The following is a 72089-nucleotide window of genomic DNA, read 5'->3' as shown; positions in this document are numbered from 1 at the left end:
CTTCAAATTATTGAATAAATTCCAGAATGTTATCATAAAGAGTAATTTTGTGATCATTAAGAATCAACATTCCTTTATCAAAGAGCAGATCACATGAGAATAGATCATTTTTTAAGGTCAATCATTAGATCATTAAATTGGAGTGATTCTCATATACCTGAATTTTACCAAGAAAAATGCAGTTTCTCTCCTTTTAATGAAGAAAGAGAAATTGTGAAAGATGATAAAGCATGGCTGTTGATTTAGAAATTTTGAAGATCAAATCCACAATTTAAAACTTTTTTTCTTCCTCACAATAGTGAGGAAAAAGAGTAAAAGAAATTGATTTTTCAAAATTGATTCATCAATGAAAAAGTATTTTCAAAGTACCTACTATCTGTAAGACACTGTGTTGCTTGCTGAGGATTGAAAGGACAAAATGAACTAGTTCCTGCCCTTGAACAGTATATGTTCCCTCAATATTCTGAACTACATTTAGTGACAACATTTCTAACACTATGGAAGAAATTACTGTTTCTGAGATAATCTCTGTCTATGACCTCTTGACGTTTTTTTCTCCTTCTGGATCCTATACGTATTAACAACATAGACTTCTGTAGATAATTTGCATTTCCAAATCTCCTTTCTATGGGGAGGAATTTTCTATAAAATTACACAAAAGAGAAAGGAAGAAGAGTCTGATGAAGGGGCTATTTCATGAACAATTAAGTATTTCTATGTTTATCTACCAAATTAAAGAAATATAATACCTATACAATGGATTTGAAAGCACAGGAACACATTACCACTTTGATGTGAAAGTATTCTGAAGTGATAGAATGCATGAACTATGGGATATTTTAAAGAAATCTGTTAACTTCAAAGAAATTGAGACCCAAGAAAACCCTCAACCTAAAAAGGCCAAGGTCTTTCACTGAATCCTACTTCATTTCCAGTTGTTTTAAACTATATCTTTTCATTAGACCCAGGTGTCTCTGGAGGTGAGAGTGAAGCTGGGAACTTTGTATAGCCTAATTCACTTGCAATTCGAGCCATTATCTTCCTGTTGGTATTAGTTCTCTTCAAGAACGAAATCCAATTCTGTCCTTTCAAAAGATATGCAATGATTATTTCTAATATAATGTCAATTTTAATTTTGTGGGAACCCTAAATTATGCAGAAGTAAGGAGAAATTTTTATTCATACTTCTATTACCTTGCCAGACCACTGTGACTTCATAGGGGAAATATTGTAATAATTCCATTTATGATGTGCCAGTGATTAGTGTCTCCCTTTCCATAGACTACTCATCTATGATATTAAATGCACAGTTTTGTAGGGTGGTATAAATAAATTTCACACTTCCCAAAAGAATTTAATATGGAAAAACTGAACATAGTTACCTTTAGTTCATCTTGTGATGATTAAATACAACTTTTATATAATTTTTGTTGTCTCCAAAGTCACGACTAGTCTTGGAACCAAGTTCTTTATCTAAATTAATGCTTCTACTTCAAACTGGAATCCCAGAATATTCAAGGTCTTAAGTTGATATTCATCAACACAATACTTACTTTCTCCTTCTTCCTCCACTACATCAGGCATATCCCATTTTCCTTTGAATTCAACCAATATTTATTAAATCCCCTGTCATCCTCACGACATTGTGCTAGCTGTTCGGCTTAAAAAAAGACAATATTTTTTGCTCTTGAGAATCTTTCAGTCTAATGGAGGCATGTAACATACACACAATAAGCAGAGAACCTTTCCTATACTGTAATTTCTGTAAAAAATGTCCTCCCCCTTGCATCTTAGCCTATCAAAAACTTTACCACATGTCTCAGATTAAACTAAATATAACCTCTCTCATGAAGCTTAGATCAGCATAGTTCATTTTAAATTGTGAGTTCCACAGAATTGATTTTTATACTGTTCCAAACACATTACTCTCTCTTTCAAAAGTTTTGAAAACATCATTTCTTGTACTGTCTCTAAAAAGAATGATGATAGCAGAGTATCTTAGATGATGTTTTTCCATAATAGAAGTAGCTCAACAAAACAAAATTGACTTTGTGATCAGCTTTCTGATGTTATGCTTCTTTTCACATGGTTAATCTAGTATTCAGATGGTTGATGCATTGCCAAATTCAGAGCCATTCTACCACACTAATCTGGCACTAGGATGCTGGCTGTCACAACTTAAGCTCCACTGGTATAGTTTTGAGAAACCCAGAATCACCTCCATACCACCATAATGTATTGAAGAAGTATGCATATCAGGAACTATCTTCTTGTTTGATTTTAAGTGTTTCATTTTCTTGTTTTTCAAGTGAATTGGCAAAGCTTTCTGAATTGGGTTTTTTCCTCTTACTTATTTTCTATTTTCTATCTACCACAACATACAATATATAGTTTGAATTAAACTGAAAAACATCCCCTTGGAACTCATTTACATTATTGATTTATGATTTCTATGAAAATAAAGGACTTGCTAAGCAAAGAAATCTCATCTTAGTTGAAGTTCAAAATACCACTAATTCTGATTTAGTGGTGTGCAAAAAGGCAAAACTTTATTCTATGCATATATGCATACATAGATGCTAAAAGTTCAAATGTTCTCAAATAATTGGTACAAAAATTAATTATCTTTCTTTAAAGTTCTATTCTGAAAGTGATCTTCTCTGTTCTTTAAGGGATTCTATACAAGTTAACATATTAGGCCTTAGGTGAAGGTTACCAATCTCCATTTCATAAGGTATTTTCCCATTTATCATAAGGATGACACCTTATTTCCTGTGATTTTGAAAAAAGGGAACCTCCCCTTACCATTTCTGTAACTCTGTCCCTATCCCTATCTTTTTACCCACCATGAGTTAGTCAGAGATGGGAGAAAACTGATATATTCCCTTCAACAAAATCAAAGGAGTATAATGGAAAAACACATATAACAAAAAGCTAGAAAGAGTTGGATTAATGTCCAGGCTGGAACAATAATTTACTACCTGATCTTAAGCAAGTCACTTAATCTTTCTGGCTTAAGTTTCATCATCTATAAAACTGAAATAATAACAACTTTGATTCTTATATCACAGTATTGTGAAAAATCAGGGAAGTCTTCCTGGAGGAGGTGGCTTTATGGTTAGGTCTTATAAGGCAAATAGCATTGCAGTAGATCACAAAGAAAATGGTCTAGGGTGAAAAGAATGCCATTAAAAATGCATGGCAGCAGGGGAGCAAAGTAGATTTTAGGGAATAATGAATAGACAAATTTAGTTAGAATCTAGAAGATTTGTGAGAAAAAAAAATATGATCACAGGAAATGTAAAATGCCAGGCTTGAAATTTGATCTGCTCTCAGTATAGTGGATGAATCTTTGAAACTTTTTTTACCAAGAGAGTGTCATGATAAAATACAAATCTTTCAGAATGTCAATTCAGTGATGATAAAAAATGAATTGAAATTTGGAGGCTTTAATCAGAAAGATAAATGAAAGCTACTTAAAGATTAGCTATTGGACAACAAGGACTTTTTTGTAGTAGTGGAGATAGAAAAAACAGAACATACATAAAAGAGACTGATCAGTAGCAGAAACTTTTTTTATAAAAATTTATCCCCCCAAAAGCAAATTACTTATCTAGTAATACTTTAAGGGGAAAATAGTGAATCCTCACCAAAATATTGAAAAATAATGTAAGAAAAATACAGTCGATAGTATTTTTTGCCTTGTAGTATTCCTAAAGGAGATAAACCAATTACTGCACATTATTTCCCCCTTTCTTTCAAAGTCCACATTGATTTCTACATTATTTCTTCTAGGCTTCATAATGAAATTGAATGTCGACTGAACACTGTGGAAAATAAACTTTGCTTATTTAAGAACTGCATGATTATTAAAATCTTTAGTTTTACCTTTGCTTACTATGTCAATTCTTCCACATAATATTAAACTTCTAAGAAAAATCATGGAAATTTTCACCTTTCACATAAGAACAAAAACATTACCATTTGATTTACTGTAAAATGTTATAGATATTTGACTTTTGTTGTCATTGTGTGCATTCAGAATACCAAAGAAAGCTAAAAATTCTATCTGATCTTCCACAGCAAGGGCAGCTAGGTCAAAGCATATAGATATCATGGTCATAGTAGACCATGCCATAGAATATCTGCAATTAAGAAGATCCTTATGAATCATTCACTTCCTTCTGTCTCCTGTTGACTGACTGTGCCTAGGGAGCATATTTCTTCAATTCTTTGCTCTTTTGTCTATAAAAATTAAAAGAGAAATGAAATAGCAGCAGCCTGTACTGTCCATCCCATCTGTACTGAGTTCATTTACTTTCTAGAATAAAGAGTAGCATTGGGAAAATTCCTTAGCAGTGGGTAATTCTCTATGTTAAACAGATAAACACAGGTGCTGAAAGTTCAAGTATCCTCAATAGAAATGAATTATTTAAACACAAATGAATCATCTTTCTTTAAACTTAATTTTTGAAAGTAAATTAGCATGTCACACTATCTGGGTCATAGTAGGCACTTAATAAATTCTTATTGATTGATTATTTAGTGATAATAGCAAGAAAATTAGAAGAGTACTATTAATTATAAGAATGGAAAAGCACAAAGGCTACTTATCTGTAAAGAAAGAATTTCTTCTATTATTTCTCAATCCCTAAATACAGGGTAGTTTGATAGTGGGGGGATTAAGGTGACTGTAGCAGGGCATTTAACTTATAGATAGATCACTGGGCCTGGAATCAGGAAGACCTGATTATAAATCTGCTCTCCTGAGTTCAAATTCAGCTCAGATAAATGCTACTTACTAGCTGTGGACCATGGGCAAATCACTTGCCCCACTACAACAACAACAAAAACTGATTTCAGAGCCTTCTTAGCTGAATGACCTTGACCAAGTCACTTAACCTCTATTTGCTTGCTTCCTCAATTACAAAAATAGGAATAATAATAACATCTACCTCTTTAGGCATCTTGTGAGGACCAAATTGGGATTCTATTTGCAAAATTTTATCTCTGACATGGAGAAAGTTCTATTTAAATTTATACAAAAAATATGCTTCTGATATCCATACTCTAGTTGAATCTTGCCACAATCTAATATTGTGATTTTTTAAGCCTTCTGTGCTCAGGATAATCTCACTGGAATGGGGCAAAATTGTTGTGCTTAGAGAAAAATGGTGGGATGATGAACTCCATATGGAAGAGTAGATTTAGATTTTTATATGTGCGTTCAAAAATCACCTTCAAAAGGACAATGCCGGGGAGGCATATTTTAGCAGAGTTTGTAAGGGTAAAACAAAAAGAAACAAAAATATCTGAGGGTTTCAGTGCATATAATATAATAGTGTTATGGTGATAATGATGATGTTTGCCCTTTGTTCTCGAAGAAGACCATATTATCATGTCATACAAATGAACTGGATTTGAGCGAGGGGGTGCTGTGCTGAGTCATCAGCCTCATTTTCTCCTCCAGAGCCATCTAAATCCAGTGGTCAGATATAAATCGGGATGATTGAAGGTGGCCCTGGATGCAAAGCAATCAAGGTTAAGAGATTAGCTCAAGGTTACACAACGAGTTTCAAGTTTATGAGACTGAACTTGAACTCTCATCCTCTTGACTCCAAGATCAGGACTCTATCCACTGCACCACCTGATTGCCCCTATAATGTCACATGCAAGCAAATAAAATTGATGATCTGAGGGTGCATTATGTCCAGAAAAAAAAGAGCTAGAAGTTTTGTGGCACACATGGAGTATTCTCTTCAGACTTAGACACTACATCTTAAGAAGGACATTTGTTAATTGGGGAGAATTGAGAAGATAATGTACAAAATAGAGAATGGTTTCAAATTCATGTCTTGAGTATTAGGATATAGTTAACCAGGGTAGCAAAAGATTTTGGTGGTACATTTTGGTGTCTTCAATTATTTAAAAAACCCATTATGCAGAAGAGGGTTAAACTTCTTGATCCAGAGCATTGACCTAGCAGCAGTGGTAGAAACTGTAAAGTGATATACTTGGATTTGATGGCAGGAATAATTTCCTACTAATTAGTGATTTAGAAGGAAATTGTTTTCCTCAATTGTCAATGATTTTCTACCTTGAATGTCTTTGAAGAAAGTCTGGTCACTATTATCTCCATTTGCTTTTAATTAGACTACATAACTCATGGGTTTCCTTGCAGATTTAAAAATCTGTGGTTTTCCATCATTTGTGATGATTATCTTTATCTCATAGTTTGAACTAAAAAAGAAACGGATCCTTTTTTTTTCTTTGGATGTGGAGTTTCAGCTTCAGTTCTTTTTTATGAGAAAATAACTAAACTGATTATTTTTCACAGGTTTTTGCCATTTATCTTTATAGGAAAAGAAAATTAAAAACACATGCCACTGAATATATTCCATATACATAAATGATATTACAATTTTATATCATGCATTATTCTTCATTTATGGAAAAGGTCAAGAGGGTTCCTCTACTAGTTTTAGAAAAATCACAAAGTACATCTTAGTCATCCACGAGTATTATTAATTGTGCTTTCGAGTTAATGTTAAATCAGTGGTTAACTAGCATGTATATTAACTATTAGAGTGCAAGAAATTAAGTGACTGAATATTTTAAAATAATGCATATTCTGTTCACATTTCTAAGCTATTTTTTCCCTGAATAGAAAGTGCTATTTGGTAGTCTGTTTTTGTTTTTGTTTATTTTAAGTGGATCATTTCTGACATTCTAAACTCTCAAATCTCATTGAACACTTGGCTGGAAAGCAGATACTCTAATATGGCTGACGATGTAACTTAGTTTCATCATGAGTATAAAACTGTTTCAGCACAATTCCTAATCATATGACAAACAATTGTAATTGATTTGCAAAACCTCTCCATTTACATTTAGTGCCTATTAAATCAATTCATTAACTTTCATTTAAAAGGATTATCTATCAAATATTATGAAAGTAGTTTTGTGGGATACATTCATATTATTTTCATATTTCCTCTTACTTCTTGGAAGTATACTTACTAATAGGATGTGCATTACAAGCTCTTGTAAAACATGGCAATTTTGGAAATGTTTCAGGGATTACCTAGGGAGCTGAGTGTAGAAAAGAAGTGAGTCTTGTAGTAAGTCACTGAGAAAAGTTGGATATGATTTGGTAAAAATCTCGCTACTAATGTGGATTCATGGGAGGAGAGAGAGACAAGAATTTCAGAGTATGATCAGTTCTGGCTAGGTTATTATCCATAGTAGAAGTAATATTAACAACAAAAAAGTCATATCTTCACCAAACGATGAACTAGAAGAGATCTTTAAATACAAGATGTAGTTAGATCTAGTTTTACTTTGCAATTCTGACATGAACATGACAAATATATTTGATATTCAATATCCTTACATGGATATAATACCCTTTCTGGTCCTACTTTATCAATTTCTTCTTTGTTTGCAAGGAAATGGGGTCAAATGACTTGCTCAATGTCACACAGTTAAGTAATTATTAAGTGTCTGGGGCAGATTTGAATTCAGGTACTCATGACTCCAGGGCCGGTGCTTTATCTACTGCACCACCTAGCTGCCCCCCTACTTTGTTAATTTCTACTCATGTTAGGGGACAGTGGTCCCAAAAGATATCTATTTCCCTCTATAGCATTCTAGGGATATTGTGGAACTGAGTGTTTTTCTTCCTAATATGATCACTCAATACAATTTTTTTGTAAGTATTATATTCATTTTCTGTGTGGGTTATTTTTTCAGTTGGGATTTTATTTTATTTTTCCAATTATATTTTATGAAAGTTTTTCAACATTCATTCACATGCATGTGTATATTTTTAATTTACAAAATTTCCTTCCACCTTCCCTTCCCAAACCCCTCAAATGAATATTGCTCCTACACATTTATATTTCACATGTTTACAGATTAGTCATTTTTTGGCTTAAGAAATTGGGATTAAGAGAAAAGAAAGAAAATAATGAGATAGAAAAGAAAAATCTAAAAGAATTTTTTAAAAAATGTTAATGCAGTGTTCATTAAGATTCTGTAGGGGTTTTTTGTTTTGTTTTGTTTTATTTTGTTTTTCTTCCTTAAGATGTTGATAGCACTGCCAATAGTCAGTTTCCTAGGGTTGTCCAAGTCTTTCTGAACTGCTGAGAGGAGCCACAGCCATCAAGGCTGATCAGCTCACAATATTATTGATAATGTGTAAAATGCTCTCTTAGTTCTGCTCCCTTCACTCAGCATCAGATCCCATAAGACATTCCCTGTTTCTCTACAGTTCAATGATTTGTAGTTTCTTATGAAACAATAGTATTCCATAACCTTCATATACCATAACTTGTTCAACCATTTCTCCAATAGATGTCAATCTCCTCAATTTCTGTTTCTTTGCCACTACAAAAAGAATGTCTATGAATATTTTAGAACATGTGGGATTTTTACCCATTTTTTAAATAATTTCTTCTGAATATAGACCTAGAATGGGAATTGTTAGGTCAAAGTGTATGAACAGTTTTATTGCTCTTTGGGCATAGTTCCATCTTGATCTCCAGAAAGGTTGGATATGTTCACAACTCCACCAGAAATACATTAATGTCCCAATCTTCCCACAATTTCTCTAATATTTATGATCTTCTCTTTTTGTCATATAAGCCAATCTGATAGGTATGAGGTGATACTTCTTAGTTGTTTTAATTTGCATTTCTCTAATCAGTAATTATTTGGAGCATTTTTTACATATGATTTTGTATAGATTTAATTTCTTTGATTAAAAGTTATCTGTTCATATCATTTGACTGTTTATCATTTGGGGAGTGTATACATTTCAGGCAATTCTCTATATATTTTGGAATTGAGATTTTTATCAGAACCTCTGTGAAAATTCATTCCCAACTTTCTGCTTTCCTCCTATCTTTGTAGCATTGGTTTAATTAGTTCAAAAACATTTTAATTTAATTTAATCTAATTCATCACTTTTGCAATTAATGATGTACTCTTACTTGCCAAGTCATAAATTTCTCCCTTTTCCATATATCTGACAGAATATTTCTTGATCTGGTTTGGAATCACACTTTATGTCACTCTTTATGTCTAAATCCTATACCCAATTAGATCTTATTTTGTTGTGGAGTGTGTGATGTGGGTCTATGTCTAGTTTTTGTCATACTATATTTTTGGCTTTTCTCAAAAATTTTTGCCAAATAGTGAGTTCTTATCCCAGAAGCTAATGTCTTTAGGTTTGTCAAATGGTAGATGACTGTAGTTATTTACTACTATTTCTTTTGAACCTATCCTAATCCACTGATCCATTATTCTATTTCTTAACTAGTACCAGAAAGTTTTGATGATTATCAGTTTATAGCATAGTTTTAGATGTCAGAGTGAGACCACCTTCCTTGATATCTTTTTTTCATCAGTTCCCTAGATATTCTTGATCATTTGTTACTCCAGGTGAAGATTGTTAAGGTTTTTCTAGCTTAGTAAGTTATTTGTTTGTTTCATTGGTATGACATTGAAGAAATACTTTAATTTGGGTAGAATTGTCATTTTGATTATATTTACTTGACCCATGGGTGGGTTATTCTTTGGTTATAATTCTATTCTTATGGAATTACCACATTCTAAGCTTTATGGTCCATTAATATGGATGCTGTTAAAATTTATGTTTTCTTGACTGCAGCTCCATATTTTTCTGCCTGCTTGACATATTTACTCTTTGACCTAGAACATCTGGAATTTGATTAGAATATTGTTGGGGTGGGTTATTTTCATATCTCTTTTAGGTGATGATTGATGGATTCTTTCAATTTCTATTTTACTTTTGATTCCAGGATATCAAGGTAGTTTTCTTTTATGGCTTTAAGGTATAATTTCAAGTAGTTCAATACTTTAAACTGGTTCTCCTCAACCTATTTTTCAGTTGTGTTGTTTTCCTGGTTAGTTGTTTTATGTTTTTTTATTTGTCTTTTTTTCATTCTTTCTTAATATCTCATGAGATCATTTGTTTTCCACTTTCCTAATTCAAATTTTAAATTAATTTTAGTGAACTTTTTAAATCTTATATTCATTTTGCCAATTTTTCTTTCTAAGAAATTATTTTTATTAGTGATTTTTATATAACTTTCAAAAATCAAACCAGTTGTGTTTATTGAGATGACATTTATTCAATTTTTGCCCCTTATCAATCTGTCAATTTTTTCATGGTTTTATTCTTTTTAATTTATTTTATTGTTATTTTATTTTTTCCAAATACATGTTGTAAAGGTTTTTCAACATTCATGCATATGCATACGTATATTATTAATTTACAATATTTCCTTCTAACCTCTCTTCCCATCCACCTTACCTCAGTGATGAACAGTAAGGTTAATATTGTACACACTTATTTGTACTTCACATGTTTATAGATTAGTCATTTTTTGGTATATATGAGGAATTAGGATTAAGGGACAGAAATGCATAAGGGTGATTTAAAAAAAATGAATGTAGTGTTCATCAGATTCTTAAGGATTTTGTTTAGTTTGGGTTTATTTTGTTTTATTTTTCTTCCTCTTGATGGGGATAGCATTGTCCAAAGCCAGTCTAAGGGATTGCCTTAACTATTTGAACTGCTGAGAGCATTTATATCCATCACGGCTGATCATCTCACAATGTTGTTCTCTTGGTTCTGCTCCCTTTGCTCAGCATCAGATCAATGCCTCTCTAGAGTCTGACCATTTATGGATTCTTATAGAACTATAATATTCCATAGTATACATGTACCATAACTCGTTTAGCTATTCCCTAATTGAGGAGCATCCCCTCAATTTCCAAGTCTTTGCCACTACAAAAATATTTTGGAACATTTGGGACTTTTCCCATTTTTTATGATTTCTTCTGGATGTAAGCTTAGAATTGGAATTGCTGGGTCAAAGGGAATGAACAGTTTTATTGCTCTTTGGACATAGTTCCATATTACTCCTTAATTCACAACTCCACCAACAATGCATTAATGTTTGAATCCACACACAACCTTTCGAACATTGATCATTTCCCCTTTTTGTCATCTTAGTCAATCTGATAGGTGTGAGGTGAGTTTAAATTTTCATTTCTCTGGTCAATAATGATTTGGAAAATTATTTCATATAATTAGATATAGCTTTTATTTTCTTCATTTGAAAACTGTCTATTCTTATTCTTTGACCATTGATCAATTGGGAATAATCTTTTTTTTTTATTTCTTCACTTAACTATTTCCCTCTCCCTTTCTTGTTTGATTTTGAAAATCAATTTTTTCTTCTTTGCATATTTATTTGATTTTGTATAAAATTCACGTTTTTATTTGGGATTTTGCTTGTATCTCTTTTGACTTAATTTTCTTTTGAGTTTATCTTCATCTTTACCATCACTATAGTAATTTTATCATTTTAAGGGTTTTGCTTGTTTGTTTGTTTTGTTGTTTGTTCATTTCCCCACTTTATTTCTTGATTTTGAATTTAATGCTAAAGTTGGTCTCTGTTCCCCAGTTGCTTAGAGAATGGGAAGGATACTTTTTCTAAGATTCAAGATTTTTCATAGTAAAGTTTTAAATTAGTCCTAAATACATGGGAATTTTCAATGCTATCAAAGTGGTGTCATCTGAGAGAATCATGGCCACTGCTGAGGAAGAAGAGTCTTTGTTCTCTTGTGAATACAATCAAAACTGCTTTGCAGGTTCTATGATCCTGGGGGACCAAAAGTGATACTGGTTCTCAGTATCACTTAGATCTTTTAAGACCTGAAGTAATAACCCTTTCCAGGATCCCTCTTCTCTTAGGTTCAGAAATGATGCCTTTATTCAGGGTCCTTCATTTCTTTTTACCTGAAGCCATACTACTTATTATTGCCTCTGTTTACCTCTTGAATAAAAGTGTTCCTTTCCACCCTTGAACTCTCACCAGAAAGGGGTACTGGTAATGGAATTATAAAATAATATCTGTTCATGCATCTAATGCTAGCATATAGATTAATTTTAGTATACTTCTGAGCAGTCCTCAGGTCCCCTTATCTCCTGCTGCTCTTATCATCAACATATAGTTTCATCACTCATGTTGGATCCAAGTGAACTTTGAACCAGATTCCATCCTTGTTACTTAAATTTCTCTGATCTCCTAAATAGTCTTGAACTGCAAGAATGACTCACCTTGAATTTTTGTTGGTTTTGGCACTCCAGAATTCAATTCTGAGGCATAATTTTAAATTTGTTTGATGAGTAATACTGGTAGAACTTAATTGAGTACTTTCTCTACTCTGACTCTGCCCACCAAAGACTCAGTGGTAAATTGTTGTAACTTACACTCATCTGGGACTAGAGCAGCTGGTCAACCTCTAAAGTGCATTGTGTGTTTGTGTGTGTGTGCGTGTGTGCGTGTGTGTGTGTGTGTGTGTTTAAAATACAGAGGCAGAGAGAAATCAAGAGACAGAGATAAACAGAGACATAGGAACAGATTCAGAGATACACTCATGAAAAAAGTTAATTATGTATAGGAACAAAGAAACAGTCAGAAACAGAGACTGAAAGTCAAGAAGAAAGGACTGAGACTTCCCCCACACTCCTTTCAGAAGATCAGGGTTACTACATATAATTATCAAGTGAAATGTTTTGTTTCTTATAAAAATGTTCAGGGGGAATTGTCTTCTGTCATTTCATCAACTCTTTCCTAGGACCAAATGATCATTTTAATTACTTAGTACAATTTTACTTCATCAGTTTCCATTTTTATTGCTATTGCTCATTTGCATGATTTATTTAGTTTTTAAATTTTTTTATGAACTTCAACTCTCTATTAGTTCAAATAATTCTCATGGTAATCTAAATTCTTCATAGATATATGCTCTCATGCTATGATAAATATTCTGGTCGTAGACTAAAGTATATTTAGATATTCCCTAATTGTCTGAAACCAAATTTATTTTGAGTTCTTTGTTACCACAAGAATTAATAAATATTTTGGTAAATATTTAATCTTCATTTCTATTTTTGTTCTCCATTTGCTGCATGCCTAGCAGGAGTATCTCTGGGTCAAATATCATGGAGATTTTATTCACTTTTAAATAGCAAAACTTTTTCAGAAAGTTGACAACAGTTCACAGTTCTATCAAAAGTATATTAGCACAATTATCTTCCCACACTTACCCTAATTGTAGCCAATTTTTTTATTGTATCATTTTTCTCAGATTATTAAGCAAGAAGTATTTAGATTTTTCTTGATTTGGGGACAATCTTTCATATGACTGTCAATCATTTTTAATTCTTTTGAAAACTTTCATATTTCCTGTCTACTTAATCATTGAGAAAGGGTTGGCCAAACAGACTTGTGTCAATTTACCATATATCTTGAACATAAAATCTTTTTTAAAATTTATTTTTATTAAAGATATTATTTGAGCTTTACAATTTCCCCCCAATCTTACTTCCCTCCCCCCGCCACAGAAAGCAATCTGTCAGTCTTTACTTTGTTTCCATGTTGTACCTTGATCCAAATTCCAAATTGGGTGTGATGAGAGAGAAATCATATCCTTAAAGAAGACACAAGAAATCTAAGAGGTAATAAGATCAGACAAAAAGATATCTGTTTTTTCCCTAAATTAAAGGGAAGAGCCCTTGAACTTTGTTCAAACTCTACATCTCCTTATCTGGATACAGATGGCACTCTCCTTTGCAAACAGCCCAAAATTGTTCCCCATTGTTGCACTGATGGAATGAGCTAGTCCTTCAAGGTTGATCATTACTCCTATGTTGCTATTAGGGTATACAGTGTTTTTCTGGTTCTGCTCATCTCACTCAGCATCAGATCATGCAAATCCCTCCAGGCTTTTCTGAAATCCCGTCCCTCCTGCTGAAGCCTGTCCCTCCTGGTTTCTAATAGAACAATAGTGTTCCATGATATACATATTCCACAGTTTGCTAAGCCATTCCCCAATTGAAGGGCATTTACTTGATTTCCAATTCTTTGCCACCACAAACAGGGCTGCTATAAATATTTTTGTACAAGTGAGAACATAAAATATTAATCAGAGTTTGGTGATGCAAATGTTTTGGCTACCAGTTTCCTTCCTTATCTTAATAGAATTATTTTTTGGGAAAAAATGTTTTAAGTTCCATGTATCAGAAATTCTTTATATTATCTTGTGGGATTTTAAAAATTCTTGCTTTTTTAAGAATCCTCCCTTGATCTATACCTTCATAAATTTCTACTTTAAAATCACATGATCTTTTTATATTTAACCCAAATATCCATTTAGAATTCATTACATAAGGTGCTTGTCTAAACTCTGCAAAATTGATATTCTGTTATTTTTTACAATTCTTATCATATAAAAATTTCGTACACAAAATATTATTTTCCTAGTTTTATTGACCATTGTAATCATATCTAATTATTTTGAATATTGCCAAGCTAATTTCTTAATTTACTTTTTCTATTATTAATGGGCACTGATAATTTTGATGGTCACCATTTTAAAATATAATCTCTGTCTGGGAATACAATTATCTTTTCATTATTTTTCTATTATTATTATTATTTCCCCTAGGATTCTAGGGATTTTGTTCCTAAAAATGAATTTTATTATTCCTTTTCTCAGTTCAGTAAAGTTGTTCCTTGACTGTCTAAAATTTAATTAATATCATTTTATTATAGTTATGTGATTAATTTTTGTGCAATAATTATCTTTTGAATTATTAAATTATTCTTTATTTCTTTAAAGAATGTTTTGTAATTATATTTTGTGATTTTCCTGATTGTATTTCAGTAGAATGAATCTTAGGTATTTTATGAATTTACTAATAATTTTGCATGAGGTATTATATTTTTAACTAAATGATGTCATTATTATATAAAATATAATTTTGTGGATTTGGTTTTTTTTGCCACTGCTTCATTGAATTCACTAATTGTTTCATTTAATATCTTTACTGATTCTCTGAAGTTTTCTAAGGAAATACCAAGTGTTTATTAGATAAGGGAAATTTTGTCTCCTTTCCATTGTCTGTGTTCAAATTAAATATCTTTTTATTGTTATCTATAGTATTAATTTAATACTTTTGTCAAACAACTTAACGTGTAGCTTTCTTCTTATAGCTATTCATATTGCAAACAAAAAATAATGTTTTCCATCTCACATAATCATAGCATCTTATTTGGCATACATAATGTCCACCACATTAATGAATGGTTTTCCTTTACCCATTTTATATGTGTGTGTGTGTATATATATATATATATATATATATATATATATATATATATGCACTTTTTATTGTTTAGGGGTTTCTAACTATAACTATTGTGTTTTGTTAGGTTTTTATTAAATCATATATGATTTTGAATTAGTAGTTGCTTTTGTCAAAAATTCCCAATTACAAAATAGCTGCATAAAATACAATGAAATATTGTGAGCATTATTTATATAGTGAAATATATTTTTTTAATTTTTTATTTTAAACTTTTCCATTTATATTTACTGGACACATTGGAAAGCAAGGAATGGCTTTAGGAAACCTAGGTACAAATATCACCTGTGACAATTGTTACTTATGAAACCTGAGAAGAGTCAATTAACAATAAATAACTTCATTATTTATAACATTATATAGTTAGGCTGAGTTCTCTGAAGGTCTCTGAGCTCTGAGGATTATTTCAGTTCTATATCTATGATCGTATCATTGAATACAATAATCTAATCTAGGTTCAAGGTGATGAGAGCCTATGCAGAAGAGTCAAAGGAGAGAAAGAGGCATATAAATGATATAAGAAAAGTTGAACAATACTTGGTTATCTCTGAATATTCGTGTGTGTGTGTGTGTGTGTGTGTGTGTGTGTGTGTGTGTGTGTGTATAAATCATATTACCTCCCAAAGTTCTCTTTTTTTTAAGGTTTTTGCAAGGCAAGTGGGATTAAGTGGCTTGACCAAGGCCACACAGCTAGGTAATTATTAAATGTCTGAGACCAGATTTGAACCCAGGTACTCCTGACCCCAGGGCCAGTGTTTAATCCACTGTGCCACCTAGCCTCCCCCCTCTAAAGTTCCCTTCTTAACTAGACAGCCACCACTAGCAGATAGATTTAATCATTGAATCTACTAGCGAGCTCCTAACCATAATACATGTCTTTTGAGCATTCCATGATAATCACAGTACTCAATTTGAAAAAAACCTAATTTCCTTTGAGCAAGCTAATTATTAAAACAAATTTAAACAAACTGTATATAGCTGTACAACTATATGAATATAAAATCATGAGCAGACTGTTTAATTTTACCTTTTTTGCGAATAAAAATATGGTAGATAAGAAGTAGTATACAACGAATGTTTGCTTAGCAGAACCAAGATTAAGCCTGAGCATAAAATAGAGTTGAACCATCCAAACAATTACTGAATGCACTTAAAAATATTTATCATATTTATATTTGTTAAAATATCATTTACTAGGGCTACTAACATTCACAAGATTGTGGAAGGGAGTTATTTCTAAATAAAAGAAGAGGAAGAAGTATATTAACTTCCAAGTGGAAAAATTCATTTTCTTATGATACAAAAGCTTTTCAGGCTTATCACAGCAAAATATAGCCTATATATTCCATCTAGTAGAATTTCTATTAGAATTCTTTACAAATTATCTTAACACTGTCCTCTTACCCACCAACATCATTGTCATTGTGTCCAAATGGAACTGCTAACAGCTCACCCTTAACTCATCCACACACATACACAGGAAAAGTCATCATCTGGGTCAGATGAAAAGTGGAAAGGAGATTTACTAATGATATAAAATGAAATTTCGTGGTTGAAATTTTTTTTATATTTGAGAAATTCCTTCTCGAATTTATTTAGATAAGACTTAATGAAAATATAAAGTCTCTATACAAGTCTTTTGTAAATAATCTGTACCATTTTATTATCTCTCAGTTAATTTGTATATGAAAATTATCAATTTTGGGCCAATAAGAAAATGAACTCTAGCGCTTTCTAAAATTTATTGGAAGTTATGGGAAATCAGAGCACAGCACAGATATGTGAACCAATAATTAAGTCTGAATCATGATCATTCTAGATCAAGAAAGGCGCAATATTGATGAAATAGGTATAGTAAACAGGTGCTGATTTTAAGAATACAGATTATTAGGTTCCAATTTGTTAAACCAAGGTTAAGAATATTAGAAATTATATGCAAGAACAATGGAGGATGTACCAAAGTTTGGTTTGCCATATTCACATGAGTTAAGAGAAAAAAGTATACTTTTAAGTAAGAAGAAGATTTGAGGGCCTTAAACATCTCATCCAAATGTTTCCCCTTCCATTTAAGTTTGTCAATAGCTAATTCCTTCATGCTCATCCCATCTATTTCTGGAGCCAAAACATTAATTTCTTCTACCTAAGGCAAATTTATCTTGGAAGGAAACACAGAATTCATGCTATCCCAATTTACAATAGTAACAAGTGGAAAGGGGATTCTTTTTTTTTTACCCCCTAGGATGTCAGGTCTGAAATTCTGCATGTTCAGTAATTCAACTGACATCTGAACCCCTTGAAAATGATTGGGACCAGGGAGCAACTAGGTGACACAGGGAATAAAGTACTGGCTCTGGATTCAGGAGGATGTGAGTTCAAACCCAGCCTAGACACTTGGTACTTACTAGCTTTATTACCTAGAGGAATTCACTTAACCCCATTGTCTTACAACCTCCCCAAAAAAATCCAGAAAAAGAACATAAGTGATACCAAATAAAGAAGTTAAGCTCTCAAGTAATAAGATATATATATACATACATATATACAAATAGATAGATATTGCATATATAGTCATCTGTACATGTATGTATCTACATGCCTGATGGCTAAATAGCTATCTATTGATCTAGTGAACTATTAGTTTACCTATCATCTATCTGCAAAAGGAATTGTATTTCTTCAGTAATGATGCCCTGAAGCAAAGCTGCAATCCTGTCTTGGTTGTAGTTTTGCTCATGAAGCACAGAAATACATATTCCTTCTTCTCTACCCTGAAAAAATTCAAATGGAACCAAGTAAAAGATTACATAAGTAATTTCATATTGCCTGGACTCTCTGATATTACAGTCCCCTTTGTATTCTGACATCTTATGATTCATATCCATCAGGTCTAGAGTTGGCCTATCATCCTGGTCCATGAATTACAAGAAAATTGGAAAAAAGTCAAGAAATCAAAGAAAAGAAAACTAATTTCAGATTCATGGGGTTCTTCCTCAGAGAAGTCTTCAATCTTCTAGATGATTGGAGATAGTTTCAAGGTTTTAACATGCTTTAATTTTCAGAGTTGAAATTCTAGAAAGCTCTATTTTATAAAGGACAATTATCTATATACAAAGTTATTCTCTCTTAAAAATGATCATTTTTATTTCTTCATTGTTTTCTTCCTTGTACTGAAGTAGGTATTTTTTATTCCCAAAGTGGATGATCTCCAGATGCATTAGTACCTTGCATGTAAGTATGCAGTTCATTTTGGTGGTTAACACCCACCTGCACAGGGTTGTAGGAATATAAATTATAAGCTGTTTAAGCAGCTTTAAAAATTGTTCCTTAGTTACTGCTTCTTACTTTACTGACATACTGTAATTAGGAATAATACACCTCTATTTTCTCTCTGGATGACATCAAAATCTACCTTATAATAAATGAACTGAATTTCAGCTAAGAGAGCATCAAGTTTAGCTGATGGACAGTGAAAATAGAGCTACAGAAAATGGATGTTCATCCAACATCAAGTAGTCTTTAATCTTTATGATACAAATTAAGTTAGTTATTTAGGGAAAGCACTGCAATATATTAATTTAAGGAAATGGAAAATGGGAATTAGTTTTAAAAGTCAATTTTTCAAAGAATTATTCCTGAAGGTCATATCTATGGAGGGAGTTGCTCCTCATGCTGAGATTATAAAATTTTCTTTTTGTAGTTTTTATCCCTTGCAAACTATACCAATATGCTGAAACTCCTACCTGTGAAATTTCCTTTTCCTAGCCTTTGTCATAAAAATAAAATGGAATGTTTATCATTACACAGCACATATTCACACACACATGCACAAAATCAATATACATAGTTATTAAAGTCATTAAAATGAATTGTTCTCTAGTTCTATATTCTATAGAATGAAGATAATGATGATAGCTCATGGTTCCATATCACGTGAATGTTTACAAATTTCTTCACAATGATCCTGTGAAGTAGACAGTGCCACTATTATTCTCTACATTTTACAGATGAGAAAACTGAGGTTCAGGTAATTTTATTGATTTGTCCATGGACAGACTATTGTCAGAGCAAGGATACAAATTCCAATCATGTTTCAGAGGCACATGATTTTAGAATCAGTAGCTATCTAAATACCCATAACGCCTCTATGACATATCCATAGACAGAACAGATGGTTAGTCATAACCAGTATGAAGGATTCTAGTCACCAATTTCTACTGATTGCCTTTGTGACTACTGACAATTCAAATCACAAGACATTAGTCAAACTTCTACTGAATATAGGATTCCATCATCATTGCTGCAAGGAGATACAAACTGAAGCTGACTATCTAGAAGAGGAATACTAGAATTGTTTCCTTAATTATAAAATGAGAAGCTAAATCACCCTATGATGGCATGTCAGGTATTTCAATTAAAGGCATTTTTCTCAAGATAAATACTTCTAAATATTTTTCAAAATTTCTATTTCAATATTTTAAGAAATGTATGATTTCATATGTCTGTATGAATGGAATCTATCCTTGTGAGCCTAAACTTTCCATTATTTAAGTGATGGTTTCTTTAAATATTGTGGTCAAACCAATCAATATCTTTTGGTCACTTACCTCTCTACACTTGTCTACATCAGTCCTTAGGTGACAAATATTTAATCAAAAACTGGACCCATACTTTAGACCTTACAAGGTTGTTAGGAGCTACCAGGGTCTTCATTTTAGTTGCATAAACTTTGAGAACTTAGTCATCTTCACCTCATGATGAAGCTTCAAAGCAGAAATTCTAAATAATATGAATTGGAAGAAGAATTTTATGAACTGCAATTCATATAGAAAATCTCTATGAGTCTTCAGTTACAACTCCAAAGCAATAGATAGTATTTCTTTTTTAATGTCATTTCCACTGAAAAATTATAATAGTTTCAGATATGGCAGGAATTTCCACACAGACTATTTTCTAGGATAATGACTTGGGATTCTATGCTAGCAGCAATGTTATTTTTAAAGACTTTGGATCCTGAGATGTCTTCATCAGAGTCTGAGTAGTGATGGTGTTCAAAGTTCCTGTGGTCACCTGACTTATCTGCCTTCTATATTTAAATACTTCGCTGCTTTTTCTATAGTACAGAGAACTCAGGTTATATAGGTTGACAAAAAAATGAAAAATATACATAAAAATGGAAGTTACTGATTTTGTCAAAGTGTGCCAAACCCTCATAGCTATAACTATACTTTATATATGCTATCCAGATACCTATGACTCCACTAAGACATATTCCACAGATGACTAGCCATTTCCGGCATGATGAGTTCTGGTCACCAATTTGCACTGATTGTCTTTGTGACCCTAGGCAATTTAAATAATAAGACATGGGTTAAACTTCTACTGAATGTGGGGTTCCATCATCATTGTTTCCAAGAGATATACATTGAAAATATAACTATACTTCTTTCATCTTTAGAAGTGTCCATAAGTTTGGCAAATGCTCAAGCTTTCAGTGTCTATTCCATTATGCTATAAAGTTCAGTGATTCCTTGACAAGGAAATTAAAACTACTGTCCTAATCAAAAACATTTCTATATAATTAACTCAATGATTACTTCCTGATATGCTATTCAGGAAGGACAAACACTGGCACAAAAATTTGCCCCTAAAGATGCCAAATATTTCTTTAATTTTTGTAAAGCTTCTAAACACTGTGCTTATTTCCTTGGTCCCAGTTGCTCCCTCCTTCCTCCCCTTACCCAGCTTTTAAGCTTTTTTCATACATTACTGTTTGGTAGCAAGGGAGGTAGAAAATAAATCTAAAAATTTCCTTAAATTGAATGAAATTCTTACAAAAAATGTACTCTGGTTGAGAAATATGGAATTCATATTTTCCTTACAGAAATATACTACAATTTAAAAGAAATTTTTTGGTCTTGTTTGCCAACAGTCCTCCTATATAAACATTAATATTTTATTTTCCTTTTGCTGCCCATCACTAGGAAAGTAAGTGATTTATGCTAGTTTTAAAAGTTTATTTTCCAGTGTACTTATAATAGTATCTTGTAGAAGAAAGTGGACTAGAATTGGAGTCAGAAGATCAGCCACAATATGAGCTATGGCACTTACTAATAGAGAGCCCACCTTCTGCAAATGACTTCCTCTCTGTGTACCTCCATTTTGTAGCCTTAAAATGGGGAAAGTACTCACAATTTCTTTACAACCTTTTACTTGCAAAATGACCTAATAGGAAATGGAAATTTTATCAGGGTGGTAGAGAGATTTAAGGAAAATGGGCAGAAAAAAACTAGTTGGGGAAAATGGGGGGAGAGATCAAGAAATGTTTCCCTTGACCTTCCTGGATGCTGCCATGCTGGAGGATAGGTGCCATCAACTGAAAGAGAAGGATGGTGTTATCTGAAATAGACTATAATCATAAGCAGTTGGAGTCTTATCTGACCCACTGACCCACTTAAGGAGTGACTTACCTGCACAGAATTTAACACTGCACTGGACTGAATTTTTCTTTCTTTACTTTCTCTTCAACTCTGCCTTATTCCTAATTGTTGTCTGTTGAAACATAATCTGGTAGATTCTGTCTCATTGTCCTATATAATCTATGATAAATAAAAGAACAAGTACAAAAAACAGTTGAAAGTTGTCTATTCTGTCTCAGAAAGAAATTGGTAAGAGAAATTCTAATATACTATGATTCTAGTTTGGTGACCTTGGAGAAACATGACCTTATACTGGTGGGATAAAGCAAACATAAGACAAGACAGTGTTTGGTTAAAAAATTATCCCAAGGCAAAGATTATAGTGAAGAACTACTGGTAGTGCCTCTAAATAAAAGAAAAAGTATTATTCAATAAGTAATTATTGAAAATAGTTTCTATTGAACAAAACTTTGCATATGCTTGATGTTAATCTCAAATGCCAATATTATCTGTCAATAAGCAGTTTTAGTCATTCAGTAAAGAGTCATTTGGTTTGGGAATGTCTTTAATTAAATCATTTCGACGAAATATCCCCATTTGAGGAAGGTTTGCCTTTCTCTTAGAAAGAATTGAATAAGGCCAGGCTCTATATTCATGTTTATTTACAATGTAAATGCATATTTTTATCAATATTTTCTGACAAGTTGGTATTGGATTCAGGCCCAGAAGGTTTTCTGCATCTGCAAGGTTTCCCAAAGCTATTGAGTTAGTGATTTTGCACTATGCATTATAAATGACTTGTTCTCTTTACTGATTTCTTTTCATTTCACTCTAGCTAGGGACATGCTCTGCAGATTAATGAATTCCTGCTGGGTCTAACCAGTGCTTACTTGGTCCTTTATGAACTGGCCTTGTCGATGTGGTTGGGGAATGTGACTCAGAGTATTTTCTGTCTATAGCTAAATGTTTATAATCTGAGTAGCCATGCTTCTCCAATCTGGCATAAGTCCTCAATTTGCTACCTACTCTCCTAGGCATCAATAACCTTTAGGATATAACACTGTGTTTTAAAATCTTGTGGTTGTGTTATCCTTTAGAACAGCTTGGGTGTATAGTTTTCCTAATCTGGAAAATGGACAAATTAAAGCAATCTTTGCTAATAATGCAATACATTTATGCTGTTTTCTTTTGGAACAATTTGGAGGTAAGGTGTTCTATGAATCTTGCTAACACAAAAAATAATAACTTTATCCTTATGAAATGATTAAAAAATAAAATGCATTGGTTCAGGCATGTGATTTGTGGATGTGTGTTTATGTGGTACTCATATAGTTCTCATATGAAAACCTTCCAATGACAATGATCAATAGGTTCAGCTGTAAATATAATCTTGCAGATTTTAATAGGTCATTGAGTGGTTATGTATTTTGCCCAAGAACACAAATCCAGTACACAGGAGAGGTAGAATTTGAACTGAGGTCCTTCTCCAAGCAAAACTGACCCTCCCTGAATAATACTATACTTCCTCTTTAACAAAAAGATGATTAATAAATACTGTTACATAGGATTTTCCCTACACAAAAAAATACATGTAGCAGAACAGATAACAAACAAGAAGAGTTTTTTTTTTACTCAACATTAATTTTCCCCAATATAAAGGTTTCTCGTAGAGACAAGAGAATTGACTTGGGAATTAGAAGACATATAAATTCAAGGTCTGAGGCCACCTTGCTTCAGGAGTTTGGAAAAGCCATAGCTTCTGTCTTATACTATTTCCTCATTTAAAAATGAGGACAACTTACCTTCTTCACAGAGTTGTATTTATAATCAAATAATATGATGATCTGAAAAAGCTAACAAATGCAAACTCTGTCTCTGGGCTCATATTTGTATCCTTTAAATAGAAGTTCTGTCTGTTCAACTTATAAAGCTTCCAGATGCATACTTCTTTGAAAAATTGGGACAGATTTTTAGTTAGTGAATATTCAGAATAATTGGAGAAAATTCATATTGTATTTGAATGTTCCAAGAAATAGAATTATGCTGTAATCATAATCATTTGATAAAATTGCAATTGTCACGTATTTCTAATTCATGTATCAGTCTCTTTTCAGAGTTAAAAAGAGACAAATTTAAAAGTATGCATAGATAACCTGGTTTCAAATCAACTGTTCCCTACTATTTGACCTTGTTCATTTAACCATTTTGGATTGCCATTTCATTCTCCAGCTCATTTTACAGAGAAGGAACTGAAGCAAAGAGGGATAAGTAACTTCATCAGGATCACAAAACTAGTCAATGTTACAGATTTAAACTCATAAAGATATTTATCTGAATTTCTATATATCTATAGATATATTTATACACATGCATGCACACATACAACCTTATTCAATATAATACGAAGTCTTTGGACCCTCATTTACCAGCATAATGTCTGACATATCGTAGAGAAGTACTGATAGAATGAATAATTGATTTTCAATGCTATCACAATCTATACTTTTTTTGCAAGGCAATGGAGTTAAGTGGCTTGCCCAAGGCCACACAGCTAGGTAATTATTAAATATCTGAGGCTGGATTTGAACTCAGGTATTCCTGACTCCAGGGCCGGTGCTCTATGCACTGTGACACATAACTGCCCCCAAAATCTATTCTTAAGGCTGGAAGCAGCAAGATGATGCAGTGGATAGAATATTGGAACCTAAAAACTGAATTAGAGGATTCCTCAAAGGACAATGGTAACATACATTGTAAGTATAAGAAAGATGCAAAATATCATAAAGTATTACAAGGTAGAAATGGCATAAGGCATGTAAATAAAGAAGTAATCTCCTGATGACATGATACTGATAACACATTCAAGGGAATGTGCTTACTTTGTAATTAACATTTAGGAAGAAAAGAATAAGGAAATCACAGAATAGGTTAGAATGGGTGGGCTATAATCTATATCACTAATTTACAATATTCCCTACATAATTATTTATGTAAGGAGTAATTCACAATGAGGAAATAAGAAAACTACTGAAGCACTAAAGCACATCCTTTTTAACCATACAAACTACTTACTTCAGTAAGGTGTTTCCAATATTATTTGTTATTGTATTCTTGCCATTGGGCATATAACTTTCCCCAATCTTTTCCTTTGCATATACATACATACAAACATACATACACATCTACATATACATGTACAACCATATATACACATCTATATTTATCTATATAATAGATGCATATATAATATAAATATTATATATATATATATATATTTATTTATCTTTCTATAATTGACAATTTGACTCATAAAACTTGATAGTCCTATTTAGTCCTCCTCAGAATAAGGTTATCTGATCAAATTTTTAGACTGTCTCTTGTATATTCATCTATGTTTGAGCTCATCTAGGTTTTATACCTAAAAAAAAGATACCTTACCTTTTTCTGAAACCCTCTTTCCTGAAACCTTTTCCTTAGGGGAAAAAAGGAAAGGAACAGAAAAATAATAAATTTATTAAGTTCCTATGATGTTACCTATAGTTCTATATATCACTAGGAATAAATCTACTGTTCTCTACCTAGATAATGTCATCAATTCGATTACTATTTAAAAATTCATCTCATAGAATTTGGAACTGGACATTAGAGAAAAGTTAATTCAACACCCTCATTTAAGTGATGATAAAATTGATTCCTGGATCAGTGAAAAGATGCACTCAATATAATAAATTAGTAAGGTGAAGAGGTGGATTCTATATCTGAATAAGTATTATTTGCTTTGCTCATAAAAGATCATATTAACTGAAAGCTTTATATCTCAGAAATAACTCAGATGAATGCAATTTCAACTGAGTACCTTCCTATCACCTTTCTCTTTTAAATTTTGTAAAAGTATGAGTAACAATCAACAAAAAAAATGAAATGCTAAGTGGCACAAAAAAGGTCTGAGTCTAGAGACTTCTCTTCCAGGATTTAAATCTGACCTCAGATACTCACTAGCTATGTAACCCTGGGCAAGTTGCTTAACTCCATATGCCTAAATTCCTCATCTGTAAAATGAGCTAGAGAAGAAAATGTCATATGTCTCCAGTATCTTTTTCAATGAAACCGCAGTGGGATCATGAAATGTCAGACAAAACTGAAACAACTGAACAATCTACCAACAATAGAAACAATTATCCTTTTTTTCATGTCCATATCACTATCACTGGTCACTAATAAATGTATTTAATTAAGTACTTGGCAAAATGTTTTAGGTTTGTTTTGAAAGTATTCATTCTAGAGAGATCATGTGGTTTAATAGTAAAATTGTTTGCAAAGATAAAGAATATTCTTTTCATTTTAAAGATGAAAATCCTTGCAGTGATAAAATGATAATAACAATATCTATGTTGGAGATTTATGCTTTCACTTATATTTTTGTCTGTCTCTATATGCAAATGTTTTTATAAATCAAAGACTTTTATATTATAAATAAGAAAAAAAGCTTAAATGTGGAAAGGATAATATTACTTGACCAGAATTCTTCCCAAAGAAAATTTTGTTTTGTTTTGGAGAAATAATTTGAATTAACATAATTTCTTTTGTAACAGGCACATATATAAGTAACCTTGTCTTCATAATGCAGCTTATAGTATACCATCAATTGTGATAGGTGCTTAAAGCTAGTTAATGTTTTGATCTTTTATTGTTACTCAGTTTGCAAAGTAAAGAATTTAGTAAAGTTGAATATTTGCCATTACAAAGTTATAAAACATCCTGCAATTTCAATGGATTTGAAGGATTTTTTAATAAAGTTCAAAGAATTCAATTCAGTTTACATGTATTGATGTTTCAGATGATTAGAAAATAAAATATATTTCCATTTCACAGGACAGTTTCAACTTCTGAGCCTCAAGCAGAAAATTTACTTTTCCTTGGGACACTTACTGATAATTATTATCTCTTATGTTCATAGATCTCTATTCTTCTTTGCTTTCTGCTCTCCTCTTCCTGTTTTCATTTTATTCTTCCTTTGGTCCCATTATATTTAATATGTCCTTTAATTAAAAAAAACATGAAGCAGAACTGTGGGTTGAAAAATAGTTGTAATAATAGAATAAATTGTGTTTCATTGAAAAATCTTATAAGTCCGATGTTGTATATTTCTCTAAGGGGGAAAACATCTAAGGTTTTGCTCTTGTGTTCTACATTAGTTAGATTTTGTTTTCCTAAAAGGGTTTTTTTCCCTTTAATGGAGAAAAAAAGTTCTATCATTCCTCTCATATAAAAATGAACTGGCATCAAGGCAGACATCAAAGAACAAATTCCTCTGTTTAAAAAAAACACTTCTTTGGGAACTTCTCTTCATTAATACTGATGAAAAGATGGATAGGCACGGAAAGAAATGGAAATGAATTATTTGAAAAAAATAAGTATTTCCAATTCAAAGTATGACATGAAAAGGAATAAATTTGTGTTTTAAATTTTATAGTTGCCACCCAAAACCTGAATTAAGCTATGATATTGTGGATGGACTATTGATCTTGGAGTTCTATTCACATTTCTGACACTTTCTTGGAAAGTGACTTAGGACAAGTGATTTAATTTCTGGTTATTAATCATTAACAAGCCTCATACTAACAAAATCATGAAGTAAAGAAAAGGATCAACCTAGCCATAGAGATTCTTCTTAATAACAAACCTAACTTAAAAAAAAACTAGTTCTACTAGTAATCTACTTTCAAGGAATTTCACTGGAGGAGGGTAAACTAAGATTGGAAAGGGGATGAAAATAAATTGAACATTTATCAGGTCTTAATTGCAAGGTTAGAGTATCATTTTATCCTATAGTATCACAGGAACATAGTACTATTTACACAGAACAAGAAAGGAACTCAGCTACTGTCTGTTTCAATTAATTCATTTTATAGTGGAGAAATTGGGATACAGAGAGGTTAAATGATTTATCCCATAACTACACAGTTATAAAGTAATAGAATTGTAATATGATCCACTATTTTGGGTTCAAATTTTGGCTCAAAATCTAGTGTTGTTGTCACCATGCCATATTATCTTTCAGATAGAATAATACCTACTGCACAAGTTTTTCAGTCTTATATAAATTCTGAGAAATATTATAAATTTTATGCATGCAAGGCATTTTGCATCTATACTTTTAAGTTTTCTTCCTTCATTTGCAGTTGATGATTACCTTAGAAAGCATCTAGCTACAGAACTGATATCTTTTCATTTTTAAGCACCTATAATCACTCATTTTGAAGAGGATGCTATCAATTTAAAGTTATTACTGATGAAAAACAATAGAAATTCATCTCTTCTTACTGTGAAAAAAGTTACTTTTAAAGCAACTTGTTTACATGATCTCTTTTTAAAATTATGCAATTGGATTTTTGTCCCTGAATCAAGTCTTTCAAGACTACTTCTTTGTCACCTCCCCAAGAATCTTGGTCCCAGAATGACATTCTCTGTCAAGTGCATCTTCAATATTTCCTCTCCTTCCTTTATAATATACACTTTAACCTTCCTGAAGGCCTCATCATTATGTTAAAAGTGAGTAGCATAGTCCCTTTCCCCTATGAGAAACATTTTAAAATCTATAATCTTTAACAAAAACTTCATATCTATTATTTTATTTTCTTCAATATGACTTCTGCCTTCACTGATCTACTGAATTTTCTTTATAAAATTAAGAACTTTCCCCCTTTTTATTTTGTTCTTATCTCTTGAATAACATCATGACAAACCCTTTGAGGGAACATCTGCTCAATGAGATCAAAGTTGAAGTAGAGAATTTAAGTATCTCCTTCACCAGTTCTCTGACATTTCACTCTGTGGTGAACCAACATATTGAAACTCAATCCCCTTCTGTGTTAAGACAAAATGAACTTTGTTAGTTTTTCTATACTTTGACTATTACCTCTCTGACTTTTGTTAGGTAACTTTGCTATCTCTTCCCATTATCCCATTTGACTGCCATTCAAGTCTCTTTACTTGGAGAGCTCATCTACTCTTATTTTTGATTTAGGTCTATGTAATAATTATTACTAAATTTATTATTTGAACTTTACTTTTACTTTTTTTTATGCCCAGTTCCCTAGAGGAAATTTCCACTTGAATCACATAATTTGAGGTTGAAAAGGACATAAGTCACCACCTACAATTAATTTATTTATCTATTTTCACATTACTACAATAGTTTTGTTGCAAATGTAAACATAATCCTTCCTATCCCACAAAGTTAAAGAAAAATCAAGAAAAATAATTGAGAGAAAAGAAAAACCAATTGTACTTCAGTCTGTGTTCAGATACCATCAGCTCTGTCTCTGGGATGCATGACATTATTTATCCTAAGTCCATAAGAGAAGTTGCTTCAATATTTTTCCTACAGTTACTATTGCAAGCTGTATTACCAACCATCATACTCCTCCCCACCATTATTTATCCTATTCTCTCTCTTCTTTCACCTTGTCCCTTCTCAAAAGTGTGAATGTATCTGACTACCCTCTCTCAAAATCTTGTCTCTCTTCTATCACCTACATCCCTCTCCCTTCCTGTCCCCTTTCTCCCATCCTTTTACTCTCCTTTTTTCATCTAGGGTAAAATAAATTTCTATACACTTTCATTTCCTGCCTGAGCCACTTTCTATGTGAATGAAGGATCATTCATTGCTCCTGACTCCCTCCACCTTCCACTCTATTGCTAAAGCTTTTCTTGCCTTTTTATATGTCAAATATTTTATGTCATTCTATCTCTCATTTCTCTTTCAGTTACCCTAACTTCATCTTTATATTATACCTTCATATTGACTTCCTCCTGTTCTTTGTCTATATAGTCTTCTTCTAACTGTTCTAATAAATGAAAAGGCTCATTTGAGCTATCAGAATAATCTTCCCATACAAGCAATTCAACATCATTAAACCCCTCATAATTTTCCCTAGCCACCCTCTGTATGTTTTGCCTGAGTCCTGAACATGAAGATCAAATTTTCTGTTCAACTCTGGTCATTTTAACAGGCAAGTTTGAAAGTTCCCTATTTCATCGAATGTTCATCTTTTCCCCCGAATGTGTTTGATTTTGCTGGGTAGCTGATTTTTGGTTGTAATCCAAGCTCTTTTGCCTTCCAGAATTTCATATTCCAAGTCCAAGTCCTACAAGTTCTTAATGTAGGGGCTGCTAAATCATGACTGTAGTTCCACAATACTTGAATTATTTCTTTCTATCAGTTTATAATATTTTCTCTTTGACTTGGGGGATCTGAAATATGGAAATAATATTCCTTGGAGCTTTTTTAAAAAAATTTATTTTTATCCATATGCACATGTATATTTTAAGGTAAAAAAATTTCCTTCCACCCTCCCTTCCCACCCCCTCCCCTCAATGATGAACAGTCAGGTTAGCATTGTACATTCATATTTTGAGAAATATGTCTACAAATTTGTAATTTTCAGTATGAGGAATTAGGATTCCCTTTTATTACTCCAAATGAATTTTGTTACTATATGTTTGTTACTATATTTTCTAAGTCAGCAAAGTAGTTATTTGGTAGTTTGGTTGGTCTGGCACTGAATAAGAAATTTAATTTGGGTAAAATTGTAATTTTTATTATACGTAACCACGAGCATTTGGCATTTCTTTCCAGTTATTTAAATCTGACTTTATTTGGGTGGGAAGAGCTTTATAATTATGTCTATAAAATTTGTGGATTTGTTTTGGGAGGTGAATTCTCAAGTATTTAATGTTGTCTACAGTTATTTTAAATGAAATTTATCTTTCTATATCTTATTCTTGGGCTTTGTTGTTCACATATAAATATGCTGATGATTTATGTGGCTTTAATTTTATATCCTGCTACATAGCTGAATTTGTTCATTGTTTCAAGGAGATTTTAAAATGATTTTTTTTGTTTTTTTCTAAGTATACAGGCATACCATGTGCATAGAGTGAAAGTTTTGCTTCCTCATTGCCAATTCTGATTCTTTCAATTTCCTTTTCTTTTCTTCTTGCTACTGCTAGCATTTCTTATTCTATATTGAATAGAACTGGTGACAATAGGCAACTTTGTTTCACCTCTGATTTTATTGGCAATATTCTGAGTTTATTCCATTACATGTAATATTTAATGTTTTAGATAGATTTATTATTTTAAGGAAATATAAGAGAAATTTTATAAAATAAAGGAAATATAAGAGAAATTTAATAAAATAAAATAATTTCTATTCAGTTTCTGGGGACTTTTTTTTTGTTTCTCCTCCCCCACTCTAGATGTGGGTGGCATTTTCAATAACAGGTTTCTCGGGGTAGACCTAGATCCCGAAACTTCTTAGAGATGCTGCATCCATCATACTTGATCAGATCATGATGTTGTTAATATATACAATGTTCTCACAGTTTTATTCCCTTCACTCAGGATTAGTTCTTTTTTAAGAAAGAAAATGGTTGGGGTGGCTAGGTGACATAGTGGATAAAGCACCAGCCTTGGAGTCAGGAGTACCTGAGTTCAAATCCAGTCTCAGACACTTAATAATTACCTACCTGTGTGGCCTTGGGCAAGCCACTTAACACCATTTGCCTTGCAAAAAAACCTAAAAAAAAGAAAATTGTTTAGGTAGATAATTATTATTTAGTATCTGAGGAAAAATATGAACTCAGGTCCTCCTGACTCCAGTACTAGTGTTCTATCTCCTGCATCATCTAGTCTATTCCATAGTTCATGTGATTCTTTCCCTACTTCTCTAAAATCTGATGCAATATATACATAGAGATAGATAGATAGATAGATAGATAGATAGATAGATAGATAGATAGCACTGGCCTATGAATCAGGAGGCTGAGAGTTTGACACCTGACACTTACTAGATGTGTAACCTTGGGTAAGTCACTTAATCTAAATTGCCTAACATCTAGGATCATGTTGAGTCATCTTGATTGATATATAGCCACTGGACCTAGATGGTTCTGGAGGAGAAAATGAGACTGGTGAGTTAGCACAACAGCCCTCATTCAAGTCCAATTCATATGCTTGTCATGGCATCCCCTCCCTGATTTCATGGTCTTTTTCAAGAATGAAGAACAAACATCATCATTACCAATGACTGACCATGTTCCTTAGAGAACAATAATACTCCATAAATTTCATAGACCATAATTTGTTCAGTCATTCCCCAATCCATGGACATCCTCTTAATTTCTAATTCTTTGTCACTACAAAAATGATGTGCTATAAATACTTTTGATCATGTGGGACTTTGCCCATTTTATGATTTCTTTTGAATATAGACCTAGTATTGGTATTGCTGCATCAAAGGATACAATTCAGTTTTACTGCTCTTTGGGTATAGTACCATATTGTCCTCCAGAATGTTCTTATTAGTTCACTACTCCACAAACAGCAAGGCTAAGCTTTGTAAATGAAATTTTAGCAACATCATTAAAGCAATTTATTACTAGGATAATACACTGTAATCAAGTAGGATTTATACTAGGTAGGCAGAAATTGTTAAATATGAGGAAAACACTAAACATAAATGACCATATTAAAAGTAACAGAAATTATATGATTATTTCAATAAATACTGAAAAACATTTGACAAACTATTACACTATTCCTACTATACATTCTAGAGTATGTGAATAAGTGGAGTTTTCTTTAAAATAATATTTATCGGGGTGGCTAGGTTGCATAGTGGATAAAGCACTGGCCCTAGAGTCAGGAGTACCTGGGTTCAAATCCGATCTCAGACACTTAATAATTACCTAGCTGTGTGGCCCTGGGCAAGCCACTTAACCCCATTTGCCTTGCAAAAAAATCTTAAAAAATAAAATAAAATAATATCTATCTAAAACCATTAGCAAGCATTTTATATAATGGGGATAAACTAGCAACATTTCCTATAAGATCAGGAATGAAACAAGAATGCCCATTATCACCATTACTATTCAATAAAGAAATGTTAGCTTTACTAATAAGAGAAGAAAAAGAAATTGAAAGAATTAGAACCGGCAATGAAGAAGCAAAACTTTTACTCTTTGAAGACAATATGATAGTAAACTTAGAGAACCCTAAAAAATCAACTAAAAAAAAGCTTAAAACAATTAAAGGCTTCAACAAAATAGCAGAGTATAAAATAAACTCACATAAAACATCAACATTTCTCTAAATGAACACTAAAGTCCAAGGACAGGAAATAGAAAGGGAAATTCATTTAAAGTAAGAATAGACAGCATAAAATACGTGGGAATCTGTTTCCCAAGACAAAGCCAGAAACTATATGTACATAATTAGAAAATATTGTTCACAAAAATTAAAGTCAGATCTAAACAACTTGAAAAAGTTAATTGCTTATGGTTAGACAGAGTTAATATAATAAAAATGAAAATTCTATCGAAATTAAATTACTTATTCAATGCCATACCAATCAAGCTACTAAAAATATTTTACAGAGTTAGCAAAAATGGTTACAAAATTCATCTGGAGCAACAAATGAATAAGAATATCAAGGGAATTGTTGAAAAAAAAAACAAACAAAAGTAGCAGTACCAGATCTAAAACTATATTATAAAGTAGTAGTCAATGAAACTGCCTAGTACTGGTTGAGAGATGGAGAAATGGATCAGTGGAATAGAGTAGGAACTAAAGAAACAGTAGCAAATGATAAAAGTAATCTACTATTTGACAAATCCAACAACAATAGCTTCTGGGATAAACTTTGAAAATCTTTTAAAAAAAGGAAGAAGACATTATTAAACTGCTAAATGGATAATTTTGACTACACTAAATTAAAAAAGTTTTTGTACAAACAAACCAGTGCAATTAAGATTAGAAGGAAAACATTTTCACAGTGCGTGTTTTTCCAATAAAGGACCCATTTCTAAAGTATATTGAGAACTGAGTCAAATTTCTAAGAATACAAGACATTCTCCAACTGAAAAATGGTAAAATATTATAAATTGACAGTTTTCAGATGAGAATGTTATCTACATTGTTCTAAATTATTATTGATTAGAAAAATGCAAATTAAAAAATTATGAGGCACAAAATCACACCAATAAGAATGACAAAAAAAGAAAATTATCAATTTTGGAGAGTATGTGGGGAGAATGGGACATTAATGTACTCTTGGTGGAGTTGTGAACCGATCCAACCATTCTGGAGAGCAATTTGGAACTATGAGCAAAGAGCACTCAAACTGTACATATCTTTTGATCCAGCAATACATTTGTATCCCAAAGAGATCATAAAAATGGGGAAAAGACTCATATTTACAAAAACATTTATAATAGATCTTTTTGTTGTGGCAAAAAATAACGCATATTGAGGGACTGTCCATCAGTTGGGGAATGGCTAAAGAAGTTTTCTTGAATGAATGTGATGAAGTACATGTAGTTCTGTTAAAAATCATGAGTGAAACCACATGACCACAATGATAAAGTCCTTCTCATCAAATAAAGAAACATCCAAATAATTGCAAAAATGTAAAATGCTCATGGACACATCAAGCCAATATAATAAAAATAACAACTCTACCCAAATTAAATTACTTATTCAGTTCTATACCAATCAAATGACCAAACAATTATTTTACCATGCTAGAAAAAAAATAGTAACAATATCCATCTGGAGCAACAAAAGGTCAAGAATAGCAAGGGAACTGATGAAAAAATGTAAAAGAAGGTAGCCTAGCTCTACCAGATCTAAAACTATATTAAAAAGCTGCAGTAATTAAAACTGCCTGGTAGTGGTTAAGAAATAGAGTAATGAGGGGCTGCTAGGTGGTGCAGTAGATAGAGCACCCCCCCAAAAAAGAAATAGAGTACTATATCAGTGGATTAGGATAGGTTCAAAAGAAACAGTGGCACATGTTTACAGTAAACAGTAGTTTGCCAAACCCAAAACTTTAGTTTCTGACATAAGAACACAATATTTGATAAAAATTGTTGGGAAAACTTGAAAATAGTATGGCAAAAACTAGGCATAGACCCATATCTTGCAACCTATACCAAAATAAAATCAAAATGGGTTCAAGATTTAGACATAAAGGGGGACACCATAGATAAAATAATAGAACAAGAAATAATCTATCTATCTAATCTAGGGAAAGGGGACAAATTTATGACCAACCCAGAAATAGAGAACATTATAAACTGCAAAATGAATAATTTTAACAATATTAAATTAATATGTTTTTGCACTAATAAAATCAATGCTGCCAAAAATAGAGAGAAGAATTAGTAAATCAGAAAGCTGGGAAACAATATTCACAACTGGGAGTTCTCAAAAATGTCTTATTTTTAAAATATATAGAGAATTGTTTCAAATTTCTAAGGTTACAAGTCAATCCCCAATTGATATATGGTCAAAGGATAGGCATAGACAGTTTTCCAATAAAGAAATTAATGCTATATATATATATATATATATATATATATATATATATATATAATCATATGAGAAAAATAAAAATAAAATATCACAAGTGGCCAGACGTTAGAAGAGACTGAAAAGACTTGCATGAATTGATGCTAAGTGAAATGAGCGAACCAAGAGAACATTATTCACATTAACGGCAACACTGTGAGATGATCAAAACTGATGGACACAGAGCAATTCAGGGATAAAGGATGATTCTAAGAGACTATAATGACATTCATGTCCAAGAGAGAAAAAAACAAAACAAAACCCAAACATATCTATAAAGTCTGAATGCAGAGTATAGTATACTATTTTCACTTTTTAAAATTTGGTTTATGTTTTTGTCTACTCTTCTCATGTTTCACCCCTTAGTTCTAATTCTGCTTTTGCCTGACTAATATAGAAATATGTAAAACATGATTCTACATGTACAACCTATATCAATTCACTGCCATGAAGAAAGGGTAGGGAATAGAGGGTGGTAGGAAATTTGGAAATTAAAATCTTACAAAAGGATAAATTCAGAAAATGGCCTTTGCTTATAATTGGAAAAAAATAAAATAAAGTTATAAAGAAAAGAATTAGTGGAAAAAGAATGTCAATATATCGAAAAATTACAAGAAAAGATTTTCAGAAGGAACAGTAGAAATAAATTATACAAATCTTATCAACTTTTAAAACTGCATATAATTTTATATAATTTTTAATTTCATGTATAATTCTTTTTTTGTTTCCCCTTATTTCTGTGTTTGAATGTGTGTGTGTTGATTATTACAAACTGATGAAGCTTTGAGAGGACATTTTAGTCCCTCTTTCATGAAAAAAAAGAAAGAATAGCAGAAGCAGAAAGAAAAGAATAAGTCTTCTTAACAGTTTGTGTAACCAGAAAGTAAAATGAACTGCCTGATGAAGACGTTATTTAACTCAAAGTTGAAGTTAAATACCTAATATTTAAAAACTTATCTAGAATTTTGTAGAGCATATTCTACTTAAGATATAGGTTGGACTAAATGTCTGTGAAGTTACTTATAATTTTTTTTGATTCTGTATTTGGATTACTGGATAATAAACTGATTTATAGGAACTAAAGGATTTTGACATTTAGAACATGTGATCTTTAATCTCTAGAGCTAAAGAGAATTGTTTTTAACTATTTTTTTGTTTGGACTTTTTTATTTTGTATTTTTGTTGATATTTGCAAATCTAAACTTTGGATGTATGAATGACAATAAATTTATTCTTGGAAATTTCATAATTTAATGTATTAGGGAAAATAACAGTCATATTCATCACTTTAGAAAGCTGAGCCAGGAAGCAAAGAAGAAAGATGAATAGCTTCAGCGCTGTATAATAAAAATGATTAAAATTAACTGATTTGGAGGAAAGACCAGTAAAGATTAATTTACTTTTAGTGTTTTACATTCAATACTATTTAGCAAATTTTAAACCTAAGAATAATAAGCTATCATCTCGTGCAATTCTTTATCAAATCACTACTTTTTTACTTTTAAAAGAACAAAGTTCCTCCCTCTTAATCACCTTTTCTCCAGAACATTTAGAATTCAATCAATTATAGTATAATGAAGAGTTATTCAGAATAGGTATGCTTCAAAAGGTCTAACATTTAATTTTCATAATATACTAATTTTCATTGATAAAAATGAAAAACAGGATAGTATTATTATGAAAAATGAGATAGAACATGAACAAAATTTAATTGAATCTTGTTATCCTTCTGAAACACAAGACTTAGAATAACTAACAATTGTTTATCCTTGTAATATCAAAACTATTTTCTGTACTGACATCTGTGTAGCAATATTGTGTGCTTGAACTCAGAAAGCTTAGTAATACTTCTCTTCTGAGGATGGTGGAATTTGAATTATGGAGAGGATTTGGTAGAGAAATGAGAAGAGCAAAAATGGGTATGAAAAATTAAATGAGATGAAAATGAACTGAAAAATTTTTAAAGAAATTAATATACTAAATAATAATTTTAGCATGTTTCATTAATTTTTTACATAGCTTATTTCATAGTATGAGCTAACCATTCCAACTCCCAAACTGACAAAAATGAATATGACAGAATACAATATGCCTTTAACCAAACCTGGTATCTATTATCATTTTACTAAGGGGAAAGAGGTATATCTCATCTTCAGTCTCCTTAGTTAATTGATCTAAATATTTTGATATTTTAATATTATTTTCTCCTTTTATATTGTGTCATTATATATATTTTTCTCCCAGTTTCATTTGTTGTCTGTTTCAATTCATTTTCAATTCATGCGAATTGACACAAGGTAGGCACAATTTCTTAACATACATGCAAAGTATTTTTGAGATGGTCCCCAAGATGGGTACTAACATTTTTCTTTTTTTCTTTTCCTTTATGTTTTTGTTCCCACTTTGAGGTTCTCTTTTTCTTTCTTTTTTTTAATTTTTGGTGAGTGATAGTCATCAACTTTTATCTGTTCTCTTAGTGAGCTCTTACTCTTATTGATATTTAGCCTAACTCTATTTTCTTTTTTAATAGATATTTTACTTTTCCAAATATGTATTCTGAAAGTTTTTCAACATTCATCCATATGCCTATTTATAATTTTAAGCTACAAAATTTCTTTCAACCCTCCCTTCCTACTCCCCTTCCCTCAGAGACGAACAATCAGTTAATATTGCACATGCATATTTGTGTTAAACGTGTTTACAGATTAGTCATTTTCAGTGTGAGGAATGAGGATTAAGAGAAAGAAGGAATTGTTTTGTTTTGTTTTTCTTCTCCTGGATGATAATAACATTATCCATAGCCAGTCTAATAGGATTGTCCATGCTCTCTGAAATGCTGAGAAGAGTTGCATTCATCAGGATTGACATATCATGATGTTGTTGTTGTAAATGTTTACATTATTCTTTTGGATCTGCTTCCTTCCCTCAGCATCAGATCCTTTAATTCATTCCATGTTCCCTAGAGTTTGATCATTTATGATTTCTTATAAAACAATAAGATTCCACATTATTCGTGTACCACAACTTGTTTAAACATTCCCTAATTGATGGGCATTTCCTCAATTTCCAATTCTGTGCTATGTCAAAAAGAAAGCTGCTATGAATTTTGGATGTGGGACTTTTCCCAATTTTTTATGATTTCTTCTGGAAATAGACCAAGAATTGGAATTGCGGGGTCAAAAGGTATGAACAGTTTTACTAGTTTGTTTATAGTTCCATATTACTCTCCAGGATGGCTGGATCAATTCACAACTCCACCAGCAATGCATCAATGTCCCAATCCTCCCACAACCTCTCTAACATTGATCATTTCTCCTTTTTGTCATCTTAGTCAACTTGATAGATGTGAGGTGATACCTCAAGAGTTGTTTTAATTTTCATTTCTCTTATCAATAATGATTTGGAGTATTTTTTCTTATGATTATATATAAATTTAATTTTTTCATTTAGAAACTGTCTATTCATATCCTTTGAGCATTTAGCAATTGGGAAATGACTTGCAACCTTATCTATTTGATGCATTTCTCGATATATTTTAGAAATGATACCTGTATCAGAATTCCTACTTGTGAATATCATTTCCCAGCTTTCTGCTTTCCTTCTAATTTTGGCAACATTGATTTTATTATTGCAAATCTTCTCAATTTAATATAGTCAAAATAATTCATTTTAAAATTTATTGTGTACTCTTTTCCTTGGTTGATCATAAATTTGTCCCCTTTCCATATATCTGATAGATAATTTCTTGGTCTATTATGTTACACTTTATGTCTAAATCCTGTACACATTTTGACCTTATTTTGGTATACCGTGTGAGATGTGGGTCTATGTTTTGTTTTTGCCACACTATTTCCCAGTTTTCCCCAAAATTTTTGTCAAATAGTGAGTTGTTATCCCAGCAGCTAATGTCTTTTAGGCTTGTTAAACAATAGACTGTTGTAGACATTTACTACGGTTTCTTTTGAACCTATCAAAATCCATTGACCCATTACTGTATTTCTTAACTAGTACCTGGCAGTTTTGATGACTGCATTTTATAATATAGTGTTTAGATCTGGTAGAGCTGGGTCATCTTCCTTTATATATTTTTTTCCCATCAGTTCCCTTGCTATTCTTGACCTCTTGTTGCCCCAGATGAATGTTGATTCTATTTTTCTAGTTTGGAAAATAATTATTTGGTAGTTTGATGGGTATGGCACTGAATAAGTAATTTAATTTTGGTAGAATTGTAATTTTTACTATGTTAACTCTACCTAACCATGATCAATTAACATTTTTCAAATTATGTAGATCTGACTTTATTTGAGTGAGAAGTGCTTTATGTTAGTGCTAATACAATCTCTGAATTTGTCTTGGGAGATAGATGCCCAAGTATTTAATATTGTCTACAGTTGCTTTAAATGGAATTTAATTTTCTATGTCTTGCTTTTGGACTTGTTGTTCATATACAAAAATTCTGATGATTTATGTGGCTTTATTTTTTGTCCTACTTTGCTGAATTTGTTAATTGCTTCAAGGGATTTTTAGATCATTTTTTATGGTTCTGTAAGTATGATATGATTCACAAAGAATTAAAGCTTCGCTTCCTCATTGCCAGTTCTCATTCCTTCAACAATTCCTTTTTTCTTCTCTAATCAATAAAACCAACATTTGCAACACTTTATTAAATAATAATGGTGATAAGGGCATCTTTGATTCACCCTTGATCTTATTAGAAATTTTCTGAGTTTATCCCCATTACCTATATGATTTTAAATAGACACTATGTATTATTTTAAGCTAAATTACATTTATTCCTACACTTGTGTTTTAGAAGGAATGGATGCTGTATTTTATCAAAGACGTTTTCATTATCAAAGACTTTTTCAGCATCTATTGAGATAATCATGATTTCTGTTGCTTCTACTACTGATATATTATTTTGAGTATTTTCCTAATAATGAACCTTCCTACCTGATATAATACCAATCTGGTATAAATTCTACCTGATTTTGCTGTATTATAGCAATAATAACTTGCTGCAATCTCATTACTAAAATTTTATTTAAGATTTTTCCATCAATATTCATTAGAGAGATTGGTCTATAATTTCCTTTGTTTTGGTTCTTCCTGGTTTAGTTATCAGCACCATATTGGTGTCATAAAAGGAATTTTGCAGAACTCCTTCTTATGTCATTTTTTTGTAAGGCAAATGGGCTTAAGTGGCTTGCCCAAAGCCACACAGCTAGGTAATTATTAAGTGTCTGAGGCCAGATTTGAACCCAGGTACTCCTGACTCCAGGGCTGGTGCTTTATCCATTGCGCCACCTAGCCGTCCCCATTCTTGTGGTTTTTTTAAGTAGAATAGGAATTATTTGTTCCTTAAATGTTTGGTAGAATTCACATATAAATCCATCGAGAATTGGAGATATTATCTTATAGAGTTTATTGATTTTTTTCAAAAAAAACCAACTCAGTTTTATTTATCAGATCAATGGTTATCGTGCTTTCAATTTTATTAACTTCCCTCTTGATTTTCAGATTTTCTAATTTGATATTTAATTGTGGATCCTTAATTTGTTCTTTTTTTTAAACTTTTTTAGTTACCTACTCAATTCATTGATCTCCTCTTTCTCTAATTGATTCATATATACATTTAGAGATATACAGTTTCCCCTTAAAAATGCCATAGCTGCATCTCATAAATTCTGGTATGATTATTATCATTTTCTTGGATATAATTATTGATTATTTCTTTGATATATTTGATCCACTCATTATTTAAAATTAAGTTATTTATTGTCTGATTAGTTTTTTGCTTTTCTTCCCATGACCCTTTATTACATGTAATTTTTATTGCATCATGGATGAGAATTATGAATTTATTATTTTTGCTTTTCTTTATTTGATTATTTATGCCCTAATACATGATCAGTTTTGGTTTAGGTGACATGTACTGCAGATAAAAAGGTATATTCTTTTTGAATCCCATTTAGTTTTCTCCAAAGGTCTATAATCTATCATTTCTGTTTTCTAAGATTTCATTCCCCTTCTTAACTTTCTTCTTATTTATTTTGTGCTGTTTTCTTAAGTTCCATTTTCATGGTAGATTTGGTAGATTTTTACTGATAGTGGTGTGAATATATATATATATATATATATATATATATGTATACATATTTCCTCTATTTTACTTCAAAATGATCTCATAGTAATCTGATTTAGTTGGATTTCCCAATAACTTCTTGTAGATTCATTTTGCCTCTATTACTTTTTACTTTTTTATGTAAATTTGCTCACAATCATCAGAAAGAGGTATGCCTAGAAAAGATATAGAACTGTAAGGATGATGATCATGTTAAATTACTTTTATATAGTACTTTTATGTTTTCAATTTTCTTTAAATAGGTTATGTGTTTGATCTTTACAGCAGTCCTGTGATATAGGTGATGTTAGCACCCCCATTTCTAATAAAGAAAAAATGAACTAGGCAGTACAAAATGACCTGCCCAAGGTTACATAGCTACTAAGTGTCTAAACCAGTATTTTAATTCAGGTTTTCCTATTTATTGATATAATACACTATCCTCAAATACATGCACTTGATGACAAGAGTAAAGAACAGACAGAAAGCAACATGTCCTGTTGATATCCACATAGTATAATATGTATAAATTCCTTAAGTGGCTTAAATAGAGAAAAATATCTATAAAAATAAAAATAACATAAATCAGCATAAAAATTTTAAAATTAAGGAAGAAACACATGCAATTTAGGAAATCAGGAAAGGTTCATCTTAGAAGGTAATATTAAGCTCAATCTTGAAGAGAACTGGGAGTTACAATAGGAAAAGGTAAAGAAGGAAAGCACTACAGTCCTGGGGAAAATCTTAGAAGAGTCATAAAAAGTTGTCATGAGCATTTGGCTACAAATAATAGCATGTATATTGATTTGGTTGGGAATTAAAATGTGTCAGGAGAAAAAATATACAATCAGTCTACATTGAGAAAGGCAGAGTCAGTCAACAAAATACATTCTGAACAGTAGAGTTTCTGTTTTATTCTACAAGTTATATATCTCTCCAATATGCAGGGCAATTTCTAAGCAATCTACAAGCCTTTGGATATTTTCAGTTTTTAGTTTTGAAAAATATTTTCCAACTAACTTTTATTTTGTTTTATTTTCCTCTCTTGATCTCAATTTTTTATTGAAGTTAGCTGGACATGTCAATTTTGCCATAGAATTCTATTTCTTGATCCACTATAGAAAATACTATATACATTATTCACTAGCTGTATATATGACCTGATATATATCCAAGTACAAAAGGAAGTCTGTTTTGATTAGATGAAAAACCTTTGTCATGCCTAACTAATCTTCTATAACCTAGAAGGTCAGTTCAGAACCCTGTGTTATGGTTCTTAGCAGATGAGAAGAATCAATTCTAGGTGATCATCTATTAAGGAACTGATATGGAAGGGCTGGGAATTGATAACCGGCTTGAATCATTTTCAGTCTCTTTTCCCCATCCTTTCCTTTATAAAGACATTTTGGGCTTAAAGGGTCAGATTTAAAGATTTGGAAATTCTCATTTTTCCATCACATTCTATTATCTTTCCCAGGAAAGTAGGAGCAGTCAAGCATAGATTCAATAATCATAGGTAAATTGATAGACCAAGAAATGCTCTATCAGTTCTATGGAAAGGGGATAAATTTATGACCAAATAAGAATTAGAGTATATTATAAAATGAAAAATCATTGATTTTGATTATATTAAATTTAAAATGTTTTTACACTAATAAAATCAATGCTGCTAAAATCAGAAGAAAAGCAGAAAGCTGGGAAACAATCTTCACAACTAGGAATTCTGATAAAAGTCTCATTTTTAAAATATATAGAGAACTGCAAGAAATAGATAAACTTGCAAATAATTCCCCAATTAATAAATGGTCAAAGGATATGAATAGACAGTTTTCAAATGAAGAAATTAAAGCTATGCTCCAAATTATTATTGATTAGAGAAATGAAAATTAAAACAACAATTAGGTATCATCTCATACCTATCATATTGGCCAAGATGAGAAAAAGGGAAAATGATCAATGTTGGGGAGGTTATGGGAGGATTGGGGGCATTGATGCACTACTGATGGAGTTGTGAACTGATCCAACCATTCTGGATAGCAATATGGAACTATGCCAAAAGACCCAGCAATTCTAATTCTAGGTCTATTTCCAGAAAATATCATAAAAATGGGAAAAGTCTCAGAAGTCCCAAAATGTTCTTAGCACCTCTTTTTATAGTGGCAAAGAATTGGAGATTGAGGGGATGCCCATCAGTTACAGAACAGTTGAATAAGTTATGGTACATAAATCCTGTGGAATATAGTTGTTCTATAGAAACCATAAATGGTTGAACTCTAGAGAACCATGGAATGAATTAGGAGATCTGATGCTAAGCAAAGGAAGCAGAAGAGGACAATGTGTACTTTAACAACAATGTGAGATAATCAACCTTGATGGTAGCAGCTCCTCTTAGCAGTTCAGAGAACTAGGACAACCAAATTAGACTGACTATGGACAATGGTATCCAGAAGAAAATCAAAAGAAAACAAAGCAAACAAAAAGCAACCCTTCAGAATCTGATGAACATTTTATAAAAATTATCACTTACCTATCACTTTCCTTTAATCTGAATTCCTCATTCTGAAAACGACTAATCTGTAAGCATGTTTATCAAAAATATATATGTACAATGCTAATCTGACTGCTGAGAGGAGGGGGAGGGGAATGGAGGGTGGAAGGAAATTTTGTAACTTAAAAACATACATGTGCATGTACATATGGATGAAAAAATGAATAAATAAATTTAAAACAATAAAAAAGAATAGATTCAATATTATAAAAAAAGTAAAATTCAAGTGTCACAGAAAACCACAGAAAAAGGTACTATATACCTAAATGGGACATCTTGAGAACATAAGGAAAAGGGACTTTTTGGCTTGTAAATTACCTACTGGCAACACATCCACTCTAAGCTTGAGATCACTTTCCCTTGGACTATGAGGTCATTATTAGGAGAGTGTATTACAGTCTTTTGGAAGGAAAAATATTTGCTACCAACTTTACTAAAATATATTTTGTTCTTACTACAAATATTCCTTTATCAAAACTAATTAAGTTTAATTAATGAAACTGATAATCATTTTGGGGATTCAGAATAATCTGTTCAGAAAATTTCTGGCTTAATTCTCTTTTTGTTTTTTATTTAAAATAAACATGACATGTAGGTAAGTAGAATCTGTAAAATCAAAGTTTTAAATATCAACTAAAATTCCAGGGTTAAAGGACTAATTTTCTTTTTCACCCTTACCTTTCTTTCCCTTTTTCCATCTGTTCTTTGATGTGTAAATCATTATCTTTCCATATTTTTCTGTCTTATGTTTAAAATATATTTCTTTATTTGAATTTAAAATTCCATTATGCTTGCTTGTATATGTAACCTGAAACTATGTACTAGAACTAAAAATTGAATCTGGTGGCTTACTGTTCAGTGAGGCCTGTACTCAATGTATTACACCAACCCCCTTCCCCCAAATAATTCAGATTGTTGGTCCACTAACTACAATTTTCTTTATGTTAGCTTAGACTAAGAAAATATATGGGAAGATATAATGTACAAGACTCACCTTACCATAAAATGATTTTTTGATCACCATAAAGTACATAGTAAAACCAAATGCACAAACATGTTATTCAGTGATCCAAGGTGAAGCTTTTGTAAGTTATCCTTTTATAGGTAAATTATTTTTGTCTTCTAACTTGATTAAGTGAATTTCAAGATTGATTTTGTTTCATTTATTCAATAGTATATTGATCCATTATCAATGGACACATAGCTAACAATTAGAATTTGAATTGTTAAATTAATATTTATAGAGGATTTGAAACTTGTGCAGTACTTAACAGTGTTTGCTGCCTTTCTGTCATTCCACTATCACTACTATAGAAGGGGAAGTAGGCCATGAAGCACTGTGGGCTCTTTTATAGTATGATTTGATGGAGGTGTCACCAGGTTCAGCACTTTTTAATGTTGGATGTAAGCGGATATAACTGAGATATCCTGTGTTCATAATAGAAAGGTTGCACCTTAGATATCAGAAGCAGTTAGTTTCTTGAATTGAACCCAAAGCCTTTTCCTACTTCAAATGAAAGGGATATCAGTCCACTGGGACAGTCATTAAGAAAACTAGTTTTGAGTTTTATTCTATGCCATGATAAAAAAAATCAAAATAGAATTTTGTAGAATGAATTTATATGTATATCTATATAATACATATATATTATTTTGTATATATACATATATATGTACTATAAAGGGATTTATACAAATCATCCTTATCTTCTAAACAAATTAATAAGATAGTAAAGATTTTGTATAAAAATATTTATTCAAGAAATTCTTTAGTTTTTCAGTAGATTTATGATTTCATTGCTGTGATTTCTTCTTCTGTCAGTTAGATTCAAGCTCATTTAAAACTTTTCATCCTGAAAATCTTTATCCATGTCTCTTAGAATTAATATACAATGAGATTAAGAGCCCTATCCCCCAAATATATTAGGACTCATTCCAATTCTTTCATTGTACAGATGAAGAAAATGAAACCCAAAGAAGTTACATTACACAGACAGTGGCAGATCTAGGATTCAAACTCTGATTTTTTGATGGAAAATTCACAATGCATCATGCTTCTTCAGTGAAGGAGGGAATATACATTTTTCAAGATGCATGTACAAATGAAGGGCAATAGATGAACGATTACATTTTGAAATTAATTCTGTTATAATGATAATAGTAATATAATAACAAGATGATAAAGATAATAATAGTCAAATTTTATATAACACCTTAAAGTTTGCAAAGAACTTTCAAGGTATTATTTTATTTGATCTTCACAATAAGCCTCAGAATTAAGTGTTCTAATCACCACGATTTTACAGATGAATAAACTGAGACAGGCAGAGGTTAAATAACTTATCCAGGGTCACATATCTAAGGTTCAAGACTAGATTTGAAGCCTATCATGCTGAATTTAGTTCTGCAGCACATAGCTAAATTTGCTGGTGTATATATATTTAAAAAATTTTATATAATGCTTCTTAAAAGAGGTAAATAAAGGATATATAGCAAAAGTTTGACAATAATTGAACCAGTACATGATAATAATTCTGATGGGAACATTTTAGAAGCTAAACTGCTAGGTCAGAAAAGTATCTAAAAAAGGAATTGTCAATATAGTAGGTGAAATCTAATAAGGGCCTATATCCAAAGTTTAAACTGTGGCTCTTAATCTGCTTGATGTCATGGACCCCTTCAGCTGTGTGATGAAAGCTATAGAATCTTTCTCAGAATAATGTTTTTAAAACTTCAAACAAAGGGAAAAAATATAATGAAGTGATTATCAAAATTATATTTTTAAAAGTCCTGGTGCTTCTGACTAAAATTCCAGATATTGAAAAAAAGATAAGAAAAAGGAAGCATGAGGCAGCTATGAGAAAAGTAGATAGAGCACCAGTCCTGGAGTCGGAACACCTGAGTTCAAATTAGTTCTCAGTCATTTGATATTAGCTGTACAACCTTGGGAAAGACACTTCATGCCATTGCTCCACCAACAAAAAAAAATAGGAAGCAAGATATCTGTGAAAAAAAATAGTCAATTAATCTAGTTCAACTGTTTTTAACTTAGGGTTCTGTAAACTTTCTTCAAAAAAAAAATCTCTGCTTCTTCTGGCCAAGATGACAGAGAGAAGCAGGGCACTGGGTTGAGCTCTCCTGGCTTTCCCTCAGAACCAACATTAATCAAGCTTATTGACAGATTTTGGAGCAACAGAATAAAAGAACAGAGGAACATGTTCTAGCAAGGTCTGTCATGGGAGAAAGGGTGATGATAAGGTGAAGGGGAGGGTGGGGGTGGGTGAGGCTGGAGGAGAATGGAGGGGTGGGGGTGAGGGGGGCTGATTGTGACCAGGGCAGAGAACAGAGACCCAGAGCACCAGCACCGGGAGAGGTGGAGGGACTAACCTAAAATTTTCATCTATGGGAGCAGAAGCCCTTTTGGAGTGAACAGACAGGGAGAGCTCCAGTGTGGCTGCCCAGGTTGCACAAGATGTAGGTGGTTGACTTCCTCAATACTGCCTTTCAGAGAGAACCTCTGGAATTTCCAGTCTTCTAGCCCAGTGAATGGATTGCAATTGTGGGCAGCCCAGATAAGCCACAAAGTATGTTGCTGACATCCCAAGTTCAGAGAGTTCCTTTGGAGTTCTTTAACCCATGATCCAATAGTAAGCTCCTGGAGTGCCTGATGTTTATGACCCAAGGCCATGGGGTTCTCAAATGGGAGATCTTTGAGTAAGTCACTCCCCCAACAAAGACCCTTGGGATAAGTATCAAAACAAAAAATTATAATAAAGGATAGAGAAATATAAGGTTTCTATATCTGATGCTTCAGAGGAGGCTATAAATTGGTCTCCATTCCCAAAACAGACTTCTAAGAAGAGCTCAGAAATGATTTTAAAATCAAATGGAAAAACTGAGAAAAGAAATGCAAGAGAAAATTAACATCTTGCAAAAAAATAGTAGGACAAAACAATCCTTTAAAAATACAATTAGATAAATGTGAAAAGAAAATAATTCCCTCAAAAACACAATTGGGAAAATGGAAAAAGATAAAAACTCTTTTAAAAATAGAATTGATCAAATGGAAAAGGAAATGAAAAAACTAAATGGAGAAAATACTTCCTTGAAAGATAGTGTGACTAGTGAAAGCTAATGAGATCATGAGTCATCAAAAATCTGCTAAAATTTAAAAAACTAGAAAAACATACAAACAACAAGAAAATAGAAGAAAATACAAACTATTTTATTGCTTAAAATACCTGGAAAATAGAGCAGGAGAGAATCAAAGGACAGCTTAAAAGCCATGATCAAAAAAGGATTTGGACAACATTCTTAATGAAATAGTTAAAAAAGAAATGCCCTTATTCTAGAAGCAGAGGGCAAATAGTCTATGAAAGATTTCATTAATACTTCCTGAAAGGATCCCAAAATGAAAATGCCAAGGAATATTGTAGCCAAACTAGAATTATAAGATCAAGGAGAAAATCCTGCAAGCTTCTCTTTATGTCTAATAGAATGACATGGCATAACTTAATCTTTTATTAGCAAATCAGATTCATTATTATAAATACCAATTATTATGCTGTGCCATATAAGCCTAACTATATTTTGTAGATGTTCAACATGATTATTGACTGTGCAAACTGACATGTCTCCAATGTATTAAACTAATCCTTACCTCTGTTTTACTGAGATGTCCATAGCTCTTTCCATTCACCTATGTCAGATTTATTCTGAGGACATTTTTGCCCTCCATTATTAGACTGCCTGCCTATCACTACAATTGTCTCCTCCTCTAATAATTTTTGCATGCTATCACCTGTTTTTTCTATTCACTTTTCCCCTGTCTTATCTCTTCTGCTGTCTGTTATTTCTTCCTCAATATTCAAAATTTCCATGTAAAGGCATGTTGTATATAAGCATTCACTAGACAAAGTGCTTATGTTTGTTTAGCAAAAAGACCAGCCATTGCATGTCAGGTATAATCTTTGAATCTATCATTCTTCTTGGTTTTATTTACATATTGCTGGTCCCCAGGAAATGTTTTTCCAATGTCAAATATTATTTGTTTCCATTATTCCTTACTTTCCAAATTTGTAGGAGGCTAGGTTGAATAGCATAGGCATTTTTTGCCTATAACCTGCCAATAACCATGATCAGCCTCAAACTTGGTGAAAAGTTATAATGCACATATCTCCTGTCTTTGAAGAGAATATCTATCTATATAATATCTATGCAATCTATGATTGCAGATAATCTCAGAAATATTTGTTATGTTGGCTAGACAGGCTCATTTTAATTACTAGAGAAGACTTATGAAAGGTATGAGGAGTGTGTCTATCTCAAAATGGCTATGATAGAAAAACAAAAAAGTTTCAATAAAACTTGAATTTTAAAATATTAAATTATAAAATATATTCTTCAAGTGCATATAATAGGCAAACATTATTCAAATTATGCTATAAATGAAAGCTCCTTGGTGAGTCATGGATAAGTGTGTCTATGTAGAAATACTGATGTGATGATAATAAAATTATAAAATTAGCAATTCTAAATATATGAACTAGGCAAGCATTTTTCAAGTTAATAAATATACATGAGGGAGATAAATATATAATAGTTTACAAATCTGATGATAAAATCACAAATTTAGATGAATTCTTTAAATCATTCCATTTCAGTTAGAATCATGAAAAAAAATCTAAATGCTAGGGTTATGAATTTTCAACTTTGACTTAAGTCTGAGGTAGTCAGTTTGTTAATTCACTCCTAAAAAACTCCTAAATTTATTGAATTTCAAGTCCTGTATAAAGATGCCTTGGCAGTGCCAGACCAAATGATTTGGGGAGCTTTATATTACCTGTGAACTTGCCCTATCTTCTTTACTTAATGTCAAAGACAACTTTGAGGAAACAGTGGTCTGATATAGAATGAGTCAAAACCCCCTATTTAGTAGAAACTGATGGCAGTTTTACTTTGTATTTTTAAGCTTTATATGAATTTGAAAAATTTTCTGATCCCTTTTGCCCTCCAATAATCCTTCCATATTGATTCAAATTAGTTTACTGAGAAATTATGTAATACCCTGCATAGGAGGCTGTCCTTGGTATCAAGAAAAAATATATTTAAAGTACTTAAATTATCATGCATTAATTGAGGAAGGGGGAAAAAAGGTGCTTGTTTGTCCTTTATTTCAGAATGGATCAGTGACATCAATGGGGGTATCTTGGCTTGCACATGCATTGGAATTAAGTGAGGTAAAACTGCACAAAAATTTTCATCTATATTCTCTCTTCCAGAGTCATTGAATTCCTGTGGCAAGACAAAAGTAAGGACAACTGGCAATAGTCCACTATGCAATGGATAACCTAGCCATCTTAGATATCTGACCAAGCTCTAAAAGGTCTCCAGAGCTTTTGCTTTAGCTATGTTTATAACCATTGGAAAAAAATTGTTCTCATCTGCTAATTTGTGGGGTGGGTAAGGGGATTTCTTCACATACTTAGGAAAGATATCTTCCTAACTCACTGATGAGTTTGAGATCTTCAATAATGCTCAACCTGGTTTTAGCCCATGTGCTTAGATGGTTTTACTGTGGTATAACCATTGCTTATGCTACAGCTGGACAAAAAAAAGAGAAAAGAAAAGGAAAGGGAAAGCAAAAGGGAAAGAATGGGAAGAAAGCACAAACTATATAAATATCATTTAACTTATCAATATCAAACTTGGGAATTTTATAATTTTGAAAAATCTGTAATATATATAATATATATATATATATATATATATATATATATCCCTATTTAACAATTGAAAAAGCAAAACTAAGAGGTTAAATATTTTGCCATGAATTATGTGTAATTAGTAAGTGTCTAAGGGTAAATTTGATCTCAGATTTTTTCTGACGGTCCATTAGTGTAACTATTTTTTGCTCATTCCCTCCAACTTTCATTTATGATAGGTGTGAGGTGGGACCAATGAACCTCAAGAATAATAAAAAATTAAGCCCAAGAGGCTATAAAACTGTGTATACCCTTGAATCCAGCAATATCTCTACTAGTTCTATATGCCAAAGATTTTTTCTTTTTTTTCTTTTTTTGCAAGGCAAATAGGGTTAAGTGGTTTGCCCAAGGACACACACAGCTAGGTAATTATTAAGTGTCTGAGACTGGATTTGAACCCAGGTACTCCTGACTCCAAGGCTGCTGCTTTATCCACTATGCCACCTAGCCACCCCCAAAGATTTTTTTAAAGGAAAAAAAACAGCTTTGTACAAAATATTTTTAGCAGTAATTTTTGTGGTGGCCCAGAGGGGATCACATACTTGAACTGATACTGAAATGAAGTACTTGGCATTCAATACCACTCATATTCTTTATTTTAAAATTTTATTTCACAATGTTTTCCTATATTCTCTGTTCTAGCCTCTCAAAGCTATTTGCCATTATATCATCTCAATATATATTCTTTCTTTACTCCTGATGTCCTTGTAGACATCATCCTCACAAGTTTAGGGGAAAAATGATTTTTGCCTTTCCTTTTGCTATTTTTTCCATTTTCTAAAAGGTAAAACGTATTGAAAAATCATCTCATGAAGGAAGCCTTCCTTAACACTTCTCAGAGAAAAGTATCCCTCTATTCTTAGATCTCCCATCTCAGTTTGACTCCTCCTATATATTGAATCACAATTTATCTTATAATAGAATTAAATATATTCCTACTCATTCTAAACCTCACCTCTACTACCAATCTTACCCCCTGCAATCTCACATTAAATTATTGTTCTGGGGGATAGAGTACTGGCCCTCAGTTTAAATCTAGTCTCAGACACTTAATAATTTCTTAGTTGTGTGACTTTGGGCAAGTCACTTAACCCCATTGCCTTAAATAAATTTTTAACAAAAAAAAAAAAGAAACTATTACTCTATCTTGATGTCTAAGAGCACTTTATTTTGCATCTTTATTATCTCCTGCTGGCTTGCTCACAGTAAATGCTTAATGAATGCCTATTGAAATGAACTGAAGTTTGTTAATGTATTCTAGAGAATCTACTTAAAATAGATATGGAATAGAAGGTCTTTGCATCATGAATTTAAACCTAGAAGGAACCCTAGAATTGATCAAGTTCATTCTGGTCATTTACCAGATGAGGAAACTGAGTTTAAGTTGCTTACCAAAGCTCGTGACTGGAAAGATTTGAATCAATATTTGAACCCAGGTTTTCCTGAGTTGAACAGTAATGCCCTGAGTCCATTGAGTCTTGTTGCTTGTCAAGAGAGTGTCAGAAAAATACATCAGAAAACTAAAAAAAAATGAGTAATTCTTATATAGGGCATTTTATTTTGTTTGTTTCTTTTGTTTTTGCAAGGCAATGGGGGTTAAGTGACTTGCCCAAAGTCACATAGCTTAGAGGGCATATAAGACTAAAAAGAATGTAAATCTAGATATAGAGACAGGGAAACAATTTACTTTACATTAACTCAAGGTAGATATTGTCCAATCATGCAAATGAGCCTGAGGATTTTCTTCTGGAAATTAACAAGAATGAGAATAGTTATATGTTTTTCTTTAAAGGCAGTAATATTGTTAATTTATGTTGAGAACTATTTGATATAATGGATGAAATAATTAATATGAAAGGTAATCTGGTTTCATGTATATCGATGTTACTAATTGAAAAACAGTCAGTTCTTTGTCTTCTGAAATGTTTCATGACTCACAACCATGAAGTACTCATAGAATATTGATGCTAGAAAGCTATAATAATACTCTGACAAATTAAAATCTCTTCTTTTATAAGAAACCTTTAAGAATTCCTCTTAATTTTAATTTAATTTAATAATTTCCTATGATTCCTCTTCAAATAGTTGATTTCACAATGTCTCTTATGTTACATTGTGATCTCCTCCAAAGCAAGATATTTTGTCTTGCTTTATTCCCTCTTACTCTGTAGCACAGTGTTTATATAGAGTGATATGACAAGATGACTAATTGAAAGTAAAGTATTCCTTTGTCATTTACCATGCCTCAGACATTCTTGAGAATGCCTTGAATAAAGTTGGTAAGTCAGTACTTGGATATTTGGCATTTTCTCTTATTCACACATACTTTCCTTATATAATTCCTAGTGCTTATTTTCTCCTTTTGGTAAAATTAATATAAAGAATTATTTTAATCTGATTGGAAAAATGAAGATTTGTTATATGATGAGCAGCAGCAGATCTAACCTCTTAAAATTCTCTAGGAAGTCTACACATCCCTGAGAACATCTGAAAGCCATCACTGTGCAAAACGATGATGATACTGGTACATTACCTCATATACCATTTCACTGTCCATTAACTTGTGAGTTTTGCTACTGAGTAATTGGCAAGATTAATACTGATAGTGACTTCTCTAACTTACGCTTATTAACATTTCTAATTTTATATATTTCACACTCTAATAGTAGGCATGAATGTGAGAATAAAGTAAATTAATGTAGCTTTAAACATTTGTCCAAAGAGTTAGTACAATGATAACAGAAGAGATATAGAATCTAAATTAAATATTGTTCATTTGATGTGTTTAATTCACATGCATTTATTTAAACAAATTCCTTAATTCAGTTCAGAAAATATTTGAAAAATAAAGTGCTATGCTAAAGATTAAATACATAAGCAAACTGTTCTTAAGCCTGAAGGGACTTACCAGAGGGATGTGCTATTTATTCACACACACACACACACACACACACACACACACACACACACACACACACACACAAATACCTACCTATATGTGTGTAAATAAATATATAAGTAAATACAAAATAGTTGAAAGAATTTCAAAAAGGTAGAGGCACTAATATTTAGGATGGGAAAATCAGAGTATAACTCATGAAAAAATAAACATGTAGAAGTCTTCAATCTTTATTTTTAAATCAGCAGCTTTTCTAAGTGACATTGATGTGTGAAATAAAACTGCTATGTTCATGGCCATTGATTTATTAGTTTTCATGAAATAAAGTGTGATTTGATTACCATCTTTAGAAAATAAGAGAAATCCCTAAATGAGTTAATTTTATTTCCAAACATGGCCTGAAAATCAGCAGTTGTATATTCCTATTGTTCATTTAATTGATATTCAGGGTAGAAGAACAATTAAATATTATGACTTGGTTTTACTACATTTTATGATGTCTTACAACTCACAGGGGCTTAACCATGCACACATTTACAATGCAACATAGCCCAAGATGTCAGTTAATCACATTAATTGGATACAAACATTCTTGTAACCTCTTCTGCTTCTCTTCTAGCTCCTTACATTTATGAGTATGAGGCACAGAAACTAAAGAGGTTTTTTGTTCCTTTTTAACCTATTCCTTCTTTTGTGTTTCCATTATTCCATAGGCATGTACCATATTTCTCCAAGCATAAGACACTCCCATGTATAAGACACACTTTAATTTGGGGGTCTAAAATTTGAAAAAAAATATATTACATAAAGTTATTGAAATCAAGTTTTATTCATCATAAAATTCATACAATTCATCACTGTCAAAACTCCTATCCATTAGCTCATCTTCATCTATGTTTAATGATGAATCACAGTTTCAGGAGAGGCTCTGCCTGCTCTCTTGCCTATGGTTGACCACAAACACTCTCTGGGCAAGTCTGGTGCATGCATGCACACTTAGTTCATTCCATTTCATGAATCTGAAGCACCAATTGTTTCCTTCTTTGAAATCAGTAACTACTTTTCATCAACAATTCTTCTGGCCTCTTGCTGACCCACTTTTGTGAACACAGGAATTCCAATGGCCCTTTGCTCTTCAATCCCTCTCTTCAATCCCCTCTCTAACCCAACCATTTAGCTGACTTGCCTCTCATGAACTTCTGCCAGGCATCTTCAGTCCAGTTTCTTCTTCCCATGGCCAGTCTTGGATTGTTTTCTCAGTTGTAGGAGGATCAACCTGACGTTCAGCAGTATGATTTTCATTCATATTTGCAAACTGGATCACTTTGGACTTGAATTCACCACTGTATAAAAATCTTTTCTGAGCCATTTCTGGGCAGAATGTGGGAAAATGTAACTTAATCAGCAACAAATGCAAAACAATGAGCACAAAGACAACAAGCATGATAAAGTGGGAAATACAAGTAAAAAATCTACAACTGCTATATAAGATGCTCCCAGTCTTTAGACCTCCCATGAACATTTTCCACTTAGATTGCAGTCTTCTGAATTTATTTAATTTTACTAGTAATTAATCTTTCATAGACAAATAGATAAAATATTTCTTTTAAAATTTTAATAAGTATCATTTGGTATTTGATATATTGAATCTGTTTGATCATGCTAATAAGGGTTCTTAATCACTTGTAGTAGAGATTTTATTTTTGTTCAAATGAAGAGTACAGGAGCAATATAGGATACTTATGGGCATTAACTTAACTATTTTCAACATCCCTGTATTCCAAAACCTAACACTTGCCTATGACAAATAACTATCAAATTTTCTTGAAAAAATGAAGTGATTCAAATGTTAAATCATTAAATATACTTTAAATAACACCACCGAATCCTTAATAATAGCTGATGATTTTATAGAGTTTTGATGGTTCATAAAAGACTTTGTATTGCCTTATCTCCAATTCTCAATATGGTTATACAGCAGAAAGACATGGAAAACTATTGCCTCTGAAGAACAAAATATGGCTAATCCCATAGAAGGCAGTAGAGAGAAACATGGAGGGTGAGAGTAGTCTGCAAAATAAGACCAATGAGGGATGATAAAGTATTGGGGCAAGGGACAACAAAAGGAATTAAATAACAGGAAGAGAAAAAGGGTTGAACACTTGGTCAGAGTGAAAGATGACAGGTAGACAGCCATAGTGTGCTATATTCATGTAACATTTGAAAAAAGTTAAGGAAGATCTCTGGCATTTGGCATAATTACCTTTCCCCATGGCAAGCTTGTGGAGAATATAAATGATAGTTGCAGATAATGGGCAGGCATAAATGACTTGTTTTACAAAAAAATGAGAAGAAATTTCAAAATTTATGAGAACACAGATCTAGTATCAAAAACATCAATTATTGTCCCCCTTTATGTTAGACTCAGGACTAAGGAACTATGGAGATAATAATAATAATAATAATAATAATAATAATAATAATAATAATAATTCAAAACTATCACTTTCTTCTAGGGTTCATATTCCTTCTTATTTTGTCCTGAGAAGTTCAATAGAAACTTAACTTCTTGAAAGCTGAAAAGTTTCATTCTTCCTTTAAATTCTTACTACCTAATAATAACATATAAGGCACATAATAGGAACTTGATGAGTATTTGTTTAATTTAAATAAGATACATCCTGTGATTTTTTGAAGCCATGGAAAATCAGGAATATCTCTCTAAAAATCCTCTCTCAATTAGTACTTCAAATTCTGAAATAATTTTAGAAAATGGAATAAAATTATGCTGGTAAAACAGTACTTGTTAGAGACTTTTAGGTTTTGGTTTTCTTTTCTTTGATCCTAGAAGTGTGCATCTAATAACTTTCAAATAACTTATGATGAATTAGGATATTTCACAATCACAATCATAAATATGATTAATCCATCAAAATATTTCAGTATATTATTGAAATTTAGATTTCTATGTTTTAGGTACTAACATCTAGTGAAGAGAAATCTCATACCTGACAATCTAAGGAAGATCAAAGTTTGCATTTTTTAAATTACTTTGGTCATGGATAAACAGGGAGCAAACAAAAGAGAATCAAGGGGTTCATAGATGCCAAGGGCATCTGTGAAATTTATGAATCATTAAGGAAGTCTGCTTTCTATTTCCACATTATGTGGTGTAATTTAAAGAATCTGAAAGAAAAAACTTCTCTTTCCTATAACAGACCTGGATTCACTCTGTTGGATTCAGGTAAATGTGATTGTTGCCTTCCTGAGTCCTTTGACTCAAAGGCCACTGGCCCAGAAACCAACAAGAAATCTCAGAATTCTATCAATCTCTGAGTGTTAGGCTTTCCTCTTTATACACTTGTTCTCATTTTTTTTTTGGTTCTGACCATTAAAAAACAAAACTTGTCACATTTCAATTCACTTCCTTTATTCCACCTCTAAAAGATCAAGCAAACTGTTGGAAACAGCCTTTTATGAACTAGGTTGTTTTTTGTCTTGGGATTCCAAATCTAGCAGACTGTCTGATGCATAGCATATGATCAATAAATGCTTTTTGAATTAAATTTAAGGAAAAAAGGACCATACATTTACAATTATGGTATAATTACTGAATATTACAGATAAGAAATTTGACCCCAAAAAGGATAAGTTGCTTGACCAAAGTCATACAGGTAATTGGTAGAATTAAATTTAAACCCAAGTCATATGATTTCAGAATTAATTCTTTCTCTGACTTCACATTCAGCACACCATCGTCTGCACCACCTAGCCACTTCAACTTGTGAGGTCTTTTATCCCTACATCAACCTCTAAATTGACTCTTTATTTATTTTTTAAGAAAGATTTTATTTATTTTGAGTATTATAATTTTTCTCCATTCTTACTTCCCTCCCCCACCCCCCACAGAAGGCGTTGTTTCCATGGTATACATTGATCTCAGTTGAATGTGATGAGAGAGAAATCATATCCTTAAGGTAATAGTCTTAGGTCTTTGTTCAAACTCCACAATTTAAATTGGCTTCTTTATAATATCTAATACTAAATCTACTCTTTGAGGATAATCAAAAAAAAAGAAAAGAAAAGAAAGAACAAATTCCACATCCTCTTTGGTGAAAGCCCATGAAATGTAAAGATAAGAATTAAATCGATTTTTGCAAGGTTTTTCCTTGTTGAAGCTAAACATTACTAGTTATTTATCACAGTCAATCAAATTACTATTGTTGTTTTGTTATTAAGAAAAACAATTATTGTTAATATTATTTGAATTTATTTATGGTTTGCAAAGTAGTTTGATCCCTACAGCACCCATGGGAGAGGTATGCTATCCCAACTTTATACAAGAGGAAAACAAGGCAGTAAGAAGTTAAGTTATTGTTCAGGGTTACACAGCTACTAAGTATCAGATATTGTAGTGGAACTTAATTAGACTCCAACCTCAGTATTCTATTCACGATTTAGGTACAACAAAGGATAAATCTAAATATTACCATTTATTTATTTTTCTCAAAACATTTTGGAGCTTATTATAGTCCTTCCTAAAATATGATTGCTTAGCATTGAACACATTGGTCAGACACAAAGTATGCTACATTTTAAACAGTGTAGTTGACTCAACCCCCAATATCCATTCTTTTTGGGTAAAATACTCATACTGAGTAAATGATGAGTCTTCATAAGCACAGAGGATCTGAATGCTGCTACCTAGAATTCAATCTTATTTGATTTTATGGAATAATATATAATTATTTCATTATTTTTAAACATAAAAGGAAAACACTTATTCAGAAACCATAAGAGTATCACAGATGATTATAAATTTCAATTTATGCCTGATTTTGTTAGTATGTGTTTTCTCTATTGGCAAATATCAGCATAAGTACTAATGGGTCTCAGGCTCCTCTTTCAGAAATTGGGAAAAAACATTGAATTAGTAACCTTTAAAAACCGTTCCAGCACTAAATTTTGTGATCCTATAACCTAAGTAAATCCCCAACCCACTATCGTAGTGTTGTGGATATAACATCAAGCTTACAGCAAAGTTTCCTAACTTCTCTGAGACTCAATTTCCTTTTATATACAATAAGATTATGAGCCTGTTAGTACCCACTTCACAGAATTGTTTCAAGGTTCAAATGCGATTTGAAATGTAAATCATTCTACAGACTTCAAAGTGTTTCATTAATACCAGTTATCATGATTTTGTGGACCGCTTTTCAAGCTGTCTAGCTCAAGTGCCTCTCTGTCTGATATATTAGTGAAATGGTGTCTCTTGTCCCAGCATTCCTACTCCTAGCTTGCCAATGATAAATGCTGCTTAAGCCTAACCTGCCATAGAAGACATAGGATTGAATTGTAAGCATTCATCCAGGAAAGGAAGTATTTATTTCTGCTTTTCCTAAAGTGGGGTAGGGAGAAAGAGATAGATACAGTTATAGTCACTAGTTAAGGCCTTGCCATAACATAAATAGTGGATTTCTCTGGCACAACAACCTTTCTGGAACAACCTACAGATGTTAATGATTTATTGAATACCTGTAAGGTATTTATCCCCTGCAATCTCTTCCTACTCTGAATATCTGTGATTCTGAAAACAAAATATGTAACAATTCCAACTCATTCATTAACTAATTATTTGTTGTGCTGGGACTGAATGATGTTTGGGAAATCATATGTATGATCTCACTTGCCCTCCTTTTGAAACAAAGGCAAGCAAATTTTATTATACTCGACATTTCTTCCAGTATAAAATTCAAAGTCTCTATGATTGTTCCAATCAAGAGATTATTAATATTAGCAATTATGTCTCCCTGAAGGATTTGATATAATGTAATTCTAGTATTCTATCACTGATTTCTTTAAGAAGCCAAGTTTATTATTTGAATTTTGTTCCTAGGTGTTTGTAAGCAATTTTGTCACTATAGGAATATATCACATACCATAAAATTTGCTTATTTAAGTTACTATATGTCCTCCTTCCAACTCTAGTTCCAACCTCACAGCAAATGTCTTAGTAGGTATGGAATGCACATTTTTAAGAAGTTTGCTTTGTTTGATGACAGACAGCAGTTTATCCCCTAAGCAGGCCATGTATAAAGCTATTCATGTATTCCAGAAATCAGTGTTTTATGTTTTTTCTCTCTATGTATTCTCAACTGTTAAGCTAAGGCAATCTGCCCTCTTTGTGTTTGTGAGAATATTTTATTGGGTAACATGATTTATTGGAAATGATTCAATTTTTTAGTCTCACTGTTTTGAGCTTTAACTTTCTGTTGAAAGTGACAGATAGATACTCTACTTGTTCATATACAATTTTGTACATGGTTCAAATCAGAGCATTTTTTTCTTTGAAATTCCAATATTAAAATGTCCTTTTGTTAAAAAATAAATATATAAATAAAGCTCCATAACCTAATCATATTAAACTGATTTGTGGCAATGGGCTCCTGAAAATATACTTTGCAAGGTTAAAAGATATGATTTAGTATTATCCCAAATGTTTCATAGTCACATTTAAGTCAATTTCTAATCTTTCATGATGTTACTTCAACAAGATTAACATGGAGAGGGAATATTGATTGATTGTAGCTGAAAATCATAGCTGCAAACATCACAAGTTTCTAAGTTGTTTTAGTATCTCTTATATAAAGTAGGTGACACAGCTCTCATTCACACATGTATTTATGTATTCTCCTCTCCTACTTGCCCTTTTTCACATATATACTCTAGTCTAGTAAAATCTGTAATACAATGGAAAGTCTCTTTTTAGCCATTTAAAATTATAAGAAATATTAAGTATAAGTAAATTATTATCTAGACTTTAGTATACTACAGGATTGATAAACCATAGAGTCTGTCCATCTATGGGTGGGTATACATCTATGCACATATATTTATAATAAATATATGTGCATAAACATGTATTTCTCTGGATGTATATATATATTCATACATATGTGTGTGTGTGTGTGTGTGTGTGTGCAGATAATCCTTCTTCACTCTATGTATGGATGAATATACAACTGGAGAAGGAACATAAAGTTACAAAAACTGGCCTGACAAAATGGTATAAGGCCCCCAAAATTTATTAATTATGTTTATAATAAAAGTAAATTATTTAGAAAAAAGTTCAAATCTGTCAGTACTCTAATGAGAGTTGTAGAGAAAATAAAGTTATAAATAATGGATTTATGTATTTGAGTTGTTTCAAATGTGCCTGTTTCTGTGTTCCCATTGTGGAGTTTTCTTGATGAATGGTGGAATGGTTTGTCCTTCATAAACTCATTTTACAGATGAGGAAACTTAGACAACAAGAACTGATTATCTTTGCAAGGGTTATACAGCTAATTAACTGAGGTCGAATTTGGATTCAGGTCTTCCTAACTCTGAGTACACTATCTACTGTACCTCCAAGTTAGAATAATAATAGCAATAAAAAAAAGAGAAAGAAAAAAGAAATAATCAGACAAAAGAAAACTTGGAAAAGTTATCAGAGAAGAATGTAATTTAATTTAAAAGATAAAAGGAAAAGGAGAATTTTGAACCACCTGTTTAACTGGATAGGGAAATGGAAAGAAAAAGATGTTAATTTACATAAATTCAACCTCTTTGTAATAGGAATGTTAAAAGAAATAAAAGCAAGCCTGTGGAAATAGACTAGTCTAAACACCATTATATGGGAAAAGAATGAACATTAAAAACGAAGAAATAAAAATTATGCATAAATTAAAAGAGAAAAAATGAGATTAATAGTCATAACTTTAAATGTGAATGTACTAAGGGACAGGTAGATAATATAGTGGATAAAACACTGGTCCTTGAGTCAAGAGGATTGTAGTTCAGATTCAACTTCAAACTTATACTATCTATGTGACCCTGGGAAAGCCACTTACTCAAAATTATCTCAAAAGGGGGGGGGGGGTTGGATTAAACAGTCCATTAAAATGAGAAAATACAAAATGAGTGTAACAAATGCAACAGGCTACTGCATAGAAGAAACATATAAAAATAGACACAAGCAGAATGGAGAAAACAAAATAAAAAAGTATTAAACACTTATAATGGCAACTGCCTGTTCCTATCCTTTTACCTGATTTTTCAGACTTTGCATATACTAACCTTTGCTGTAACAAAAAATAAATACAATGGTCAATGTGGTGGCTTTGCTTTTTGGACATAGTTCCAAAACAAATTATGGAATGACTTGTTATTTTATAAATTTGATGCAATTCTCTATATATTTTAGAAATGAGCCTTTTATCAGAACTTCTGGTTTAAATATTGTTTCTAAGCTTTCTGCTTTTCTTCTAAATTTGACAGCATTGATTTTATTAGTGCTAAAAATTTTTAACTCAATATAGGCAAAATCATTCATTTTGTAGTTTATAATGGACTATAATTCTTTTGATCATATATTTATCCCTTTTCCATAGATCAGATAGAGTATTTTTGGTCTATTAGTTTATCTATAGTATCACTGTTTATGTGAAATGTGAATCTATGCCTAGTTTTTGCCATGCTATTTTCTAGTTTTCCTAACAATTTTAGTCAAATAGTGAGTTCTTGTTCCAAAAACTGATGTCTTTAGGTTTGTCAAATACTAGATTGATGTAATCATTTACTGCAGTTTCCTTTGAACCTATCTTAATCCACTGATCCATTATTATATTTCTTAACCAGTACCATGCAATTTTGATGACTACTGCTTTAAAAAATAGTTTTAGGGGGTGGAGCCAAGATGGCTACATGAAGGGATCCAGTCTTAGGAGCTCTCTGATAAAAACTCATAAACTAAGGACTCTAACTAAACTTTCAAGAGACAGAACCCACAAAGGGACCCAGTGAGGCAGTTCTCCTCAAGGTAACCTGGAAAAGAGCAGAAAGGCTCTGCTCCCCAGGGTCGGAGGGGCAGCCGCCAGAGGGGTGGCCTGGCAGAGCCAAAGAACTTCAGCCTCCCGGAGGCAGCCCCAGGGCGCTGAGAGCCACAGCTCACAGCAGCAGGGTTGTCTCCTGAGGTACACCACGGGGAGCACCAAGCACAAAGTGGCGAAACAGCAGGGGTCCTCTGCCAGAGTGAGCACATGGAGCCCAGCCCCCAGGGCACACAGCAAGCAGCTTGGTCTTTCAGCAGCCTAGACCTGGAAACAGAAGCAGGCGGAGCCAGTAAGCAGGAGCCCCCAAGGCATGAGCCCAATGAGCTGAGGGAAGGGAGTGAAAAGAGACTGTTGAGCTCTGTCCTCTGCCCCAGGAACAGGACTCTGTGGCTCTGACCACATTCAGATCCTGATCCCAGTCTAGGCCCCTCCATAGAATGACAGGGCCCCCCCACCTCGGCCCCGTGGCAGAGGGGGGCGCTTATGGTCATTCACAGACCAGGAGGGAGGACAGAACCTCACACACTGAGACCCTTGTGGGAGTGTCCCAAAAGCTCAGGAAGCACCCAAAAAAACGGGCTTAGGTTGGGAAAATGAACAAGCAAAGAAACAAGAGGAAGACCATTGAGAAATATTTTGCAAATGAGCCCAAGAAGGATCAAAATACTCAGTCTGAAGATGAGGAAGCACAAGCTCCTGCATCTAAAGACTCCAAGGAAAACAGAAATTGGGCTGGGGCTATGATAGAGCTCAAAAAAGACTTTGAAAATCAAATGAGGGAGTTGGAAGAAAAACTGGGAAAAGAAAGGAGAGAGATGAAGGAAAAACATGAAAATGAAGTCAGCAGCTTAGTCAAGGAAATCCAAAAAAATGCGGAAGAAAATAGCATGCTAAAAAACAGCTTAGGTCAAATGGATAAAACAGTTCAAAAAGTTATTGAGGAGAAGAATGCTTTAAAAAGCAAAATTGGCCAGATGGAAAAAGAGATAAGAAAACTCTCTGAGGAGAAGAAATCCTTCAGACAAAGAATAGAATTCAGGGAGATTGATGAATTTACTAGAAATCAGGAATCAATACTTCAAAACCAAAAAAATGAAAAATTAGAAGAAAATGTGAAATATCACATTGAAAAAACAACCAATATGGAAAAGACTTAGGAAAGATAATTTGAAAATTATTGGAATACCTGAAAGTCATGATCAGGAAAAGAGCCTTGACATCATTTTCAAAGAATTACTACAGGAAAATTGCCCTGATATTCTAGAAGCAGAGGGCAAAATAGAAATGGAGAGAATCCACCAATCCCCCCAAGAAAGAGATCCCAAAAAAACCAACCCCTAGGAATATTATAGCCAAGTTCCAGAACTCCCAAGTCAAAGAGATAATATTGCAAGCAGCCAGAAGGACACAGTTCAAATATCGTGGAGCTGCAGTCAGGATCACACAGGACTTAGCAGCAACTACATTGGAAGCTCGTAGGGCTTGGCATACAATATACCAGAAGGCAAAAGAGCTTAGAATGCAGCCAAGAATGAACTACCCAGCAAGGCTGAATGTCCTCTTCCAGGGAAAAAGATGGACTTTCAATGAACCAGGGAAATTTCAAAGGTTCCTTTTGGAATGGCCAGAGCTGAACAGAAGGTTTGATCTTCAGATACAGGACTCAGGTGAAGCATGGAGATTGGAGGGGAGGGGGGAAATATGAGGGACTTAATGAGGATGAGCTGCATGTATAGAAAAATGATACTGATAATATTCATATGAAACATCTCAGTTAATAGAGCCGGTAGACGGAGCTTTTATAGTTGAAACACAGGAGAAAGCTGAATTCAAAGATAAAATATGGTGTAAAAATGGAGTCAATAGGAAAAAAAGGGAAATGGAAAGGGAGAAAGAAAAAGGAGAGGGGGAATAGTCCAAGATATTTAACATAATAAGATTTTTTTTTATTACAATGAGCTATTGCAATGATATGGAAGGGGGGAGGCAAGGGGGAATGAGGGAACTTTTGCTCTCATCAGAGATGGCTAGGAGAGGAAACAGCAAATATACTCAATGGGGTATAGACAACTGGAGTAAGAAGGAGGGGGGAGCAGGGGGAAGGGGTGGGGATGTGAATAAAGGAGGAGAGGATGGATCATGGGGGGACTGTGGTCAGATATAACACATTTTCTTTTTTACGTCTTGCAAGGGGCTGGGATTGGATGGCCTGCCCAGGACCACAGGGCCAGGTGGATTCTGGGCCTAAGGGGTGTTATGGGGGCTCAAGGCTTCTTGGCCCCAGGACCAGGGATCTGTCTGCTGTGCCACTCAGCGACCCTACAGCATAGTCAGAGTGAAAGGAGAGAGAAAATAAAGTACATGGTTGTGGAGAAATAAGAAAGGAGGGAGTTGAGATCAGCAATGGCAACGTTGGAAAAATATGGAAGTAACTTTTGTGATGGACTTATCATAAAGAATGTGATCACCCACGACAGAGTTGATGGTGTTGGAACAAAGACTGAAGCACATTTTTTGTTATTATTATTTGGGGGAGGGTGCAGGGCAAGTGGGGCTGGGTGGCCTGCTTGTGGCCACATAGCAGGGTGATCATTCGGTGTCTGGGGCCAGATTTGGACTCAGGTGCTCCTGTCTAGGGCCAATGCTCTGTCTGCCACCCAGCCACCCCTACTATTATTACTATTTTATTTTATTTTGGGTCTTTTTTTTTTTTTTCTTTTTGGTTTTTGCAGGGCAGTGGGGATCGGGTGGCTTGCATGTCACATGGCTGGGTGATTATTGGGTTTACAAGGCTGGATATGGACTCGGGTGCTCGTGGCTCCAGGGCTGGTGCTTCGTCCATTGTGCCACCTGGCCATACCTACAATTATTACTATTATTTTTTTCATTTTAATTTGTATCTCTCCCCTTTACTTTTTTGCCTAAGGAAGTCTATCTATATTCATGGGGGAGGGGTATTTTGTTTACTAGTAAACAAGTATATTTTATTAATGTAAAAAAAACATTTGTACAAAATGAGAATAAAAAAATAAATTAAAAACAATAACAACAACAACAAAATAAAATAAAATAAAATAGTTTTAGATCTGGTAGAGCTAGGCCACCTTCTACTACATTATTTTTCTTCAGTTTCCTTGTTATTCTCTCCCTTTTGTTGCTCCAGATGAATTTTGTTACTATTTTTTTCTAGCTCAGTAAATATTTGGTAGTTTGATTGGTATGGTACTGAATTAGTAATTTCATAATCATTGTCACTTTTATTATATTAACTCAACCTATCCATGAGCATTTAATATTTTCCAATTATTTAGATCTGATTTTATTTGGGTGAGGAGAGTTTTATAATTCTTTTCTTACATTTTCTGGGTTGTCTTCAGAGGTAGATTCCCAAGTACTTAATGTTGTCTACAATTATTTTAAATGGAATTTCTCCTTCTGTTGCTTGTTCTTGGACTTTGCTTTCATATTTAGAAATGTTGATGATTTATATGGGTTTATTTTATATCTTGCTACTTTGCTGAATTTGTTAATTGTTTCAAGGAGTTTTAAAGATGAAATCCTTGGGTTCTCCAGATATACCATCATATCATATGGAAAGAGTGAAAGTTTTGCTTCCTCATTATCCATTCTGTTTCCTCATTACCAATTCTGATTCCTTTAATTTATTTTTCTTCTCTTATTGCTACTGCTAGTATTTTTAATACTATATTGAATAATAGTGGTGTTATTTGGCATTCTTGGTTCACCCATGAATTTATTGGAAATGCTCTGAATTTATTCCCATGACATATAAGATTTGTTGATAGTTGATAGTTTTAGATAGATACTATTTATTATTTGAAAAAAATCCATTTATTCTTAAACTTGCTAGTGTTTTTAATAGTAATGGATGTTGTATTTTATTAAAGGTTTATTTTTCAGCATCTGTTGAGGTAATCATATGATTTTTTTCAGTGTTACAGCTGATATGTTCAATTATGTTGAATGTTTTCCTAATGTTGAAACATCCTTGCCTGCCTGATATAAATCATAGTATATTTTCCAGGTAATAACTTGCTATAGTCTCATAGCTATAATTTTATTTAAGATTTTTGCATCAATAATCATGACAGAGATTGGTGTATAATTTTCTTTATGTTTTTGTTCTTCAATTTTTTTTTTCTGAAATTGGATTATTTAAGAAATTTATTTCCTCTTCCATAAATCTGGTCAGTTTCTAATTTTGTAAAGATTCATCCATTTCACTCAAGTTGTCCAATATTTGGCATACAATTTGACAAAAGTAGCTCCAAATTATCTCTTTGATTTCCTCCTCATTGGTGGTTAGCTCACCCTTTTCATTTTTGATACTGGTAATTTGATTATCTTCTTTCTTTTTTTAAAAAAAATCAGATTAACCAGACATATGTTTGTCTATTTTATGGGCTTTTCATAAAACCAAATCTTAGTTTTATTTATGAAATCAATGGTTTTCTTGCTTTCATTTTTATTAATCTGTCCCTTTCTTTTCAGAATTTCTAATTGGATATTTAATTGGGGATTTTTCATTTGCTCTTTTTCTAGCTTTTTAGTTGTATACCCAATTCATTGATCTCCTCTTTCTCTATTTTACTCATATAGGTATTTAGAGAGATATAAAGTCCCGCCCCCAAACTGCCTTGGCTGCATCCCATAAATGCTGGTAAGATGTCTAATTACTATCATTTTCTTGAATATAATTATTGATTATTTCTATTATTTGCTGTTTGATATACCCATTATTTAAGATGTTTATTTAATTTCCAATTAGTTCTTGGTTTATCTTTCCCTGACCCTTAATTACATATAATTTTATTGCATCATGTTCTGAGAAATGTGTACTTATTATTTCTGCCTTTCTGCATTTGATTTTAAGGATTTTGTGCACCAGTACATAATGGTCAGTTTTGCTGAACGTACCATGTACTGCATAGAAAAACGTATATCATTTTCTATCCTCATTACATTTTCTCCAGAGGTCTATAGTATATAAATGTTCTATGCCTTTGTTCATCTTCTTAACTTTGTTCTTGTTTATTTTGTTGTTAGATCTATCTAGTTTTGAGAGAGGGAGATTGAGGTCTCCCATTGTTAAAGTTTTGCTCTCTATTTCCTCCTTATAATTCACTCAGCTTTTCCAAAGAATCTGGATGTTATACCAGTAAGTGCATAAATGTTTAGTAATGATATAGCTTCATTTCCAATGGTGCCCTTTAAGAAGATATAGCTTCCTTCCTTATCCCTTTTAAGGAGATTGATTTTTGCTTTTACTTTGTCTGAAATTAGGATTGCTAACCCAGACTTTTTTTTTAACTTCTGCTTAGACATAATATATTTTTCTCCAGCCTTTCACCTTTACCCTGTGTGTATCTCTCTGCTTAAAATATTTTTCTTCTAAATAACATATTGTAGGATCCAGGTTCTTAATCCTTTCTACTATTCACTTTTATTTTATGGGACAGTTTATTCTATTCACATTTACAGTTAAGATTACTAATTCAGTATTTCCCTACATGCTATCGTTCTCCATTTCTATTTATCTCTTTCCTTTTCTCTTATTCTACCTCACCAAAATTTTACTTCCTTTCCCTTTTGACTTTTCTTTTAAAAAAAATTAACTTTCAGTTTATTATCACTTATAACTTCTGATCCCTTTTATAAGTCCTTTCTTTCCTTATCTTTCCCCTTCCCAGACCCCCATTTTCCGTAGCTCAAGTTGAATTTTAAACCCAGCTCAAGTTGAATTTTAAGCGCATGTTGGAATAAATTTTATTCCCTCACTGGGCTAAATCTATTGAATAGATTTTACTCGGCATTCACATTTTCCCTTCTTTCTTTCTAAAACTGTAAATTTTTGTACCCCTTCTCTTGGTGTTATTTATTGCTTTAATATTATTAATCAGGTATCATCAATCACAGTTTGATTATTTGATTCTTTATAAGCTCCTATTGTGATCAAGATACCATTACAGATTGTTTACCTGATTGCTTGATAATCAACATTGACTCAAATTGCATCAAATTATACTTATAATCTTTTTTTACCTTACCCCCTTTTTCAAGTATCTTTCAAGTACACACAATTAACCTCATAAAGCAAAGTATCATCCAAAGCCATATCATTTCTTTAACTGTTTGTCCCCCTCCCTCCAGGCCCAATTTCTTTCACACTTGACCTCCTGCCCTCCCCATCCAAGTGAAGCAAGACCTATTTTCTCTCACACTGTACCCCTCTCCCTCCCCTGCCTAGTGTACTTAACCTCTTCTTAAGTGCAGCACCAGATGCTGATCTAATTAACTGTAAGAATCTTAATGATCTCTAAGTACTGGGAGTCTCTGGAGATCTCACCTGAGAACTTTACAAAAGATTATAAGTAACAAAGACACTCTCTCAGGTCCTCATAGTTCTGATGCCCTCATTGGACAAGGTGATTAGCATCTTATGATTAAAGTAAGTCAAAGTATAGTGACACACTGAAGTGAAAGTTAACACCCCTGCTTTTTTTCATGGCTTTTTAACTCAAACAGAGGTATCATCTTGGACCTCTTCAATTGAGATAAGATCCAATTATACCTATATCCTTTAGGTTCATTATCTTCAATTATATCCTATCCTCTAATTATTCTTAGAGAAGTAAATTTCTAAAGAATTAGAAGTATTATATTTTGCTTTATAGGGTTGTATACAATTTGATAGTCAATCAAAATTTGTTTGAAACAGTTTTATTTTTTTCAACCCCCTTTTCGTTTAATTTTTCATGCAACTCTTCAGTCATGTGTTTGTCGATTGAATTCTCTGTTCAGTTCTAGTCTTTGTGTCAGGAAATTCTGGAAGTCCTCTGTTTCGTTGAACATCCATCTTTTTCTCTGACAGTATATGCTGAATTTTTCAGAGTAGTACATTCTGAGTTATAATCCCAGATCCTTCAAAATATGTTATAACAGTTCTTACGAACTTTCAATTTTGATTTCAGTAGGTCCTGTACTAATCTGATTGTGTTCTGTTTATATTTGGGTTGTTTGTTTTTTGCTGTTCCCAATATTATCTCCTTTATTTTAGGGTTCTGGAATTTGGCTAGTATAACCCTTGGAGTTTTTATCCTGGGGTCTCTTTCTGGAGGAGTTCTGTGGATTCTTTCAATGATTATATTTTTATCTTGTTCTATAGATTTGGGCAATTTTCCCTTATATTTTCATGCATGATGTTTTACAGGTTCTTTTGTTGGCCCAGGCTTTCTAGAAGTCCTATGATCTCTCCTGAATCTATTTTCCCCTAAAAGGTACTTGACATTTTCTCCAATTTTTTCAGCCTTTTAATTTTGTTTGATTGAATTTATTGGTTTCTAAGTATTCAATTATTCAATTCTAATTATTCAATTCAATTATTCTGATTTTTAGGATTTTATTTTCTTCAATTAGCTTCTGTGTTTCCTTTTCCAGTTAATTATTTTTACTTTTAAGGAGTAGAATATTTTGGTCAGTTTTTCACAGCTTTCTTCCATGATTCATTTCTTTTTTCCATTTTTCTTCTTCCACTCTTCTTTTGTTTTTAAATTCTTTTTTAAGATCTCTGATGAGCTTTTGTATTTGAGTCCAATTTAAAGACAGTTTTGATACTTCTCCTGTGAGTGATTTTTCACTGTTTTCTTCTTTAGACATAACATTTAATTCTGCTCCTAGGGTATATGGAGAAAGGATCCAATCTTTTATTTTGCTAGGGTTATAGTATGATCCATGGCTCATTGTTGGCCAAGATGTTGCACAGGTATTCCAGGCCTTGCCTTTGCAGAGGTTGTTTTTTTAATCCTCCCTTATTTCCAAGTTCAGACTTAAGAGAAGATTGTTCTCAACCCAGTGCTATTTTTTACTCTGGTGTTTTCAGGCTTCAGACTTGGTTTAGGATTGGGATGTTCCCTGCTGGCTTGCTATCTATCTGCCAGGACTTCTGTTATTATTAAGCTGTCAGGAACTGGATTACACTGTAGTTGAAAGCATCCTGTTGGTTTTCTCTGCTCTCCTGCCTCCTGGACTAACCCTTTTCCCCCAAAGAGACAAACCTTCACAGAGGATCCTCCAGATTTCTACAGTTGTAAACTTCTTTGAATCTTCTCTTTTTCTTGGTGGAATCTATGATATGAATGTCAAAGTAGAGGCTTCATTTCTCTTTGCTACAGAAAAGCTCAAGGTGTATGTTGACTCTGCCATAGAAGTGGATCTCAGCATTTTTTTCCCCAGATATATCTCCTTTTATTGCCATCTAGGAAGAAGCTGAGGCATCTAGAGAAGCTTCCATGGCAGGGTCAGGGTGAGCCTTCTCAGCCCCACTGGACATTGGGCTGCTGGGGCCAGCCTCCGGGAGGTGGGGCCCACAGGGATGGTGGCAGGTCCTGGATGGGTGGCCACCCCGGTGGGTATTGGAAGACGACAGGTTTGGCTGAAAGCGTACTGCTGCTCTGGACAGTGCTCCGACGTTTGGCCCGCTTCTCCAGCCAGTCTCCAATGCCTCCCTCTGGCACCTCCACAATCTCCTGCTCCCCGGACAGTCTTTCCTCGTGTACCTGGGCCTCCAGCTGCTCCAGGACCCCACCGTCATATGGGAGAAGCGACAGTTAGAATCAAAGTCACACTGACCTGTCTCCAGAAACTTCCTACAAGGCCTTTTGTTCTGCTCCTCCACCAAAATGGCTGCAGCATCTCGGAAGAGGTCATACCAGACCTTCTTGGCTCTCAGATGCTGGACGCCGTTCAGGTGCTTCTTCCGATTGTGGAGATTGTCTTGGAAGGAGCGGTCACAATAGTCGCAGAAGTACCTCTTCCCCATGAGGTTCTATGGAAGCCGCAGGCAGAGGCCACTCAGACCCCTCCCCTGCTCTGGAGGATGCTTTGGGAGCGCGAGTCCCTCGATGGTTTGCCCCGTGCCCCTGCCCAGGACCAACGAGGACGAGCCCAAGTGTCCACTGGAAGTGGGGAAGGGAGAGCCGATCTCTGCATTTTTCTAATGCATTTTGATATTTTTCTTGTACAAATTCTTGAAATACGTTATAAATACTCTGCTACTATGTGCTTGACTGGAATTTTCCTACCTGGGACAATCTTGTTTTCTTAATTCTCTTACCAAATATGAGGACTCAATGTGCAAAGTTGTCTGACCACCTTGCCATTTCCTTTTGGCAGTGCCTTGGTCCTCCTTCTCCTATTTCTGACTCTAATAGTTATACCACTGTCAGCATCTGACCACACTGGGTCTTCCCAACCCTATGACTTTCATATAAATGATAGCAGAATTTTCTACTCCTAAACTGACCTGTTGGTTCCCAAAATCATGAAAATTTCTCATTGAAGCACATTGACCTTTCTCCAGGAACTGCCTCCAGGCATCAGAGTATTGTTTTTAATTGACCTAGAATTTCCTTGCTGGATCATCTTGGTATCTAGGTTGTCATATACAAGACTATTTCAGGTTCCCATGAATTGTTTTAGTAATTTCCTATATTTTTCCTATTGTTTTCAATCTTAATCATTTTTTGTTGTTTTTCTTATTGTTCCAGGAAATCTTTGGGCTCTGTTTGAGTCTCTCTAATTTTCAGGGTATCTACTAATTCTATAAAGTTTCTACAATGTATTAAGAGTGATTTATTTCAATTCTTTTCTCCAGCATTCTTATTTCATTTAGAATTTCATTTTTAATCCCTTTATTTTTTGAGGTATTTCATTGTGACTTTTTTGGAGCCTTGAATATGGTGTTTCCAATTTGTCTTTTTTTGTATTAATTCTTCTTGGGAT

General features: G+C 32.7%; 1 pseudogene; it reads right to left on the bottom strand.

Moving 5' to 3' along the window:
- Window positions 1–70441: 70441 nt before the first annotated feature.
- LOC141516270 (zinc finger matrin-type protein 5 pseudogene) lies at window positions 70442–71172 on the bottom strand (annotated as a pseudogene).
- Window positions 71173–72089: the final 917 nt, after the last annotated feature.

The sequence above is a fragment of the Macrotis lagotis genome, chromosome 3, assembly GCF_037893015.1.
Source record: "Macrotis lagotis isolate mMagLag1 chromosome 3, bilby.v1.9.chrom.fasta, whole genome shotgun sequence".
In the NCBI taxonomy this organism is placed as follows: Eukaryota; Metazoa; Chordata; class Mammalia; order Peramelemorphia; family Peramelidae; genus Macrotis; species Macrotis lagotis.
This window is presented reverse-complemented; position numbering and strand designations above follow the sequence as displayed.